General features: G+C 39.1%; 1 protein-coding gene across 1 annotated transcript; it reads right to left on the reverse strand.

The window, feature by feature from the left end:
• Positions 1–11445: 11445 nt before the first annotated feature.
• On the reverse strand, positions 11446–49286 carry ANKRD10 (ankyrin repeat domain 10). The gene is made up of 6 exons (XM_071430622.1): positions 48939–49286; positions 42946–43098; positions 34482–34573; positions 19460–19695; positions 15984–16079; positions 11446–13100 (listed from the first exon to the last, which is right to left on the reverse strand). The coding sequence occupies exons 1-6, from the start codon at positions 49137–49139 to the stop codon at positions 12634–12636; spliced, it is 1245 nt and encodes a 414-aa protein (XP_071286723.1). The 5' UTR covers positions 49140–49286; the 3' UTR covers positions 11446–12633.
• Positions 49287–72089: the final 22803 nt, after the last annotated feature.

Genomic DNA, 72089 nt, shown 5'->3' on the forward strand with positions numbered 1-72089 from the left:
GTAGTAGTCAAAATTATGAGCAGCTTCAAAAGTAATGGGACAAACTGATGGAGGGGAGGCAGTCAAGGGATATGGGAAACTGGTGTGCAGACACACACTGGCCAGGGCAGGAGCTGGTGGCAGCAGCACCTGGGCTGCAACAGCAGGAGCACAGTGAGGAGCTGGGGCAGGAGCCCATGCCCAGCCCTCGCTGTCAGGGCACATCTGGGCAGCCCCAGTTTGGTGCCCCAGGGCAGGCAGACGCCGATAACCGGAGCGAGTCCAGCCCTGCAGGGCTCAGGGCTGGAGCCTGGCCATGAGCAGAGGCTGGGGCTGCTCCAGCCTGGGCAGAGACAGCTTTGGGGGCACCTCACAGGCACCCCAGAGCCCCTGGGGAGGGGAGGGAGAGGAGGCAGCCGAGCCCTGGGCAGCAGGAGCTGAAATGGGAGGGCTCAGGCTGGGCACTGAAACATTTCCATGAGGACGGGCAGGTCCTGCCCCGGGAGGCTGGGCAGGCTCCATCCTTGGGGGATTGTGAAACCTGGCTGGGCAAAGCCCTGAGCAACCTGGTCTGACCTCACTGCTGGCCCTGCTGTGGTGCAGGAGGCACCTCCTGTGGTCCCTTCCAGCCTGAATTTCCCAGTGATCCTATCCTCTTATCCTCTGATTCTGTATCGCAATTCCTTTAAGGACAAATTTTCAGAGGTCAGAAATGGGGAAAATACATGAGGTAAAATATTATATTAACAAGACTGACGTGAATTTGGATTCAATGCATCTGTTTATTTTTAATGTGTTCGTACAAAGAAATAAATGTAGACAGTAAGAAAAAAATTGAATTTTATAAAATTGGAGGACATTTCTGGGGATAACAGAGCATGTGAGGAGAAACCCTGAAGCCTGAGAGTGACCTGAGCCTTATGACAGTGTAAAACTGTAACTGCAGTTGATTCATGTCTATCCTGAGGAGGTATTTCAAGGAAGAGAAAGTAGTTTAAGGCATCCATTCTGTCTTGTACATCTTCAGCTGGTTCCTTTTGCAAGTTCCTATTACTCAGCCAATCAATCACTCCTGCCCTGCGGCTGCAGAGGTGTCAATGAAAGCCTTCAGTACCCTGCACAGTCCTGAATGCACTCAGTAGTGTATCAGGCAGAGAAAAAAACCAGCTCAGACCTGTGTTCCTGGGCAGAGTTTGTAGGTTTTGTGGCTGAGAAGATCTAGCACAGGTATTTTTCAGAGCAACGCAAGCTACTGGATCTGTAGTGTAGAAAACGCAGATGTGTTTTTCACCTAATTTCATACAAGGCCATTTTCCACCTAATTTCAGCCCATGTTTTGGTACTAGTGAATTCCTGAAAGAGTTGCAAGTGGAAACTACAGTTAAAGAGCTGTTGGTCTCTTGGAAGTCCCTGGGTGATGTTTCATAAATGTCCATGGTGTGAGGAGGCTGCAGCTCCCCTACTGATACAGAACAGATGCTGTATGGGAACAGTGTGAGAGACATTTCCAACCATTTCTTGGTTGCAGAGAAATCTCTGTGCTGTTCAGCAGTATTCATCCTTTTTTCTTTTTATCTTTATAGCTTTTTATAAGAAGGACAAACCAGCTCCACCATCAAGTGCTAGACAGATGCTGGTAAACGTTTTTCTCGTGCCATGGGACTCTCTGAGATAGTTGTGTGCTCATGAGTCATTTCATGATGATGCACATTCATTTTACCCTCAGGTAAATGTTAGGCACAAGTGGGCTTTCCCAGCAGAGAAGAAGACCTTGGTGACATTGCATCTGAAATCTAGACCTAGCACTGCCATCACAGAACCACAGAGGCACAGAATGGGTCTGGTTAGGAGGGATCCCAGTGGTTATCTTATCCAAGCACCCTGCTCAAGAGGGGCACAGGGCACAGGATTGCATCCAGGCTGTTCTTGATTATTTCCAGTGAGGGAGACTCCACAGCCTCTCTGAGCCACCAGCTCCAGTGCATGGTCACCCACACAGTAAGGAAGTTCTTCCTCATGTTCAGCTGGAACTTCCTGTGCCTCGGTTTTTGCCCATTGCCTCTTGTCCCATTGCTTGGCACCCGTGAGCAGAGCCTGGCTCCATCCTCTGACACCTCCCTTCAGACACTGACAGACACTGACAGAGTCCCCTCTCAGGTGTCTCTTCCCAAGGCTGAACAGCCCCAGCTCCCTGAGCCTTTCCTCTCAAGAGAGATGCTCCAGTCCCTTAAACACCTTTGCTGTCCTCCACTGGGCCCAGCCCAAGTGCCCTGTGTCTCCCTTGTACTGAGGAGCCCAGAGTGGGACCCCATTGTGTCTTAATCAATGCCTTGTTCCACTTTGTGTAAGAGCTGGGGAGCAGGCTTAGAGCATCATGTTTCCCTGTCCCTAAACAGCAATGCCTGATTTCCTAGGGCAAGACATCACACTTCCACATTAATCCATATAGATGTTTCCAAGGTTTGATACTACAAATCAAGCAAGAAATTCATTTCAGAGTGCAGGAGCCCTGTACTTTCTTTCCCTCTCAAATCAGTTCCAAATGCTTCACTCAACAAGTTTCTCCTCTTTTCAATTACAGTTCTCCAGTGGTAGCAAATAAATTTATTTCAAACATACACTTTTCTCTTCTTTTCAATTATAGTATCCTCTCAAGTAATTTAATTTCTTTCAAGTCTTCAATTCACATCCAACTCTCTCTCTAGCAAATGTATACCTTGTAACAGAAATTCATTCCAGGATCTATTTTTCCATGGAGGTTTTGTAAGGTGTTTTTTTTCTCCATTGCCTCTGAATTGGCTGAAGTGGCTCCACGAGAGATACTTACTCATAACACATGAAAGCTGCACCAAACAAAAGTGGCCTTTTGTTTGGGCCATCTCCTTTGGTTCCAGCAGCTGCCCTAGTCCAGCCACAGGAGGGACTGGAGTGCTGAACATCAGAGCTCAAAACCTTATTTCAATAAACATTTATTCACTATGATTTGCAGCACTAGCTGATGGGATAGTGAAACCCATGAAGGCCCCATCATTAGCTGCTGTGGGCTGATATTTATCCTCATCTTGTCTTCACCAAGTAAGAGCAGATGTGGAGAAGGACAAGGACTGGGCTTACGAGGTATGTGAGGTATGGACAGAGGGGTGAAGGAGCTGGAGGTCAGTGACTTCCTTGGAGCTGAGGTTGGGATGAACAGTACAGTGTCTGACTGCTCTGGGAGCGGTCTCCTGAAAGACTGGAGGACAAAGGAATCCTAGGAGGGGTGTCATGAAAGACTGGAGGACAAGGGAATCCTTGGAGGGGTGTCATGAAAACTGGAGGACAAGGGAATCCTTGGAGGGGTGTCATGAAAGACTGGAGGACAAGGGAATCCTTGGAGGGGTGTCATAAAGACTGGAGGACAAGGGAATCCTTGGAGGGGTGTCATGAAAGACTGGAGGACAAGGGAATCCTTGGAGGGGTGTCATGAAAGACTGGAGGACAAGGGAATCCTTGGAGGGGTGTCATGAAAACTGGAGGACAAGGGAATCCTTGGAGGGGTGTCATGAAAACTGGAGGACAAGGGAATCTGCCAGTACGTGCACTCGATCCCTCCTGAGAATGAACCCAGGACTGAGGTGACCATTTGTGTTCCACATGTGCAACACTGCATGTTCAAAAGGGGAAAGGTGGTGAAAAATGCACATAAATTCATTACAACAAGCCCTAATTGAAACTGCTCATGTGACAGTAAGGGGTTCAGGGAGTGAGGCTGTGCATGGTTCTCACTTGGCATAGCAGAGATATTTGGGATATTTGTTAAATATCCCAGGACTCTGGGATATTTGTTAATTCAGCCACTTGAGTCAGTAGCTCACAGAACAGACATGAGTATTTCTCTGATGCTTTACTACAGCCACCTGTCAGAGGATGGGTAGAGCAGTCAGTAATCCACAGAGATCCCCAAGGAGCTTTCTGCTGCCTTTGTTGGCTTAATCACAGCAGCAAGTAGTGATGATTCAGGCTTTCCTTGGAGCTGTGTGAGGGTCATGAGAGTGAGGGACAGCTCTCCTGAGTCAGCTCTCTGAGCTCCAGTGATCTGATCTCCACAGCTGGCACCTAGGGACGGAGGTGCTGTGGTGTTTTCCCTGTTCCCACCTGCTCCATCCCCTGGCAGGTCACCAAGCAGGCAGGATGGCTCCTCCCATGGCCCTGGGCAGATGGACCTCAGTGCCTGTGGTCAGCAGCCACCAGTAGATCCTGGTGGCCGTGGCCAACAGAGGCTCACTCTTGCTCTCATTCTGGACATTAAAATAGAAAGCACGTTTCTGTCTTCAGACTCCTCAGCTAATAGTGGTTTATTTCTCTCTGGATTTGGCTTTTATTGTGCACCCTAATTGACACCCACTGTTTCTGTTTTGATGAGTCTTTTTTTTTCCTTTTCTTTAATCTTTTGTTGTTGTTTTGGTTTTTGTTTGTTTGCTTGGGTTTTTATTGATAATTCTCTCTCCCCGTTTCACTGTGGTTTCAGTTCATTCAGTAGCTTCCTAGTTCTATAGCCCTGACCCAGGATCTGGCACAGGACTCAGTCTGTCTCTCTGCCTATACAATGCCATTTCTTTCCTTACAAAGGCTTGTTTTCCTAACATCTAAATTGTGCAGAGAGGCCCATATGTTTCCATAGCCCATGTGCTCTAAAGCATAGCAAACCACTATTTAGAAAGAGTGCTCTGCAGTCCCCTGTGCAAGCCCAAACACACTCCTTGGCACAATGCCACTCCCATTTACAGAACAAAGCAGTCTCAGGGAGAAGGTTCTCAAGAGGGCACCAGAGCTGATGTGCACAGCAGAAATACAGATGCAACCAGAGACCAACTCAGCCAGTACACCCAACATGTAATAATCTGCAAGACAGAAACCTCCCACATCTTAAATGCCACACAAGGCACATGCTGAGCTCCTCTTCCTGCAGTGTGCAACAATTAAACTCCTTCAGAGGTTCCTAAGTACACTGAAACCCATCTCTAAGCCATTTGGAGTGGACAAGGGATTGTGTGGGAGTGCACAAAATGTTTGCTGGGGCTTCATTAAATGCCTTCCCCACTTTGCTTTTGTCCTTTCCCATTTTTCCTCTGTGTCAAACATCTGTTCTCACAACAGTCTCCCAATTTACTCCCCTCACTATCTGAGAGGGATTTTTGTTCTCACTGCACCAGCACACCTCCTTGAAAGCCTTGGTAGTGGAAATGATGGGAGTGACTGGAGCTTGCATGTGATCTGCCCCCAAAAGCACCTGCTCTCTCCTGGCAGCTGTGGCTTGTGCTGAACAGGGGAAGTGCCCCTTGCTGCTGCCCCCTGGGCAGGGTGGGGAACAGCTGCTCCCTGCAGGCAACAGGGACAAAGGAGCTGTGTGCATCCTGCTAGGAAGAGCCAGTGGCTCTGCACACCTTTGGGTTCAGGCACTGGCAAGGACAGACAGACGGACAGAGTAGCTGCTGGAAGGGTTCTTCCAACCTCTTGGCTGGTTGTCCTCCTTGTCAGTCCTGTTTGACCCAGTTAATCGATTCCAGGGGGGAAATTGAAAGTGTAATCTCTTCTTGCTCCAGAGTCTTCCTGCATCATTTAGGCTTCCACAAAGCAAGGAAGCCCTCTCCAGGACTGGGACCTCCTTCCCATCCTCCCTCCTCCTGTGAGCGATGCACCTCCATTGCTGCAGTTTGATATCCTAAGTATTGTTTGTCCTTGTTTTGGTTTTTGTTTCTTTTTCCTAGCAGATTTGGAATATTCAGTTCTGGCTTATTTCTCTCTCTCTTTGCTGGTGCCTCTTCACTTTCGGTTTTAGGGTATTGCCCAAGCTCTGCACACCCTCAGGGAGCAGCAGAGAATCCAGGGTGGGGTGAGAGCAGAGCTGTACTCAGGGCTGCAGACAATAAATAGTGTAAGGAGGGATGGGGAATCCTACACATTCGTGTTGCCTGAGAAGTCAGAAGGGGGTCTTAAAATGAAATCTGAGGTAAAGGAAGAATTTTTTTCAGACTGACATGTTACAGGAGCAGGATGTGGAGGAAGACTGTTCTTAAATGTATAATAAATCAAACTTGCACATAATCACTGTGGGACACAATCTGTAACATTCAGAGTACTTGATATTTTCAAATAGGTTCCTATGGGAGAGGAGGAGAAAAGACAACATCTCAGTGTTACTGCCACTCCACGTTGGAGCTGCTGTTTTCTGAACTTCTTTCAGGATGAAAAGAGGCAATCCTGCTCATGTCTACTGTCTTTAGTCCCACAGTACCCAGCTGACCTGGGTCAGTACCCAGCTGTCCAAGAGGTCCCCTGTGCATGACTTGGTTCCTCCACTCTGCAAACCGAGTCCAAGGGATGATCCTGTTCTCCAGTCTCTGGATTCAGCAGGATTATTCCCTCAGCTGTTCTGCCTTTACTATTGGGGTCATGGCAGGCTTAACCTCAGCAGACTACCAAAGACCTAACAAATGGAGCTTGTTACTCTGGGCTTGGTGCCACGCTAACCTGGTTACAGAGCACGCAGCTGGCACACAGCTGGCACACAGCTGGCTGGGGCTGTGCAGGGCTGCTCAGGGCAGCTCACCAACAGCTGAGGAACACAGGGCTGCTGCAGCCACCAAGCCTGTGCTGTTCCCAGCAGGGGAGGCCTGGCGCCAGGGACTGGGAGTGCTGGTCCTGCTGTGCAGAGGGCTCTGCCAGGGGTGAGGGCCATGCTGCCACTGCTGCTTCCCTTCCCTCTGGAACCTTCCATCCTGCAGCCCTTTGCAGGCCACACAGCAGGTCTAGCACAAGCCCACCCTGCTGATGGGCAGGGCTGCCCTGCCAGGAGAAGCTGGCTTTGCAGGCACCTTGGAAATGTGGAGGTGGGTGCTGCCACTGTGGTTCAGATCCTTGCTCCTTTTCACATGAACATGGATAATGGTGATTCTTTAGCTCCAGAAGAGCAGTTGGAACACTCTTGCCTCCTGTAAAACTGCCATCTACCCTATTGATGGAGGCAGCACTGCTCATGTAGAGAATTGCTGTGCATTCAAAAAAGGGGTGATCAACGATGTTTTACTTGATGTCAATGCCAGCCTGTACCTGCAGGATGATGCTATGAGATGAAGAGTGAAGATCTATCCAGGAAATGGTGACAGTTTCAGTGAAACAGTGTCCAGCCCATCAGCTAATGGAAAACATCTCTGTGATTTATCAATACTAGAATTTCAGCTGAAAATGCAGATTTGAAATATTAATTATGAATGTAGTCCAATAAATAAATCCCTGGGCATTTTATTAGATATACTGTATATAAAAAATCCAAAGGATTTTACACTTCCTAGAATTTACAGGATTTTCTGGTAGGACATCTTATAGTAAGAAGAACTGCTTGATCTCAGGAACTACCATTTAAGTAAGTGCTTTTCTACATCATGCATACACTTTTTGCTTGGTTCTTCTTAGATTGTGTACCTGCCTGATTTTCATAATTTGTCTTTTTGGTACTGATTTTTTGAAAGTATTTGTATTATACTGTGTGTCGAATATGAAGCAGAATAAATTCAGTTCTAAGCTAGGTAGCTAAAGTTACTGACACGTGATCCAACTTGCAACACCTTTTAGAAACAATGAGAATAAAGGAAACAAACCTCAACTTCTCCTCCCCCATACAAAACCTGCAGGCACTATGAAGTTTGTGGCTGGAAAGCACAAGTGTCTTTGGTGACACTGAGCTGCCAGCTAGCACTTACAAACAGCACTTGACCCTTCAGTAACATCACAAGGAGAACTCTTCTAATACATGGTATTTCCTGTGCAGTAAGATTACATTGTACCTTTGCAGCAAAAGAAACTCAGACAAACTTATTTTTCTCCTTCAACTTATAGTTTTAGCTGGCAAGAAGAAATATAATTAAGACTATGCAACTTAATTTTGTGTTCAGCTTCAAGTACTTGGTTATTTCCCTTGTGGAGCCCTGCTCAGATTAGTGATAGAGCCAGGGCACTTGTCTTCAGTGACTGCACTTCAGCCAGCTAAGCCTAATTCCTGCTGATCTGGAAATGGTTATCAAGTCCTGGATGTGCAGCTCCATCTCAAGGAAGCAAAGAGAAGTTACTCATCAACAGTTAGGCTTCTTGATGAGAGAGATGATGCCCAGCTTTCATTCTCATACCACAGGTAACATTCACTATGCTTTTTGGGGAATGGGGTATGATTTTGAGAGTGATAAAGCTTTTAAATTGGATATTAATAATTACCATTCCCAGAACTGAAGTAGATGGCTCTTTTATAAATTATTCCACTGTATTAAAAAAATTAAAGCCAGATATGCTTTAAAAATAAACCATCTGCCTTAAACCAGAGTTCTTTTGATCCTTGCCTGTGAACAACCAGGCACCAATATGAGACAGGAAACTCTGGGAAAGGAAGGAGAGGTGTGAAATGTCTGGGAGTCATTAGGCAGTGCAGCAGAAATGTAGTTACCAGTTGCCAGGAATAGTAAATCCTGCTTACACAAGACTCCTTTTTTTTTTTTTTTTTCCCTGATTCAGCTGGGTCTCAAGGATTTTGGCTCTGTGAATCTGTGCTCCCCAGTCCTGCAGCAGCAGCAGCAGAATGGGATGCTCCCAGGGTACCATCTTCCACTCCTGCCTCTGATGCTTCAGCCCAATTGCTGCACAGCACTATCCAGAATAGGAAGGTGCCACTTCTGTTCCTTTTTGTCCCTGTAGGACATCCACCACGCTGCTCCGTCCCCAGGTAACCTGACCCCAAACATGGCATCCAGGACTTCCACCCTGGAGCATCAAGAAATTAATTTTAGCTGCAATTTGACACAAAGATATACTTGGATTTAGGGGCAAATAACAGAAAAAGAACTACAAAACACTCCAAACAAAAAAAATCACTTATTAGAGTGCCAGAGAAGGTGTGGGGTTTTTGTCACAAAGGCCCCTAAAGGCACAATTAACAAGAATTTCACCGGGTTAGTCACCAGCCTGGAGAACATGTATCAGGGTTTGAACATGTCAGTGGGAAGGTGCAGTGTGTGTCACAGGTAATGGCACCAGCAAGGGAGGGAGGAGTGCTCCAGCCCCCTCACCCTCTGCTGCTACTGCCCTGCATTCCCAGATCAGGGCACCCAGAGGATGTACTGCCCTGGCTGTGCCAGCCTGGAAACACAACCTGGGCAGCTCTGGGCTGGGGAAGGTGGTTTGCACCCACTGGGAGAAAGTGCCAGTGCACACCAGAGGTGGAGATGTGTGCAAGGCTGCAGCTGACAAGTGTGTGTGTGTAGCAGTTGTACTGGAGGTGGTCCCTTGTGGGACAGCAAGAAACCCTTTTTTCTAGGTGTGTTTTCTGCTCAGGACTTATTCCCATGGTTGTGAGGCAGCTCTTTTGGATGTATTACATCTGTAACTGGAATGACAGAAGCTCGGTAGTGATTTGTAACTTGGCTATAAACAGGAAGGTGGTATTCAGTTTCAGACTGCAGGAGGACAATAGTTTGTCAAAGCAGTGAAATACACTGGATTACAGAGTGTCCTTTGCTAGCTTACTGAATGAGAGACAGAGCAAGGACAAGGATTTGGTCAGTAAGATGCAAGACCAGCAACGGGGAAAGTTCACAGGGTGTGAAAGTTATTTGTACCTGCTCTTGAGGCCAAGCAGCATCTCATCTTAATCTAATACCTATCTCAAATGAAAGCCTTCCTTCCTCACTGTTGGAAGTTTAGACTAGATTTTATTTGGAATCAGGGTTTGTTAAAAATATTAAGGACTCTAACTACGTAAGAAGTAGTGTAACACTTCCCTCTTCCAGTGCTGCTAATTTTAACTACTCAGTCAGAAATATTCTGTATCAAAATACTGCCTGAATCTGTACTGACTTGTACTTCTGCCAAAATTCTGCAAATGGTTTTGAAAAAAAAAAAAAATAGGAAAGGAGCTACATTTAGGGGGAATTAGGGCAAAAACATCTGTATCAGACAGAAAGAAATAAACTGAAATTTCACACAAAATTGAGAGTCAAAGCGATTATGAGGAAGATGGTAAGAGTAACCAGTTACTGAACTCCACATGACATTTGCAGTGGTGCTATCGAGTTACATCTGGCAGATGGAAAGAAAACTTTGCTTTTGGACAGCTACTTCCAGAACCAATGTAAGACAAAGCAATGCCTAAAAAAAAAAAAAAAAGTTTGCTTGATGCAAGTATTGAGAATTTGAGACTTGGACACAAGGCCCAAATATGAACAGTGCTACAATACTACTGCCCTTGGCAGGCAAAGAGCTGGTGAGATTTTACCTCCAGGTGTTTTAAACCCAGCAGCCTCTTCAGAACTGCAAAGCACAGCTTCATTCAAACAGCTCAGCACTGCTGTCAGCAGAATCTGAGACTCGGTAACTCAGGCCTGAGGAGGGCTTGGGAGCTGACAGCCTTCTCAGACTGCCTCAGCTGGTCTGGCACAGCAGCCCCAGGAAAGTCTTCTGCATTTGAACAGCAAGATACTTAAAAACAAGGCCTCTGCATCATCAATAATTGCATGTAGCTGCCCACTGCAGGAGGTTTGGAAGTAGATGATTTTTAAGGTCATTTCTAACCCAAGCCATTCCATGATTCTGTGGTACAGAAAGACACAGCTGTGCCTGGCAGAACTCATTTTGTGCTTGACAATCCTTTACCGACCAGCTCAGCACAGAAGTGCAGCTGGATCTGCTGAGCTCATTACTTTTATAACTTATTGCTCACATGTGTCTCAAATTACAAGGCAAACTGAAATCCAGAAAATTCCAAGGAAGCATGAGAAATTTTTTTCCTGTGAGTGTGGTATGGGCTCACAACAGCAGCATGCACTTGGCTATGTATTCACCAACCCCAGCCATGCTGGGATCTGTGATTCCCTATTTCATGTTTCATTGAAGATTTATGGGATAATTTAAAAACAAGACTTCAGATGGCCTTTGCAGTAAATAAATATATTGTCTCAAAGAGCAGCTGCAAAAATGCCATCTTTGAATTCCCATCCTTATTTGATGTTTTAGAATTTATACATCTCAGCTCTTGCCTGAGTCATCCTCTGTCACAGAGCTCTACTTTTGCAACATGAATACACTGAGAGCATCTTGTGCCTAGTGACCCATACAGAGTGTAAAGGCTAATTCAAACACTGACTTCTCTGCAATGAGTAGCACTTTGCTTAAAAATGTTTGAATGAGACTATAATTTTTTTTTATTTACAGACAGGCAATATTTTAACCCAGTATTTTTTAAGCTGAAGGCTGATGTGACTTGTCATACACCAGGTTTGTGTTTGCGTAATTCAATCAAGGACAACTTGTTGGGCTGTTCCCATTTGCTTTCATATACTGACAAAAAGAAATTCACCAGCAGCACTGAGCAAGATTATAAACTACATATAAACTACTGAATGCTTTCTCAACTTGCTGCTAAAATAATAACATCTAAACAAAATATTCAGATACAATGTAATGTTTCTTTATTTTTTTAAAATCCAATTTGTAAAGGTCCCTTTTTAAACAAAACAAGAACAAAAAAATCAACACAATTCAGAGGGCTTATCTCATTTACCATATTCTTCCCTACTCTTCACTTATAACACAAGCAGCAACTTATAGTATTAGTGCTCATATAGTGCACTTATATGAATTTTGATTTGTGTATTAAGCATTAAATACAATGTATTTTCTGTGAGCATAGCCCGAAGAGTACACAACGTTACATTTTCAAAGCATATGTTAAAAAAAAAAAGACAATAAATGTATACCCAGGACAGTCAAACTCAAATATTTTGACTTGGCAAATTCTATAACGAGTAACAGCAATTTTAAACTGCGTACAAAGCAGAACAGTGCCAACATGCCTCCAGTCTGTGAGCTATGGTAAAACATCAAGCACACATACAAAGGAGAGAAGCCAAAGAAACCCACCACAGAGCTAACCTGAGGCACACCCAACTGCGACCGAACAAAGGCAGCTCACGTTCCCACTCTGTAATGCAAAGAGCCCAACAACAACAAAAAGCATTTCTACGCTACAGAAAGTGAACAGCAACTTCTTCCAAATTTGTCTCCGCATTTTAAAACAACTCGTTCGAAAAATTTAAAGATGAACATCTAATTATACCAAACAAATGTACAAACTATAAAGTCAGAGAAGCTCCAGAAGATTGCCACTTTCAACCTTGCATAGTGAGAGCTGGCATTGATATTGCTACCATAGCTTCAGCAGAAGATACGGAAAAGAAAAAAAATTACCTCTAAGTGATGCACATATGTAGCATTTTCTTCACAAAATTCAGTTAAACATTGTTTTAATAAAAGGGAAAACAGCTCTAAAAAGGGAAAGATAGTGTTCACAAGCTTAGAAAAAAAATACAAAACCAGAACATTCCATAATAAAAAAATAAAAACAATAAACATTCCATCATGACAGCACCTATTTTATCACTAAATAAGCCCCATACATGCAACAAACTACAACTATTGTATAAGGCCATCAAATTAAAGGTTTACTTTTCATATAAACAAAGTGTAAAAATAGCAACAAGTTGCGATCTTCAAATTTAATGCTATGTGAGGATTCTGTCCCCCCAGTTTCATTTGGTAGCAGTTTCAATATGGTTTGATATAAATGTCATTCATCTAGGAACCGTGGTACAAATACATTGTGCCTAGGACAGTATTGTCATATCTCTGTTCGACCTTGACAGAATTGGAATGCTCAACAACACTACTGAGTTCAGGGATGCTCTCAGCAGTATCCCCAAAACCATGATAGTGTCCATAGTGCAAAGTGTCCCCAGGGTCTTCCACCCAGGAGGGCCGGTTAGAAACACAGCTACTGGGGCTCCCATTGAGGTGCAGGGATCCACACATATCAGTGGAGTTGCTCATGGCTTTCTCGGGCTCCTCGATGCCGTTAGCGGTGTGCAGCCGGTGCCTGCTGGGAGAGGTGACCCCAGGAATGGCACCGTTGGGTGCTAATGCCGAGCACTCCTCACGCCTGGCATCCATCCCACCGAGCTGCTGTGCGGCGCTGAAATCCAAATGTCCATTGATGGCACATCCATTTGTCAGTGCATTCAATATGGAGCTACTGCTATTCATATCTGCATTAAGAAATATACCTGTCACCAACAATTAACGGTAAATCGAAATACATCAAAACATCTCCACTATACTCCACTTACTTAAAAATGTTTCCATACACAGCTTTGAAAATAAATCTATGCTTTATAACAAGGCAGGTAGTTCCAAGTAATGAGATCTGACCAGTAAATTTGTGGCATGGATTCTTATGTTGAAAATGCAACTATCTATCCACATTTGTTTTGAAAATATGCCTATATTAATCTTTGCAAAGACAACGTGAACTTCTCAGATTTCTTTTTTTTTTTTTTCATTTAACTGTAAGAAGTGCAGCTGACAACATTCTGGACAGTGTTTTCAAAGGAGGAATAAAAGTGATCTTTCCACCTTAACTGTAATGCCCTCTTGGGATGGAAGATTATTAAGTACATACAAGAACTGAGTATCTGTGAGACGGTGAAGGGTGGTTTTTTTTCCATTTTTCAGCCGTAATTTAACTGTGGCTTTTTTTAATTTTTATTTGTAACTCTCAGAGTACAGTATGCACTGAAGTAAGTCACATATAGAAATGTTACATTAGAGTGCTAAGATAAAATGTTTCCAAGTTCCTTTATTCAGAAAATACTTCACTGTACCTAGCAGCTTGCTAAATAACATACTGGGCAGGTTTGTATTTAATGTTATGTTTATAACAGCATGTGTACAATCCACATGCAAAATGCCATACAACAGCAACAGCAGAGTGCACAGAAGACTAAAAAATACTAGTAGGAAACAAAATTCTAAAAATGTGCATGCAAAAATCACTGACAACTGTTTTGAAGCAATTTCCCCTTTGAAGTTAGTAATTAGTACAGTAGGTTTTGTTTCCATGAACAGATTTCATCAGTCTGTCTGAACTGCATGTTTTTGCAGTGGTACTCAAAAGTACTAGCACAAAAAATTCATGATACATTCTGCCTTTAAAATATAATTTATGTCTATATTGGTAAAGATGAGCAAGGCAAACATAGCAACTACAGAGCTATGTGGTGACATTTTAGGATTTTACATTCTGTCATTATCCTTGGATACATGCACATATGTTTATGCCTCTATGAACGCATAAACCCATGTGCAAAACAGGATTGCATTTACTGCGTGTATGCAAATTAATTCAGTTAATTTAGTCTGTGGGCAACTTCCCACACTTGTAAAACACTGGGTTCCCATTTAAGTGACACATAATGAGTACCACTGTCTGACAAGGAAGAATCTGGAGTTTTGGTTCTCTCTGTTTTTTGCATGGCTATTATTTGAAGTAGGAATTACAACACTGATATTTCACAGACACCAGTATGTTACAAAAGAAATGTGTCCAATTTGTAACTCCCTGGATGTACTAACTGGAGTTCCCCATTTAGTCCCTACATCAGTTAAAATAACCACATCAGCCAACCTTGCTAACCAAGAATTCTCATTAAAAGTGGAAAAAAAACCCCACAAACCCATCACGACATCACAGTTAATACTTCAGGGATAAAAACGCACAGAAGGAGTTTCATATAGTGTTTATTAACTGAAAAGTGCAAACTTTTAACTGTTTAAAAATAAACCATCATAGGCTGGTTTTGCCATATCAATTTAATAAATCTGGCACTTCTATTAGGTAATATGCAAAAGTAGCTAATGAATAGTTTTAGTGATAATTATAGAATGTTATTATTGGTTAAAAACGAGCACCTGTAGTAATACAGCAATAGTATATATTTATGAAATAAAATAATTTTTCCATAAATAAGAACACTTAGTAATTATCACTGGAAAATACCATAGTCTACTTTTAAAGTATTGATTATATATATGTTTATCTATTTATTCCTAATATATTAAAATATCTATTATTATCATTCCCTTTGTTGACTTGGATCTGTGGTACAAAGCATAAACATATTTCTGGCAGAAAAAATTGATAAATAAGAAATTAATTTCTGAATGTAATAATGCACGACTGTAGTAACTCCATGTCTTAAACTACAAAGTGCAAAAAAAGGCTGACCCAAGACAGTTTTAATCAAACTCTATATACATCCCATCACCAAAAGCATCTTGATTAAGCAGCCCTTAAAAAATCTAGAGCATTAATATAGACCAATCCTAGTAACATTTTTACTGTTTCATTATGATTGGTACAAAACACAAAATCTGTTTTCCCAGGTACACTAGTTCTAAACAGTAGATCAGAACTGTGATGTCTGGTCTTCTATTTACATAAAAAACCCCACAGCAGGATCCTGCACTTATGTCATTGTGTCTGAGCAAGTTCTGAACACAGGGTGTTTGCCTAGATTATTCTCTGTAGTATTTATTGTATTATTTTGAATATAGTTTTGTCATAACATTATTTTCAAAGCTAGAATATGCTTCCCTATCAAGTCTTCTTACTATCTATTCAATCAAAATTAAACAAATAATTTAACTTATTTCTGAATTTCCTTTAACTCAAAATTATAGCAACTAGAAGCAAGGCACAACGTAACACAAGCCTCAGGTTAAAAGAGAAACAGCCATCGTGGACTTGTTTACTTGAAATGTTAAGAAATTACTAATAAACCTTCTCTTTCACCATTACAATACATTGCATGAAACAGCTAATTTTTGATACCTACTAAACTCCCAATATAATGGGTGTTACAGCAATACAATAGCTTTCAAGACTCCAGACAACAATGTGCAAAAATAAAGGACTAAGTTTTATACTTAAAAATAAAATGCATATTGATTCTTGCAACGACAAGGAGTTTGCATTGCAGAAACAGTGTATATTTCAATTTCTTTTGGTCCAACAGAAGTACTCTCCTGTTGTTTGGTGTCTTCAACCATTTGAGTGTTGTTGTAGTTAACAGGAAACTGTCCACTCCCACCTGATACAACAGCAAACTCTCTATCAACGTGCATATTGTCAGCATCGTCCTCAGCTCCTCCATTCAGCACTGGTATTAAGCCATCAAAGCTGTAAGCTGACAAAAAAAGTCATGTTTAGTCGTAAGTGCCCACTTGAAAACTAGCCAAAAAAAAGATGAGTACTTTGATTATTAAAGCAGAACAGAAAATTACTGGGGTACGTATCAGACTTTGCACCTACATAATAAAGTTACTAGCAGGACGCACAAACAGGTTCAATGAGGACAAATTTAGGATACTCAGGCTTTACAGGGGTTGTGGCAAAACCAGCACATTGCCCAATTCACGTTTGTCTACTGTCAGTTTAGACTGCTCCCTTTTTCACTCTCACGGGCCAGGTCCCAAAAGCCACCTTTATCCACACCAGATTGCTCCCAGGGATCTCTTCAAGAGCTGAACAAGCAGAGCTATCTTCTGAAATAAACTGCCAAGGGGTTAGACTGCTGGGGGGAATGCTTTAATAAGATGGGCTTGATTTCTCTACTTCTTGTACCTACCCAGAGCACTGCTCCACTACTACCCCAGCAGGCCCTGCCCTGCTCTCACAGTGACACTGATACACTTTTCTACATACACTGCACACACTCTCAGTGTTATGTTTTAAGTGCCTGCTTTGGCAGACTGCAATTCAGCTCCTATTATCTTGGGCACAACCAAAATTTTCATAAGCTACTCATTTTTAAAGAGCCTTAAGTCCTGCAGTGTTCCAGGGCCAAAGAGATCACTGAGGGCTTAAATGACTTCAGGGACCTTGGACCAGCAGGCTTCAAATTACCCTAAACCAGGAAAGGAAAAACTTTTTGTTTTAGTTAACTAGAGGAATATGTAAGTGCAATTTCATGTTGGCCAATTCCAAGGTTCAGTTCCAGGAATGCCCTCCATCACATCTCACACAGAACACCCAAAGCATCTGTGCTGAGGCTTGGGACACCCAGACAGTGGCTATAAGCAGCACACACATCACAGAGCACAACCTGCTGAGGGCTGGATTAGAGGGGTCAGGATTATGACTGACATGAACACAGCTGTGTGACCAGTTGGCCCAGTGTGCATCATCATCATCATTGAACCTGTGCACCCTCTGCTGATCTTCCCAGGAAGCAGGATGAAATTTCTGGAATTGATTTCAGAAATATGGACATAAAATTCAGTTTATGTTCCTAAGTTAAAATTAAAAACTATTCGGCATATATTCTGAAAGTGGTCACCAATTTACTTGTTAATTACACTTGAGTAATTAGTTTCAGATACAGTGTATCATGTATCAGTGTTGCCTAATTTTGAGCTTTAAGGCTTCTTTTAATACTATGCACATGTGAGCAGATACACCTGTGTGTATATAAACTATTACAAGTAATGCCCATCCACTGCCCAGTTTGGTTATCCCAGGGCAAAGCACACCTTTGTGATTGTTCCAATTTGGGGTATGGCTATCAAAACCTGAGTTTTCCCTGCAAATATAGGTTGGCTTCACTCTCTGAACATCTGGAATCTCCTGTGCAAATTGTCTTTAAAGGACAACAGACCAGTGTGCTTTTAGTAAGGGTTTAAAAATAACACAAAATTGGTCTTGTTCTGTAAAAAGGGCAGCTGAGCACAAAAACGTACTGATAACTCATTACTCAGCTCTATTATTACATCTATTTCTTGTTTACCAAAATGCCTCAGGAACAGTGACTCATTCTCAGTGCAAGAGACTTTTTACATCGATGCAATAGTTATTACTGGTGCTGATGTCTTTGAGGGCAAACACGTCAGATTAGAAACTCCCACAGCTGGGATGCATCTCTTAGTTACTCCAAAAACCTTCAAGCAAAAGCAGCAAAGGTTTTGCATTTGTTTGTGAAGGTCTTAAAGAGTCATATTTTTAACAATTTCAAAAATAACCTACTCCAATTGCTTTTCCGACATTTTTGTAATTGTTCAGGAGCACTTGTTCACTTCAAGCACTGCCTTTATTTGCTCAATCTAATTGAGGTGCTGGACCAAGTCTGAACAGTGAAAGGTAAGGCAGATACAGCACCACTCTCCTGACTGTGGGGAAATGCTGCCCACTGACTAGCTTGGGGCCCATTCTGAAAGAGACAGCTGCTCAGGAACACTCAGATGGGGCAGCTCTTCAAAATGCAAGGTAAGTTAACTTGACTTCAAGCAGCGCCTCCTGGTAGATCAACGACTGAAAACATCTTATTGCAGTTGTTATGGACACTTGTGTACTGGGCAAGTTTTCTTATTCTATGTAGCTACTTAAGAAATACTTATTCCCAAAGTCTTGTATTTAATTGCCCAGAGACTCTTCTCCATAATGAAATTTATCATTTAGACCAGCTACATGAAGCACATATCCTATTTATGATTGGCCATGGAGTTCCCAGTTAAGGTCTCTGATCCTGGTATAGGTGGTGTTTGGATAGCAAGTACTGAACAAACAGTAGTATTGATATTGATGTGATTTATGTTGCCTATGTCATATTTAGAAACATGGTTTAGGTCTCAATTCTGCCCTTGCTATCTGGAATTAAGCACTGTTTAATCCCATTCTATTTGGTTCACTCAAAGTAACTTATGTTAGAACATCAACTTTAACTGAACAAAGTGCCTTCAATGAAGACCTATGAAGTCCCTTTCTTGATGCTGAAGAACAGCATCCTTTAGCATCATCAGGAAAAAGGTTTGAGTGCTGAATTACTCCCTTGTTTTTAGTAAGAGTTTATTGGGATGACCAATAGAAAGGAAGATAATTCTCCTCCATCATGTTACTTAAGGTGTTTCTAAAAAAATCTAAAATCTATAAAGATTTCTACACAGAGCTACCAAAAAGTATCTTTAGGTTATACTATTTCATCACCGCTGGCAAAGCAGCGTCCTCAACATAGAAGGCTGGATAGGAAACCTTAAGGCTCATTCTGTTCTTACAGCCTTGTGTAAGATAGCAGCTTCCCTTGGAAAACAATCCTGGAAACTTAGGGTATGTTAATCTTGATCTGGGAAACCCTTGTGCATTCAATTTCTTCCAACTACCTTATGCAGCAGTTTCTGAACTGTGAATTAATCCCTGAATGGGAAATTATCATCAGAACATCCAAGCATCTCTGTGAATCAATGGAACACTACTTGGCCCTCCTGAAGCTGAAGAAACTGTGGAAGAAGCAGAAGTTAATTTCTGCTCCTACTCCTCTGCATAATTATTCTCAGCATCATGCAGCTTTAGCACTCTCTGGAAATAGAAATTTCTGAACAAGCCAGGATGATGAGAGGGAGAACTGGGATCTTGTGGCATGGAGTAATTGTATTAATCTGCTTCTTGTATTAATATGTAATTTAGATACGTAACTTAGTCAAAAATACTCAACATCCACTCCAAAAGACTTTAAAACGTTTATTTTCCTTTCTCAGCACCAGTATCAACCCATCCCTTTTACCTCTGGGGCCTCACCTTCTGTTCTAGCCTTCTTCACTCCAGCAGACTCCATATCTTCAAAGGATCTCTTTCGACTTGTCCCACCACTGAATGGATTGGGACCTGCATTCTGATGAACCCCATTTATGGTGCCATTGCTATAGAAACGATTCAGGTGACAGTTCTGGAGGTTCAAGAGAAACTGGGCACATTCTTGGAAGCCCTGGGTATGTGCAAGGTCTGCTGCTGTCAGGCCACTGGCATTTCTCAAGCTGCACAATACAAAGAAACTGGATTACACTCATTCATCAGGCTAGCTGGCTGCTGCTGCTGCCCTTACTGACTATCTATCTGCTGGTGATGAGAGAAAACATACACTTAGCAAATTTTCCATTAAGAAATTAGTTATCAATCTTAGTTTTATAACTATCTTAACTTTTTGCACATATATCTCACTTCTAAGCAAAATTTGGGAGACAATACACTTTTAAATAAAATCAATATACTATGTGCCTTAAACCATCTTCCTATTTAAACTTCTCAAAATGCTTTACTCTAAAATAGTCTGAAGTAGCTAATCTTTACATAAACTTCAGACTAATTTAAGTGTTGAATTTTACCATCTTCTGCAGTTTATTCTGCAATCTATTGCTTTAACTTGAGCAAAAGATCAAATACTCAAAACAAACTTAACATGACTTGGCAATTGTCCATGGCATTCTGGTTTCTAAGGTAACAACAACATCACTATTTTTCCTAACAACAAAATACATACATATACAGTAAAAGATAAGTAAAGATGCTATACTTAGCTGTGCTTTGCTTATGCTTTTGTTGCAGGTTTGTTTCTCATTTCAAAGTGTGTGACATCATAAGTACTGGGACTTGCTTTGGTAATTTCAACCAAGACTTTTCTGTGCACGAGAGAATGGCACTGGATTTTCCATATTCTAGTGCATCAAGGAGGTTAGGAATGAAATCAGGGAGGACATGTAGATATGCAGAGGTTTAATTTGAAAAAGTATTGAATCATGTGCATTTACACAAACATACAGGACGCCTTGTGCTCAGCAATTTAGGCTAACTTCATCAGGAAGAGCATAAAAGTGGAGGCAAGAAGGCCAGGAATGACAAAACTAGATGGTGATGCAAAAGATGCCCATTACTCTTTCCTAATATTTTTCCAGAGATGTTAACTAGTCAGAGAAGAGGAATTTTTTTTCTTGGCTTCAATCATTTAGACAAGTCTCTTACTCAGAAATCCAGAAACAGACCAGCTAACAGAACAAGAATTCAGAAGATTAATAGATCTGATTCTCTTGAAACTCCAGCTCATGAGAAGAAATCAAAGAACAAAGCCCAGATTTGCTTCCTAGATCATAGTAGCTTACTTGCTATAAATAAGAAAACCTTTAGAAACTGACTGTTACAGAATCACAAAACCCATAATCTAATCCAGGATTAATTTCATTCCATATTGTACTATTCTAAGTCATTATTTACTTGGACTACAAGTGAAAATCCACAGAACAGCAGTCAAGAGTGCTCTAGAAAGTAAGACTTCAGAATACTGGAAAACCTAGGTAATCAAAGAAATGAAACTTCGATGTGGTATTAGTTTTGAATACCTACAGAAGAACTGCGAAGTGCTGAGCATCCAGTGTAGGCAGTATATGAATGGGATTAATATGAACAAAGGAGAATTAAAGCTAGCATCAGGAGAAAGTTTTAGAGTATAAATGTTGCTGAATCTTGAGAGGAGTCTCTTCTCCTCATTTTAAGAGCTGCCTATGATATCAGAAATTCTACTGTCGATCCTTTCCCCTGCTGAACTAGATGACCTGTTGAAGCTGCTGCTAAGCAACAAATACTTGACACTCCTTTAGCAATTCTGATTTACTTGTGCAGCATAAGGATGTAGAACAATTAATCTACAGCTTAGGAAACAGAAATTTTAACAGATCTGTTCTGTTCAAGAAGAAAAGCTCAGTTCTCTGACTTTTTTAGACTTCTGAGCCCGAAAAGAACAATAAATCTAAGCAAGAGCAAAATAAACAAAGTTATGCAAAGATAAAAATGACAAAACCAAAATGGTATTGAATGGCCATCTAATTTAAGAGAAGTTCAAGTAATTCTATTACTTAGCAAGTACTACTGAACACTAACTCTGCTTTTCCAAATTGACTGTTCAGTCACCATTTTCCAAAGGATCGTCAACGTAAGATGCCAAAGGCATTTGGAGATTTATAAACGAAGATCAAAGTGTGTAAAGCTACACAACCAAACTTGGGGAAAGAAAAACTAAATTTCCCAGAAAAAAATAAGCAGGATTTAGAGGTTGAATAACTTTAAAATGTAATGATCTTTGATATTTAAAGATCTGTCCATTCCTACCTCTTCCTGAACTAATATTACTCTTAATAGGTAGACAAAGATGTGCTTGTTTTACAGAAGTATCCTGGAAGCACTGCATAGATTTCAAGGGACTCAAGCCTACTGGATTTAACATTCTCGCTTCTGAAGTTTAGAAACACCTCTTTTAAATGTGTGAATCTGAATTTAGCCTATCAAGTTAGTAATGAAAAGGAAAAAAAGTTCAATGAAATAAAAGGAGATTGTAAGTTCTAGATGACTCTGAAAACTGTTTGAACAAATGTTATGGAAGACAACACAGATGCTCTCTCTGCTCTCTTACAGTGGGAACACTAATTTGAATATTTTTCCTATATCTAGCTGTCCAAGTCCATGATTTTAATCAAAGCCTGATTATTCTTGGACTTTCATATACTTTCAAATTTCTGTTAGACTGCCTTGAATTAACAGGATGCAGTAGAGGAAAAGCTGACAAATTTTGCAGAAACCTTCCGTCACTTTCTCAAAAACAGGCGAGAAAGATAAAAAAAAAAGACCTACTTCTTTAGCAGATTTCTCTAGGAGGAAAAAAATCTGTCAATGGGAACACAAAAGGCAGCAAGAGGTAGCTGTGCAATAATAGCCTATCATAACCAAATGCAAGTAATAAAAAAAATTGCGAATGTAAATAGGAAAAAAATAGGAAAGAAAATGCTCTTAGCAGATATCACGGAGTTTTACCAGATTGGAATAGTTTATGTATTTTCAAAATCATTTAGAAATACTGTCAACAACTGTAAGGATTCTGAGTCTGTAAGAGAAAAACAGTGTAATATAGTCCTTCCAGAAAGCCTGGAGTACTTGAATGAATTAAAAAACCAGCATACCTACTAGACCATTCTTTATAAGTGTTAATCTGAACTTGGAGTGGAACCACCCTGTAATTACAAGGAACTAGGAACACATTTAATACTAAATCTGCTGCCCATGTCTGGCAGTGAAATGTCTATCTCAGCTTATCCCAGGAGCTAAGAATTTAAGTGTCATTACTGTAGACAGACTAGATTATATGGATGAAAATAGAAATAGTTCACTGTCCCAGCCATACATAAGAGGAGTTCAACCTCTTATGTGCAATCCCTGTCAGCCCTTGGTTATGAACTGCAATTATATGTAAACTGACTATCAAGTGAAAAGGAGGGGGAATAGTATGTGATTCATTTGGCTACAATGTGTAGTAGCTAGGTGACATGGAATGCGTGGCTAAAAAAGGGAAGAAAAATCAACAAGCAGGAAACTCAGTGATAATCACTATATTCAAGTAAATTTACAGCTCTTTCAGTCATTAGGTGTCCCTTGAAAGGTACTTCATTTATTGTAGCTGCTGACATAAAGAATAAGGATTGGTAAAGAATATTATAACTCAAAGTAACTTCAAGACCTGGGCTGCAAAAGAAAAACACTGGAAGAAACAGTGGACAACATGGACAGAACTACCTAAAGGTCATGGGTCTTGAAAAATAAATCTTCTTTTCCACCCATCCTCTGTGACCGTGTTCACAGGGGTTCTTGGATGAGGGAAGAGACGAGAATGTCGACTCCATGTTCAGAAGGCTTGATTTATTATTTTATGATATATACATTACATTATGACTATACTAAAAAGAAGGACAAGGTTTCCTCAGAAGCCAACTAAGCTAAGAATAGAAAAGAAAAGAATGATAACAAAGGCAGCTCTCTCGGACTCTGTCCGAGATAACTTGGTCCTTGATTGGCCATTAATTACAAACATCCAAGATGGGCCAATCACAGGTGGACCTGTTGCATTCCACAGCAGCACATAACCATTGTTTACATTCTGTCTCGGAGGCCTCTTAGCTTCTCAGAAGGAAAAATCCTAAAGAAAGGATTTTTAGTGAAAAGATGTCTGCGACAATCCTCTGCTTTTTTAGTTAGTTGGAGATAAAAATCTCTCTGGTACCAGTTTTGATCTTTAATCCTAAATACCTTGAAATAATGGAAGCTCCAAGAAGTTTGGAACACAGTGATATTAAATCTTCAGGCAAACTGTCCTTTTGTTACTGCTAATCATACAGCAAATATGAGAGGTCTATTTCTGCAACTGCATTACTCAGAATTAAAAAATGGGGACGGAAATTTTAGCATGTTTTATATTTTGTTTTGTAGGGGTTTTTGTTGTCATTGGCTTTTTTAAAAAAACTTCTTTTGTGACAAAGATGCCAAACTTCAGGACAAGCTTATATTTCTTTTCAAGGTTTGTCTCTCAGCTAGGCTTCTAGCTGAAAAAAGACAAACAGCAGGTCACAAACACTGCATTTTTCACATGAATTCATTATGAAGGAAGAAGCCAGCAGCAAGGAAGGTGTGGAAGGATGGAAGGAAGACGTAAGTAAGAAAATCAGAATAAGTCTTGGAAACTGACATGTGTTTTATGCTTACTCAGCAGTATTCACTGACTTGATGCAGAATTTTTTAAAGGTTGGCCTAGTAACTATCAAATCAGAGAGCAGTGCTCCAAAAGCGTACTTCCTTCTATCTCCAGTAAAAAAGTCAAAAACTAAACACAACTTTGAAGGTCAGTCTAGCTACATGAACAGGTGGAAAGAAAAACTGAAGAAAGGACACTGAAAACAAAAGCTCTGAAAATGTCATTCCTTTTTTGGCACCTGCTCCAGACAGGAGTATACATGAAGGCACGAACTGACAAACAGGAGAAAAATTCCTTACTTAACATTGCCCAGGGCTAAAGGCAGCCATCAGAAAGTCAATTCACTCCATGTTTAGAAAACACATATCTTGCATCCCTTCCAAGGCAATTAAAGTATTTGAAAAATGACTGAGTGTTCAGGATTTTTCACTAAGCAGCATTTTTTTGCTATATACTTTATTCACTGTTCCCATGTAATTCTTATTACTAGAAACAAATTAAAATCATGAAGCACACTATTATTTACCCTCAGCCTTCCCGTAGGCTAAAATCCAGGAGCTGGGAATAAGAACATCTTGTTTTCTTCAAAGTACAGAAGTATAAGATGCTAGTTCCAACGCAAAGAAAGAAAGCCAAATGTAAGGAAGGATACATTTTCATATTACAAAGCTATTCTAGATAGAAAAAAATCCATGAGAAAAGACGATGAAAGTCTGAATATGGATGAGTAGGTGATCTTGAAGTTTCTTGACATATGACACTTGCTTATCACATTCTGTAGTGACAGGTGTTTTCATAAATAAACTTCAAACACACACTGATATATTGAGTTAACGCTCTGACTTTTGTATATGCATTTATTCACAGACCTACAGTGCTTAAAACACTCTTATAATATGTTTTTCTTCTCCCATCAAGTGATGTCCACAGGCAGTCTTCAAAACTGAGTGATCTTGGCATGAAGAGGACTTTTTTTTAGGATCCATTCTTCTCCCTCTGGGTTGACATCATCTGAACTCCCATTCTAAATGCCCAGTTCATCTGAGAGTCCTGGTACCCAATTAAAGCAGCTATAAAGAGGACACTGATGAAGCATGACTTTAGGTATTTCCTTCTTCTGAAATGCTTTTTCAAAAATGTTGGCTGCGAGTGTAATTGAATTGTCGCTCTAAACCAAGAGACAAGTGCATTATCTGGCCAAACAGGATTGGTGTACAGAAACACGAATGTAACTTTCAGCTTAGCTTTATTTAGGAGGAAATTTTTATTATATCAACCTAATTTAAGAAGTTTCCTAAAGGAAGAAAAAATTGAGGCAAGCTTTTAAAAAATATTCAAGATGCTTCCACTATGGCTAAGCAATGGAAAGTAAAAAAAAAAAAAAAAAAAAACACAAAACCAAGAAAACACTCAAAATTTATAATTGTTTAAATATGACTTGGTGCAACAAAGATTTAGTTCAGTGTAACGTACAGAATTTACTCTTTGAAAGATCCGTAGAAAGAAAACAAAGACTTGTGCTTCTCATATTGAATTATAAATGCTATTCAATTTACTTCAAAAATTGCTTCTAAGTTGCTTCAACTGTTCATTTTTAATATTCATTGGCAGAAAAAACCAGGTAGATTTCTTTTTAACATAGAAATATCTTAGAAATACACTATCTTCAACTTATAATGTCACATACCTTGAAAAACAAAACAAACATTTGCTACACAAAAAGTCAACAATAAATATTTTTGAAAATCATATATGTAAAAAAAATCTCCTGAATGTTTAATTTGAAATAGTGATTACAGCACCTACAGCTTACTGTGTTTTTGTTAATGCCATGCGACAATCTAAGAAAATAAACCACAGTTTTCGTATATCAATGTAATATCTGTTAAAAATTACTGATCTCAACTTATCTATTGTTAGTTTACAAATAAAAATGTAGATAATTGTAAATTAGGGTAAGCAAAGCATGCAAATCTATAGATTCTATATCTGAATTCCTAGATTAGCATTAAAACCAATCACCGCAACAAATACCTCAACAGTATGCCTTGTGTGCAGAAAGGAAGCGATACTGAACATTCAATGCCACAACTGTAAGGTTTTCGGAGAAGCACCTGTGGCAGTTTCAGCAGTTTCTATATGGAATGCTCCCCCTTTCTAGGATTACTTGAAAAAATCAAGTCAATTCGAATTACGTAGCTGTAAAACATTGACATGTGTAGTTTTTACAGTTTCAGAATCTTCTGTTTGATTTAAACGGGCAATGGTGCATAAACAGGAAACTTATATCATAAGGGATCACATATTTGCAGGCAACATTAAGATTAAAAGTACATTAACATACATAAAGTGCTGTAGCACATTATTCAATATGTAAGCCATTATCATGTGACCACCTTAACAACAAGATACTAAGCCTTTTATGCCTTTAAAAGCATTATAACTTTCATCCTGAAACCAATTTTTCAGTTCTCCACTGAAATTTATATAGAATGGATTAAAGTTACCGGTCAACTCATGGCTTCAATTACTTTAAATTTAGTAGGCTGTATCTCAAAAGAATTAGTAGCTATTCCTATATACAAAAATTAGCAGATACAAGGATTAAAACAAAACAAAAGAAGAAAGAGAAAAAAAGATCAGAACACTAAAACGCCCACAGTGAGAAAAATTGTTTCCTATATAAACAGTAGTATACTAGTGTAAAATTTCTAAAGCAAAATTATTTTAAAATACTAAACTTTAAGTGTTTTAACCCTTTGGTGTCCAAATACAGAAGTTATAAAATTGTTTCAAACTTTTTTTTTTCCAGATACCAAGAGAAAAATAATCTTAACTAAACAGATGTGTGTCACTGCTGGGGCAGTTATACAAATTCATGCTAGAATTACACACTGGGCATCTACAAAAGCACAAGTTGGTGCCAAGTTTTTATTTCACAACAAAGCATCTGGCAGCTGAAATTATTTTACACTTTTAAAACCAGTGCTAGAGTTCCTGTGAACATCATCCAAAATCATAGCAAGAGGAATATACTGAACAGAAGGACTCTGTTTTGTGAAGCCACTTTCTCCACAGGAAAACCAAAGTTCACTATGAATTATGCAGCTATAATTAGCTCCTAGATACTTCAGCTCCTGACTGAGCAAACACTGGCAGAAGAAAGAATTCATTAACCATGTTAGGCAGCGTTGCAGTTACCACAAACATCACCATCAGGATTTTTTATTCTATCTGTATTCCCATTTATATGCTTTACTAAAGACCTCAAGCAGTGCACTTCATTTTCAGTACCTTTTGTACAAAATATTCACATTTCCAAGTAAACCTTCCCCTGATCAATATAGGCTTGACTTGGCCTAGTTCTAGCAACAATATTTTTAAATTCATATTTCATTATTTAAGAAGTGATTCCTAATGACAATTCACAAAGGGAAGGTAGGAAAGACTATGGTAATTCTTGAAACAACAGTCTGATTGCAATATAGCATAACAGAAAAGACCTTTCTACTAAAATCAAAGTATTTCCTAGATCACTAGCGAAATTTTATTCCAAATAATAATAGTACTGCAGCCACTTAAAGAGAATGTAAGAGTTACTTAGCCAACCTCATAGCAATGAGAACTTTCACTGCTGTTGACTTCAGGTTTCTAGGAACAGAGCAAGAATTGCAAATGAAGTTGCTAACAATGAAGAAAGTGTAATGGAAAACTACTGAGAACAGGTTCAGAGCAAACTCTAAATTGAAAAGATAAAACAACTTTACAATACAGATATCGACCAAGATGACTTTAGTAACAAATAAAATGACATTATTTGTCCTCAACATAGCAAATAGCTACCCAAAGGTAGCTTAGAATTAGAGAAATGAAGGAAGCAAGCTTCTCTCAAATGTGCCAAACTTGAAAGAAAGTTCAAGCTGTTCAGTACAAACAGCATGGACAGTGGAAGTTTGGAAATAAAAATAAAGAGGTAAATTAATGTAATGGTACTTTTGTACCAAAAGCAGAGCAAAAATCAAGAATGAAAGGACTACAGGTAGCAGATGGTTTCATTATTTTCCCATAATAGGGACACTATCAAACTACACAGTCTTGTTGGAATTTTTTGGTGTGAAAAATAACTTGGTGTGTTTACTCAAGCAGACATAAAATCTTCCGGATTAACAAACTGCTGAAGTGTACAAAACCAGTTTAAATGAGCTTCATGAAAAAAAGTTTTTTGAACTTAGATTTTTCTCCCTTTATAAGAAAATTTATCCATCGTATATAAGTGCAATCAAGCAAAACAGAATGAAGCTGAAGAGTAATATTTTCCCTAGGTTATGATTACCAAAGCTCTTCCATGGTTTGTTAAGCCTCCACGCCATGAGATACATCTTGTAATCAGTAGTGCATGACACATAAGAAAACTTTGCTGACCAACCTGAACATGTTCTGGGCCACACCACATCTACCTCCTGTTTTTTTTTGTCCAGAGGCTACTAAGTACTAAGGTCTACGAACAACTTTACTGAAAAGACAGAAACCAGATCAGCAAACAAAACCCAAATCAACACGGCAGGCTAGAGCAGATGTAGCAATAAACAATCCTCTCACCATGTATCTAGTCAAAAACTATTGCCAGATCAAGCACAGCACCCCTACAAATCACCACCACTGACATCTGGACTAACCATCAGAACTAGTAAGATTACTATATTTAGGATATAATTGTTTCTTTCACTGTATTTAACTCTGGCAAAGCTCCACTTTGTAACACTTTGGTTTCTCCACTTGACTTAACTGTACCCAGGTTTCTGTAGCCAGAAGAGCAACAGAATAGCTTATCTTGCAGAAAAAAAAGAAAATCTATCTTAAGGGAAACTGCACACACTAATGTGAGCATCAGCACAGTATCTTACACGAAGGCAGATCAATCCCAACAAAAAACCCCAAACATTCCTGTCAGAAATCTGACCCATCTGCATATAAAAGTCTTGGTAACACTTCCATATTCTTTACCCAGCTCTCTTGGACTGAACAAAGTCAAGAAACCAGTGCTATAGGGTTTCTCACTAATGAATAAGCTAAACTATCAAGCTCACATGTATCTAGTGAATTTCATCTCTATGTTTCAGAAAGGTCATAAGTATCATTGCTTTAATGATGGATTTTACTTTATTCATAAAAAGCACAGCCTCTCATATTCTGTGCTATCTTCCAGCTGATGCCAGTCATCACTGTTGTTATTCCACCCCCACTAAGAATAATCTGCATTCAAACTGAACAGGAATTCAGTGGTATGAGTTTGCCTCAGCTTCCTGCAATTATTAGGAATACCAGTAACTCAGAAAACTACATTTTTCCAGACTGGTTTACTCTAAGACTGAGCCTCTCTCATTTTTTAACAGTCACCCATGCATATACATTCTGCTTTGGTATTTCCAAATCTTTTCTTCAGACTGAATCCAAATTACTGCCCTACTTCATAATCACAAGCTCCTACAAACCACCTCAAGTACTGCTACAACCATAGCAACCAAACAGGAAACCAAACATGGAAGAATTTGCCAATCTTTACTTGCAGTTTTTTAAAGGAGAATTAGTGTTTCACCACTGAAATGTACATGCCACTTTGAATTTGCCTTCCCATAACAATTTACATAAAATGGGAAAGGCAGAATAAATTCCAACGTGTGTATCCTCTACACTGAAAAATGGTCACTACAAGAATACTACAGTGATGGCCCTTAAAATGCTTGTTACATACAATTAAAAAGAATTGCCATATATTCCTCATTAATTATACAGCAACGTTTAATAATGCAACAACAGCAATTAATCCAGCAGTTTAACTAGTATCTGGAGGCAATCAGGTTTATAAAAAGAATGTGTATGAAGTGGTCTGAGTTTGGAAAGTACCAAACAGATTATACAAACACTAATATACTAATTAACAGATAAGAACCTCTCAGTTGAAAAAGCACCTAAATCCAAATGATCAGTAAGATCCTGAAGCATTACTCTCAAGATGAGGTTAATTTAATGACTGTAAGAAAGCAGAATGTTGCTTCTTCTACACTGAATCTATGCTGTAATACAGTTTCTGAAGTAAAGAGGTGACATCATTCTGGCCCTTCACAAGTATGTTAACACCAGAAATGGACTGCAGTTCAATATTAAAAGTTTGGTAGTTAAGTTAGCTAGGCAAGAAAAACAAGCTCACAGTAAAAACCTGCAAATAGCTCCTAGGATCTTAAGAAATCAAGAAGATATCCATTAACTAAGACAGGAGATTTTTGAACCCTGAGACCCTTCAAGAAAAGAGGCCATGTAAGCTTCCCCCCCAGACAGAAAGGAACTGAGGGTTTGCATCAGAAAGGAATGGCCTACTTCTGCACTGTCATGAAAACAACACGTCACTGTCTCTTCACTAGAGGTGACTGATTTTCAGAAGTCAAGAAATCTCCAAAGTACAAATGAGAAGAATAAAAGCTGAGATATCACAAGAGTGATCACATGGAACAGAAATACAAGAATTTCACAAAGGACTAATCCAGCAGCACTAAAAAAATCACAGCAGACAGATTTCTGTTATGGAAGATGGATAGCAGTTGTGAAGAAGAAAAATTATATTAATATTGCCTTTTTAAACAACACAATGCAGTTTGTGACACACAAGTTTGACAAGAAGAAATAAAGTTAAGTAAATCTCTGTCTAAGAATGAGAATAAAGGTCTTGCTGAAAAATTTATTATCAGTGATAGGACATTTCTGACATTGAATTTACACACTCAGATGAATGCCAGACAGCTTTAACAAGAAAGTGGCTGAAGTGTCTGCCTAATCCAGATCAACATCACTGTATGAATCTGTCATCTGGTGGAAACAGATGTACTGGTTTATTTATCTCAGCATGTCACTGCTTCTACTCAAACCTTGAGACCAGAATATATTAAAACTAGAAAGGAAATTATCTCTTTAGATAACATGTCTCATAACATGCCATCATAGTATACAACCCAAATTTACCCAAAACCTGAAGATTTCTTGCAGGCAAATAAAAAGGTTTTCTATAATACTATTCAAATATCATGATCAGTAAAACCTTTAAGCAATCAAGAATTTTTGTTTAACTGGATGGGTACATACCAAGCCACAGTCCATTCCACAAGTTACACCTCTCTCTATCCCAGGATAATACAGTGTTTGAAACTTCTCTCTTAGTTCTAAATCAAGACACTAAGGAATACACATCTGCTTAAATGACAGCTGCAGAAGAATTTTTATTCAGAGATAAGTGGACACAATGCACAAGTGCACTATATGCAAACGGACATGAAGCAAGTCAGGATAATCAATAGTTGCATCTGCTTCTTTTTGATTCAACAGTGTCCTGTGTTTACAGCTGAATTTTGTATTTTTAAATATGCTGTGATACAATCTGTATAACTACATTAAAACACAGCATTTACATAAGAGTGCAAAAGAGCAAAACAAAACATGGCACCAAGAAGGCTTTTCCTCTATACAGAGCTGTGGACACTTGTCTGTCACCATGATAAATAATACACAATTAACCATACATAAATTGCATCAATATGCCTTTTAGTGAAAATCCAGCAGTAATTATGGATACTTTAAAAGGTACTATCCACATTAAAAAGTCAGTTACACAGCAAACCTTTTCACTCATATGAGGACATTGTGACCACCTGCTTCCCCCTCTTCAAGGGTCCATGAATACCATAGTTAGTGGAGCAACCATTTTTATGGCTGTAGGACATACTGTGCACAGAATATGCTTCAGCTAAAATGAGAAGGTAAATACCACAAAAAAAATCAAAATATTTTCACTAGGGTACAATTATTATTTTTTAATATTATTAAAAATTTACACAGGAATAGAGACCCAAATTCTCTCTCATCAATTAGGAAAACAATGCAACAAGCTTAATGAGATTTATACTGCAACATCCTGTCTTTCTCTGCAAAAGCAATACACTAGCAAGCCTGAAATATAGTAAACTAGAAAAATTCAACTGAGGCTATTCTATTAAAACTAAAATTCTTCCTTTTATCCTTGACTGTTATCAATAGTCTCTGTATTCCAATATAACCAAAGGAGGATATAAAGTAGAAATGTGGTAAACACTGATAATAAGGTTTCTCTAGTCCAAGTTACTTCATTTTAACAGCAATAATCACTAATTAACAAAAAAATACATTTCTTGCAATATTACATTAGTGGTTACTAGTGTTTGTGTAATAATGAAATCTTAGCATCCCTGTTCTACTTGCTGTAAAAAACTAGGGATGATGGCATTTTGGACCTACATTATAAATATTGTGTAAAGGTACTGGACTATTTGGAGTCCCAAGGGGTATTCCATTCATCTTTATGAAACTAGACTTCCATACTGTTAACTACACTAAGAAATAAAGAAAAAACTGGATTAGAGGATCTAATCCCAGTAAAAATAGAAAGTACTTATTCATCATCAGTACAGATCAGCAGTTTAATTATAGTAAGTGCTAAGTTCTGTATTTCATAAAGTTCTTGCCTTGGTTTTATCAATCAATTATCAGTCAATTTTATCAGTCAATTATCATTTCAGTTAATATATACAAATTAAAACTCAAATATACAGCTAAAATCCCTCTCCTTTTCTTCTAACTGGAGTCATAAAATAAAGGAGTCAGAATTTCCAAAGCATTTATATTTTCATGTTTTTACAAAAATGAGGAAATCTACATAACCATTAATCAGGGCCAGCTTTCAAAACCAGATGACCCAAAATTAATCAGTGTCAAAAGCATATACATGGATTTGGCCTAATTTAACATACTGAACCTGGAAACTAAGGAAAAAAAATCCTCACCCCTATCAGTCAATAGCTAACTCCCTCAGGTGACAGGGCCAAGTCCTTATTCTCTAAATGATTAAACTTGGGTTGCTCCACAAGCCTTTTGCATTTGCATCCCTGATTTTACCATTCCCATGATAGGACCTGATGTTTAATTACCTATTTGAAACATAGATGGAATTCAAAGTTAGGCAACTGAGAATTCATGTTATTTTCCTGTTCATTAAAACTGCTATAAACCTACACTGCTTTTGCTGAAAATAACTTTGGTCAAAGACAGGTATCACGCATTTCACATTGTTTATGTAGTTCCACAACTTTTCTTTTGATTGGCTACTTTGTTAAAACCACAAGATTACATACTAATTGATGATGATAATTAAGGTTTGCTCAATTCCACAGTAAATTTAATTCCAAGTTTATCTTAAAAATATCCAAAAGTGAGTGAAAAATGGGAAATTATACATTCAAGACTGATTTATTGTGCTTGTCAATAACTGAGACAGCTTATTTCGTTTTTCTATAAAGAAATCTCTTCATACAAAGCAATTAGTTCACTACTATTAACCTAAAGGTAATATATTCCCTGAATACTCTATGACACAGCTAAAAGAGTTAAATTTTATGGTAGATTTATCAAGGCAGCATTACAAAAACAGTAAGATGGAAACCAAAGGGTAAAACAAGAAATTAACTACATGATTCTTATTTCACTTACAACTTCAAAGTTTCATAGTGCAGGGTAAAATACAGTAACTAGTTACCATTTAAGATAATAAAGCTAGTTCTAATTAAAACATATTGCTAAAGTATTGATATTATTTATAAGCCATAGAGCTTATACTCAACATTTCTAGGTGAAAACTGCATCCATTTTGTCCATGCTGTAAGTTGCAAAAGTTTGTGAGCTTTTCTGAATGTTTTTGCAGTACATAAACCTTTAAAGAAAAAAGTTAACAGGGCAAATACACAATACACTAACAAACAGTAATAAACTAATGGTGAAGTGTGTGAATTGCTGTTTTGCACATAATGCTGCTTTTGCATTGTTTTCTATATTTATTCATCAGTGCAAGGTGTAGATTTCTTGTAAAAAATAACTACATGCTGAATAAACTGTATAGTTTGGGGTCATCTGACAGAAGCACAATAAATATTTTACTATATCAGATGTATGTGCAACACTAATGTAGCACAATGGTATCATTTAATTAAAATTAACTTTATTACTAGACATGCAAAATATCTTAGGCTTCATTACAGTTGGACATGTCTAGCTGTCATTATTATTTGGATCATGTGTCTGCTGTTTTGACTTTTCTTTCTGAAATTAGTATCTATGTTTACCAATCTAAGTTAGTCAGCTACACACACAACAATCAACAACAAGAAAAAATACCTCACTTACTCTATTTGCGCACCATGAGCCACAAGGGCACTTATGGAATCCATACTACCAGACCGTGCTGCTTTATGAATAGGAGTTTCACCAACATAATCCTGTAAAGACAAACTACATTTTGTCAAGCATAATCTTTCTAAAAATTAAAATACTATTATTACATTACTTTAATTAAGAGAGCAGATATATAAAAGCAGCATTTATTATTAGCTAGCAAATACACCAGGTACTTCATCATTACTTTAAAGTCTGCAGTTGGCTGTCAAGTACATTAGACTTTTAGCAAGAAGTAACATTAAAGGCATTTAACTCACAAGATAAGCCTTATCCAATAGCTCAACAATTAGCAGACTCAGATTCAGAAAACTGGTCAACCCTCCCAACATCCACCACCGCAAGACGTTATTCTAACACCTTCATTTCCTGGCACTCCTTTCCCAATACACTGGGCTGCACAAGCCCTCTTGAGCTCGGGAGCAGCAAGGCTGAGTCTGTGGGACTGTGCTGCTTTCAGATCTTGCTGGCACACTGACTCAGTCCTTGAGGCTGGCACCATCAGTACTCGGCAGGAGAGGAGCCCATACGCAGAGCTTACTGCAATAGAGGTATGCCCAGTGTTCACAGGACAGGCCAGATCTCCCCCAACACATACACATTGATTCACATCCTAGATATTTTTCTTTTCTGATTTTCTGTCAATTTATATTCCATTAGTATTAACCAGCACATCCAGTAATTCAATTCTTTTGCATAATGTGCAGACATACCGGAGTATTGCTTTTCAGGCAACTCCCCCCCATTAACCATCTTTCTTACAGGTAACAGGGAGGATCTACAACAATTTTACAAATCCAAGCAAGCAGCAAGTAAATTCATGCATCATGATCTACAGGCTGCAGAGGAAGTTCAGTACTTGCAATTAACCATCAGTATTAAGAACCACAGAGAAGAATCTGTAATGAAACATTGCCTTGGAATAGCAAGTAAATGTACTGGTCTGTTAATGTGATTCATCCTCAACACTTCCACGGTGTAGCAAGGGTTTTTTGGTTGTTTTTTTTTTTTCTTTTTCTTTGTTTTTTTCCCCCTTTCTCTTTGTCTCCAAACTTTTGACAGGCTTCATTAGTCTGTTCCAGATATTAAACATGTTCTAGCTGTATGTGCCTCAGTTTAGCTTCCCTGTTCCTTTTATTAAAATATCAACATTAGCTATTAAATTAACACAGCGCCTTTACTGATTCACCAGTGTTTACACACAACAGTGTTCATGCCTAACTCCACAGTACTGGCTAGACTTTAGCTCTACTTGAAATGTGAATACATGCAAAATATGATCATACTACCTAGAAGCTATTAAGTGTCTAAAATTGTCTGCCAAGCTTTTGAGAAATTTAATCCTATCTTTTAGGCCATGTAAGTATAACTTGAAAATGAATTTTGGATTATAATGTATGTATTCTCAATTTTCTACTTGACAATTTTATTTCATGGTGAAATATCTTTATAACAAGTTACAAATACATGGAGGGTAAGCCAGTGCTTAAGACATATATTCAGCCAGACAGTGAACTACTTAGCACACCCAGCAGGGAACAACAATGGCACCAAAGTTTACTTTCTTATAAAATAAGGAAAACTGTTGAGGCTGACAAAGTTTGGACATAGGAAAGAGCAGCAATGTCTTAGAGATTAGAAAAAGGCTATAAAGCCCTTCTTCCAAAGTGGATGGCTGCAGCTGATGGATAGAAGACTGCTTTCCAATGAAGTTTATGCAAATTTTTCCTATTTGTAACTTCCCCTGAAGTAACAGGAAGAGAAAGAAATTTAAGAGAGGACACAATTTTTAAACTATCATACATTGAAATTTATTTGAGGCTAATTTATCCAGAAAAAATTTCTTTGGGTAATAAATTTTCCAGTCATAAAAGCTGTCTTCAATTCATCATTCTGTTACAGTGTCCTCCCCTCCTCCCTTTTATTAAAATGGCCAAAGTATAGAAAGTAAGTGATTTGCTTCTTTTGGTCAGCATTAGTATCTGCAAGCCCAAGTCTAAGTTACAATAGATTTACTCAATATGAAGTTCAGGTTAGGGTTAGTTGGCCATGCATATGGCAGAGATAAAATCTTCCTGAGCCCTAAAAACCTGGCACACTGCCCACAGTAAGATCTAGAGAACTGAATTCCATCATTGCTGTGGGGACACACAAAAAGGATGAGAGAAGACCTTTGCAAAAGGACTCCCCAGCATTGCATTAGAAGGATGAGCTAAGCTTATAGCAGCTACCACTTCCATCACCAAACAGAAAAGATTAGTATTTCAGAAGGGAATATATGTCTTGAGAAGGGCTGCTTTTAATCACTGGCCCAGAAAATCATGTGTCTGAACTTAAGGAATTCAAATAATACTTAAAAAACAACAGAATACAGACTTAGGTTTTTATAGCATTCCTTTTAATTACAGTACCCAAATTTCAGTTGTCATTACTATTATGTTGTTTTAAATTCTCATAAGGGGCCAAATATATTTGCACTGAAACACTTTCTTAGCTCTCCTCAGAAATTCTCTCTAGATTTTAAGTTTGACTAAATGGAAAATACACATGGGAAAATATATACATCCCACTGAAAGATGGCAATGCATAGAGAAGAAAACAAAAGTATTCTGTATGAGTCTCAGAACAATTGTTTTGATTCAACAACTGGAATGGATGTGACCTAACAGGAAAACAAAGTAACATTTTTTTTCCAAGAAGTTTCTGAGAGCAGTTCAGGGTATTAGCCTGTCAGCACATTCTCACGTGTAAAATACTTCTTCCCTATCTCTTTTATCTCACAAAAGAAGTTCTTTTATTTTGAGAAGCTCTATTAATTCCTCATTACCCCCGATAACACCTCATAATCCTTTAAACTGGTCACACTCCCCATCTGTGCTTGAGTCTGAAACAATCCCTTTTGTAATAATATTCCAGGAAGAGAAGCATCAATGACTCGTACTGGCCTTTCACAACTAGAGCAGAACTCATCCCTCTGTTGCAACACTGCACAAACAGCCCAAACTTGTCTCACAATCTAGAGGATGCATTCTAAATAAATGAGTAGAAACTCAAACTAAGTTTCATTAATTTAGCATTCATGATAATACATTTGATTGGTTCTGTGGTTACTAAATATTTTGTGCACAGTGCTCTTGAAGAAATGACAAAAAGAATTCATGAACCATCACAGACACATTTAGTTTTTGCAACCCATTGCTGAATGCCTTCCTCCTTTCCCTTGGAAAGAATGGCTACCCTCTCACACAGACAAGGGCAGTTTTCTCTAGCTTGGCGTCATGACTAGATTACCTTTGACTTTTATTTCATTTTACTGCATAAACATCTAGCTTCCTTCCTTATTATCTTTTTATTTATGTGGCTGAAGAGTCTTTTGCTTTTTTTGGCTTTAATCAGTAAATCTATCTCAGCTTGACTAATCAGTTTCCAGTTCCTCACTATGCTCTTAACCTCAAAAGACACTTCCTCTACTGATTACATACTTTTCTCAAACTCTCTTCCCTGGCCTCTTTCATGTATGGGTATTTTTTTCAATTCAGTCTAAAGCCATTTTTTACTCCATTTTTTCCTCCTTCTTCTTTTGGGACCTGAATTCTGTTAGCTTGAGGATGGTCCAGTTGAATTCAGAGCACATTTCCTGTTTTGTTCTCCAAATTCCAAGTCCCTGGACGTGATTCAATTGATTTCACTCACTGGTACCCTTACATTCCTTCCATTTATCAAAAAACAACCAACCAACCAACCAAACAAAAAAAACCCCAAAAAAAACCCCCAAAAAAACCCCAAAAAAACAAAAAAAAACCCCACCCAAACAATCAAACAATCAACACAAAAATAATAAAAAAAACCCCCAAATCAAAACAACCCTCCCAGTGAAAAGCAACTTACTTGCAGGAATTTATTTTTAAAGTAAAAAGCTCTTACTTGCAGAAAAGCAACTTACTTGCAGGAATTTATTTTTAAAGTAAAAAGCTCCCACACATATTTACACTGAAAACTTTCAACAATGAATACTCTTTTGGATGGGACAGAATTGATTTTCTTCATAGTACCTGGTAAGATGTTTTGGGCTTGTGAGCAGCAAAGTGTTTTTAGTACACCAATGTTCTAGCTGGGAGTAGGCTGGGATGTGCCCCAGCTGAGACCACTGACCCAAAGGAGCAGAGGATTATTCCATGCCATGTGACACCATGCTCAGCAAATAGAACTGGGGCTGCCATTGCTCCAGCAGTGGCTGGCATCACTGAGGCAGTGGTGAGCAACAAAGCTTTTTGTGCTGTGAGGTTTTTAAAAATGTTTTATCACTTGATTTTCTTGGATTTCTTTTTCTTTGTTTCCTTTTTTTACCAGTTAACCTGTCTTTATTTCAACCGATGAGTTCTCACACCTCCCTGCTGATCCTCCCCCTCACCTCACCGGGTGGGGGAACAAGGAAGCAGCTGTGTGGTGCTTAGGTATTCAGTGGGGATAAACCTCAACACTGTGCAAGCACGTCTAAAATATTTCTAGTAGTGATACCGGACTAAGACACAGAAGCCCTTACTTGAAAAGAAATACAAACTAACTCCATTCCTTAACTAAACTGACTAAATTTCAATCCTCTATCAGATGATCAAATTTCCAAACACTACTCATTTCTTAGAACCTGTATCCTATCTTTTCTGAAGCTAGGAAGCAGAAACTAGAGAACACCGAGTACCTTTCCTCCTTTGCTAAAAAGGCTTTTGTGCCCAAGTGAGAACTTATGGAATCTTTTTATCTGGATTTAGATCTAATTGTTGTTAAAAATAAAAACTGTAATATACCCAAAGAATGTTTTCTTCCTCCCTACCAAGGATATCAGCCTATTTACAGTTCTTGCTCCTATGGGTAGTCTAACCCTCCCCTAAAACTATCTGACACCACTGCCATGTGATGTTAACTGACTGCATGAATAGTAAGTTGCATCTCCTGTAAGGGTGCAGTATTTCTTTTCCTTTCCCTTTATGACAGGCCACACAACACTTTTTTTGGCCAATCAACAAAGGCAACATACAAAAGAAATGTTTAATAGGCTGAGGCTAGAGGGAAAATATATTTAAATGAAGTTAATGGTTTTTTAAATCAGAAGTACTTATTATCTGATGTATCTAACATATACAACAGCCCAGAACCAATCTGTGTTGTGACAAGGATAAATCAGAAAAAAATCCTCAGGAAAACTAGCAGGATAATTGCTTTGCACTGTTACAGTGAACTAGAGCAGGCAGGCAGCCAAATGCAGGTCCTGAGTCACACTACTAACAACTATTAGCAGGCACAGCCCACTGAGGGGAAAAAAAAAGAAAAATCAGAAACAGTAGGACATTGTCTGGAATACACTGATGGGTAGAAACAAACCATTGCTTGGCACTTCAGCTTTCCTCCTGTGTATTGTTATATGGTGATCCTGGGGGTAAGGAGCTGCCCACTGATGAGAGACAGACGTGATTCTAGCCAGCACAAACAGTTACATAAGACGGCTGGGCATCACAGGATATACTCACAAAATTTATTTGGGGAGCAAAGTGAAGTTGGGACAAGCAGTTTTCAGCATTTGTCCTTCATTGCTGCTGTCTGAGAAATGTCCTGGGCAACTCTCACCAGCAACAAGATAAAACATGTTTAAGTTTTCCTAAACTTCAGGGCAGGCAGCATGAGCTACAATACAATACCTCAGGGCAGATATGAAAGCATGCATGCAAACTCTACTGAGTACCGGAGGTTTACGGTAAAACTGAGAGACTCGAGTGGATTCCTTTTCAGAAGCTATCCTTTTCTTTTTCCAGAAGTGAAGGGTTAGTCTGTAGCCAATGACCAGAAGTCACTTTGGAAGGAAAAGTTTACTAGTTTAAATATCAAGCATTCCCAGATCTTTCTCAGCATGTGTTTTGTATCCAGTGTCCATGGAACACTTGTCCTCACACAAGCATTAGCCAGTGACTATGTCTGTTTGGAGTACAGCATCAGTCAGCGAGCTGGAAGGAATAAACAAAATACACATCAGGAAATAGTGCTCCAAAAGCTCAAAAGTGTGGGTGGAAGCCCTAGATGATCACCTAAAAGTGCTTGCAAATTAAATAAGGAACAGAGATCATTTAAGGAGTTCAAATCAAACAAGAATAGTAGAATTTGACTGCAATTCAATAAACAGCTGAGGAAACTGGGGATAGCAAAGCATGCACTGTGCTTTACATAGTCATGTATGCAACATTCCAACTACCTGTGGGATGAGCTTTCTGCTTTAGTTATCACCAAGGCACACTGCCTAGCTTTCAGTGCTTGTGCATGAGAAAACAGGGTGACTGACCAGTTGTATCCTACAAACTTCAGAGACTTTTTGTTTCTACTACCATTTAATTAACCAGAGGTACCTTATATTGTCACTAAACTGAGTCTGAAATACCTCTGGTCATATGTTCAATTGGAATCTTGTGGGTGCAAAAAAAAGTTACTACACTGAAGTGTAACTTGAGCCTACCATTAATGACATACAAGGCACCCACCATGTCAGCTCTCAGCACCCACCTCTGCTGTGTCCGTGGTCTGTCACTGCCTCAGTCTGACCACGTAAGTCTATAAGATCCTATCACCACTATCTGAGAACCTGACAATGTGGAAGATCATTTGCTCTGGCAACAAGCCAGCAACATACAGACTTCTGAGTCACTGTCTTGCCTTAGTAACTTCTTTAAGCTGGAATGAGTCTCCTGCCCATTTTTAACTGCCTATTATACTGCCTTCTGTTTTCTTTTACAGTCATCTGCATGTTGCCCTCAGCCCATGGAGAGATCTCTCCACACTCTTCTCTTCTTCTGGGAGCTAGCTGCTACTTTTCTTCTTTGCTACAACCTCACTCACTACATGTGATTTTTTTCCCCTCATGTTCCAGGACATCAAGCTTGTTCTTCAACTCCATTTCAACCTCACTGGTCAGTTCTTCTCTTTATCCTCATAGCTGGAAACTTTCATTCTTCTCATTCATTCACTTTCATTCATTCTTCTCTTCTCATTTAGCAGTTATTTGTACATCTTTATTCTGTGCATGCCACGTTTCCTCTCTAATCACCATTTCTTTACATTCTTACCTGGTCTCCAGATGCATTTACAGCTCTTGTATTTTCTCTTCTGAAGATTCTACCACTATGCAGCAATAACTTTTTGCATAAGTTATTTTTGTCAGGTATCAAGGAGAAGATGCCATCTATAGCCTCTGCATCCAGCCACCTTCATTGTTTCTACAATTCTCCTGATGTCTCACAGCTGTTCTCAATGCACCAGACTTCTTTTCTGAAAACTCAACACAAACTTCCCCATTTCTTATTTTTGCACAGCTTAAAAAAAAAAAAGAACCAAACTCTAGAAATGCAAATGTTTTAGTTCTTCAGCAGACTTAGCTTAACTCTACTGCATATAAAACGCAGTCTGGCCCTTAAATATTTTAAGAAAAGTATGATGCAAGATTTAACAGGCCAGACATTTTATGGATGCTGTGCTATACCACAGCTTTTAACAACAGCATATGCTGTAGTATTAATTACTCTGAGAATATTATTAAAAATACTTTTGATTACCATTAAAAAGGATGTTATGGATGACCAGCATACATAACAGATTCATTCAGTACTTCAAACATTTTCTTCAAAAACATGATGATAGTTTTTAGGTATTGATTCTGTTACAGTACCAGAGAGTACAACACTCCTTTGCAGGAATTTTGCTATATTAATGCACTCCCTGCTACCAAATAAATTACATACTCACCTAAACTAATTACAGTTATAGTAAAAAAATGGGCAAAAGAAATTTTTAAAATCACCTATTCATTCTTTGTTAGTCAAATACATGTTTCTGATCTATTTTCAGAAAGCTACTAGAAAAGCTTTAGAAATAATCTAAAAGAAAAATAACATAAAACCAGATGCACCTTAAAATAAATCAAGGCAGCTCTTACTAGTTAGATGTATGATAAATCATGAAGCACCACAAAGGTCTCATGGTTCTGTAGGTAATAGTAAATTTTTCTATTATTAGCATATTTATTAAGTATTATGTTCCTCACTAGTCTTTTTCTTGCCCCTACAGCAGCACTACAATATCAGGGTATTTGCTAATGCTGCCAATACAAGGCAACATTACCACTTAGTTCAAGAAGCAGCAAGATGTCAACTCCTAAAACAAATATCCCCCAAACCCCTAGAGGCTTAAAGGACATTTATTAGTCCTACCTCTACCTCAATGTAAAATGTCTATAACTGATAATTAAGTCACTTGACTTCAGCTGATGTCAAAAATGAAGCATCTGTATGTTAATGTAAGGCTCATACATGTCATAAAAAGGGATCAAGACACTCCTTGCAGAACTATATGCACACATGAAATACACATTAATCCGTACCTGTTTGTTTATGTTGGCCCCCACTTGAATCAACCAATTCAGGCACTGTGGATGTCCTCCAAAAGCAGCAATGTGGGCTGGTGTTTGAGCAAAACGTGTCGTACTGGCATTTACAGAAGCTCCAGCTCTTACTAACTGCATTAGGCACTCCAGCTTTAAAGACATGAGGGAAAATAAAACCAAAAATGTTACACAGATGTGCTATGACAATTAGCATGTGGTAATAAATACATAAAACCCAGAAGAGCTAGATTTACTAGTAAGACTACATGAATGAAAAATAAGACAGAATATGAAATTTAGGACTTCCTCCCTTCTCCTTCACTCCTTCCCCATTTGGTCATAGACCACACCTGAGAAGTACTTAATTCTCACCTCCAAAATGGAGTTTCATCTTTAATTTCAGAAAAGAGAAAAAGAGGACATAAACCCTTCAATCCTAACTACAAGAGATATTCAGTTCCCTTTTGTTAAGAAGGTGGAAAGGGAAGAAAGAAAAGTAGGGGAAAAAAAGGGGGAAGAGTTCTGATCCAGCAAACATAATGCTAACCAGATATTATTAGGTAAGATTTGCCAAAACAGAAGTGTTGTTAGGAGATATATAGATGCTGGACTCGTACTCCCAGCAGAGTTCATATAAAGCTAGATCAGAAAAACAAGAGATTTTTCATTTCTTTACTGTATTCCTGGAATGACAGAAGATTAGTCAAGAAAAATAATACTTAAGAATACATATAATGTGTTAAATCTATGAAAGGAATCAATTCCACCATTTTCTTGTTATTTCAGATAAGAAACTGTTTAAAACAAAACAGGCTGCTTGTTTGTGACACCATACAGATAAAAGCTTTCTTTTCTTTTAAAAAATTGCAGTAATGGTCAAGTTATATTCTGCCTTTTTTCCTAACATACTAACCAGAAGTGTCAGATAACCAGATACTATTTTTAAAGGTTCATAACTTGTCATTTGTAGAAACTAGGCAAACCACAGCTACGATGACCTCAACTTTCAAAAATAGTCAAAACAACACTCCTTTCCTGTCACACAGTAACATTGTATTGTTGATAGGAAAAGAAACTCACCATGCTGAAATAAACAGTTTAGTCTAGGCATCCATTTACTGTGGGTAGAAAACAAATACCCCTGCACATAGATGCAGCAGCAAAACAAAGACCCTTACACCAGCTCAGGCATTGGTTCATATAAAACAAATCTGTGGTTGTCTCAGTGTATCACAATTAAAGAAAACATCAGCCACACCACAGCTGTGGAATAGTCTGTCCATAAAGGAGCAATTAAAAATCATCTGAATGTGGGCTGGCAGCTTGACTCAGATAGAAGCATCAACATCAGGATAACATTCTCTGTTGCTGTGTGTCAGCCTTTCTTTTTCCCTCTCTTAACCTGCAAATTCCTGATCTTGCTGAATTACAATGAGATAAAAGTACCAAACACTGTAATGAAGTATTTTAATTAGTTTTGCAAATACATTGTCAACTTTATTTGTTTCCTTCCCTCATATAATTCAAACAAAACACATGTGAACCCTATCCCTTTGGACACACAGAAGTCATTTTTTTGGACTGTAATGGAGTTAAGGCTGGACACAGTTATACCAGGAACTCACTAACTGCATGAAGGGTGAGGATAACTGAAATATTGCATATTAATGAATCTAGCTCCATAAACATCAACATTGCCAAAGAGAAAGTACCTTTTCAAAAGAAAATGAGCACTTTTATTGGGGGAAAAAACCCAACATATCTTAAAAAATTTAAGTAACGTAACTTAAGAAAATTTATAACTCCAACACTAGACTACTGAACTACATTTTGTACTTGCCAATATTGGACTTTCCATGATCTTCACATGTTAGCACTCATAATATTGTTGTCAATCTTTAGTAGGTAATTATTAAATTGTAACACTTCAATTATTAATAAGTCATGCGATGGAAAACACCCCTTCAGCTACACCAAGAGGTTCATCTGTGGCAACTGAAGGCAAAAATAAATTTCGGCCTGTTTTTAGAACAATAGACTTTATTAATAGAGTTCATTTGAAAACACTTCCAGACAAGCATTACAACTTCAGGAAAGAATAATATTTCCTGCACAGGCACCAGGCTGAAAGAATTCCATAATTAGACAGGCATTACAGTCCATCTACTGAAAAGGAAAAAACACAAACTGATTCACCAGCACTATCTTGCACTGCTTGGATCCAAGAGGGCCACACACCATGATTATCCATGCAACTTCACTTTTAAACATTGTTTTTCCTTTTTTTTTTTTTTTAATACTCTGACTTTAGAGTCATAGAGCTTTAACTATGAATACATTTCATCCCATTAAAAGCTTGAGTATGGATCTTCTGTATCATGGCTGTCAGAAAAACCTGCTTCTTCCAACATTATGGAAGAAGGAGATTAATTCCATCCATGAACAGAAAAAGTCATCATGACAAAAAACAATACCTCACTTGATCATTTATGCTCGAGATCAGGACACACAAGTCCACTTTCATTAAATGACCTAAATTTAATACAGTAGATATTTTCCAACCTAAAGCAGAGGTTAAACTGATTTAGTGAAGAAAGACAGGCTTCTATACAGGCCACAACACTGGAAAAATACCAAGCAGGAGACAGGCATTTTTATCTCTACCACTTTTGTTCCAAAAGAAACAACATATTTACTACTATTTTGCTTCCTATAATGTAAACAGTCAAATGACAAAAAACAAAAGTGGGCAAAGAGCACAAGCAAAGAGATGTGGTCAGGGAAAATAAAAACTCAATTGCAAGTGACTAAAAAGAAAATTAAGTTTAGTCCAAAACAATGAACTAAAATTAATATAAAAATCAATTTTTTATGCAAGCCCTGTATTTTCTACCTCTCTGGTAGCTTTTTTAGACTATTAACATTTTTACATTCTGACCCATCTTCTCAGAAATCTGTGGAATACCAGTGTAATTTAGGGCACCATATAATTAACTCCAATTAAAATACAGAAACTCTAATGGGAATTAATTCACATCTCAGGAGACAAGCACTTTTCTGCAGTCAGGGAATGTCCTGAAATGCAAACTCCACCACAGGTACTCCACACAGCAAGTAAATTTGCACTTGCTGCTATCTCTAAAAGGAGCTCCATACTGTCATTAAATGCCCAGATATTACAACTAGAAACACAAGCTGCAATATCCATCACCTCCAATTGACTTTGCTGGTATTTTAACTATTACCTGCAAACTGTAGAAGTGTGCTTTAGAACAAGTTATTCAAGAACCCTGTTTTCACTTTTAGTTGTAAGAGATCCCATTTTTACTGGTGCTGGTGTTACAGCAGTATTTTCTCCCCCATAAGCCACCTTTTCTCTTTCACATATTCATTTACAACCAACTTGACTATTGCTGCTACTTCCTTCCTGAAGCTTATCTACAACTATATGCAAGAATTTAGCTCTACATAGCTTCACTGTAAAATCCTTCTGTACTGCCCTTTGATGCAGGGAGAGCCATCTTATGTTCAACCTGTGCCACAGGCAGAGGGAAAGAAAAACTCTTTGAAGTTCATCAAATCTGGACTCCTGCTGTGTGTGCAGGCACACATGTGTGTACATGTATGAACTGGGTTAGATTTCATTGCTCACAAGTAGCTCCAGGAAAGAACTAAACCAATTTTGTCTTTTGAGCGTCCTAGAGAGCTGCAGTGAGAAGCAATGGTCTGGTGGACCACGTTACTAACTGGCCCTGTATCACAGACAGACACAAAGTTCTGTCATCATATATAACTTTTTCCAGGAAAAGAAAAAACCAAACAAGTGAAAATCCCACAAAATCTAGAAAAACAAAGAAGTGAAGAGAAAGAGACCTGTTCAGTAACTGTTAACCAATGCTTCAAAAATTAACATTTGAAAACTGTGGTACTTCAAGAAACAGAAGAATTTTTCATTTCCTTTTGTTGAATGTGAATTCGGGAAACAAAAATGCCATAAATGTGAATGTAAGACATGCATCTGAGCAGCTCTTGTCTCACTGCTGGCAACACTCTGTTAACTGGTGAAAGGTACAAGTGTAACTGTGTCACACAAACACAAAGCCACTTGGATTTGGGCTCCAATACACTACTCTAACTTTTTCAAAGTGCTGTGCAGTCTTTGGCTCTGAGAAAATAACACAATTTAACTAGACTATAAAGTATGTAGATAACTTCCACAAATTGCTGCCTGGGTCTGATGGCTTTTAGGACAAAACATATGAACAAAATTCTGTAAAACACATTTACAGCCTATGTCATCTCTGTAAGACTCATTTCATCTGCCACATTTCCCCCCATATGTAACACCACCACCCATCAAATTCTGCCCATACCTAAGAATGAAAATAGCAAATACAAGCACAACGTGTTGAGGCCGACTTGTTCCCTTTGTTTGCTCTTTCTGCAAGTCTCTTCAACAGAAACTGGAATGTACACAAAAGCTCACTCAACCTACGATGGTTAGCAGGCACTTAAGATGCTTAAAGGACAAAAACAAAACAACACATACACTATCCAAAATCTATATCTAATAATTAAGTAAATACTACCTCGCAAAAGCACGACTGTCAGAAGCTCATACTGAAAAGAAATTCTTACAAGACAGAAAAAAGAAACAGAAGACCGTAAGGCCAATCAGTACCTTAATACTTCCTGCGGGTGTACTTCAGAAGGAAAATAAAGGCACTCCACTTTTTTTCGGAGTGCAGATTATTAGCTTCTTTCTCAACCGATAAAAGACTAGTCTACATTTTGGATTTTGTGGCTTTAGGGTTTTTTGTTTGCCTTTGTTTTAGGACTGGAAGACGACTTAGTTAAAGCTGCTTCTAAAAGCTTCTCAAAGAAACAACCGCAGCTAAGATCACATAACGTATAGAAACCATCTCCTAATGTCCTTTTATAAACCATGACAACTGCCTAAGTACATCAATCTTCCTGCTCTGGCACACAACCAATAAGCAAATAGAAGTATATGGGAAATGGGAGGGAGAACAAGAACAAAAGCCCTTCGAATTCTAAACTCAGACAAATCAATGAGGGGAAAAAAACAGATCCCAATCCTCTAGGCTGGAATCCTGCATAGTCTGAGATACTCACTGCATCAGAAACAGGAAACGTCTATATTAAAATCCAGGAATTAGAATACCACTCATTCTAAGATGTGAAGTTAACGGAGCTACTTCGTATGTTTTGGTCTTTCCTGCAATGCAACGGCGCCAATGCAGAAAATTCCATACGGATGAACCGCGATTTATTTTTCCTACCGAAGGCAAAAGGGGAGCGCCTTACAGGCACAAGCAGCACCTTCTGCCCAAACTCCTACGAGCCGGTTGTCATAACACGGGCACCACAACACAGCGGTCTCCAGGCGCGGAGCCCGAGGAGGGCCCGGACCGCGCGCAGACAAAGCGCCCCGGCAGGCAGGGCCGGCATGCAGGGAGATCAGCCGAGGGCGGGGAAGAGGTCGCGCCGCGGCGGTGCCTCCAGCCCGCATGGCCGGCGTCCCCCGAGGGTGTCCGGGGGATATCGGCCGCTCCTCGCCACTCGCTCCTGTGCCGGTGGCCCGGGCGAGGCGGGGGGCCGCCGCTGCCAGCCGGGAAAGCAGCGGGGAGGGAGAGGGGCGGCTGCCGCCGGCAGCGGGGGTGGGGATGAATGATGCCGAGACGGCAGGTGCCGCCAGCCCCGTGACCTGCGCCACCCACGCCTCGCTGACCGCGGGGACCGGAACGGAGCCAAGCACCACGGCTGTCCGCTCCCGTCCCGCCCGATTCCCTGAGGAGCGGCAGGCGGCGGTGAGGGGAGGGGGGGGCGGCGGCGCCTCCCGGCACAGCGCGCGCTAGGGGCAAAGATGGCGCCGCGATGCGCGCGAGCGGGAATCGCTCCCTCCTTCCCCTTCTCCTTCCCGTTCCCACCCCCGCTCCCGCCGCCGGCTGAGCCCGGCCAGGCCCCACCTTGCCGAAGTGCGCGGCCCAGTGGATGGGCGTCCAGCCATAGAAGGAATCCTCGGCCGCCAGGTCAGAGCGGGGCGAGCTCTGGAGCAGCGCGCACAGAGCGGGCAGATCCCCATCGCGGCAGGCGCGGTGCAGAGGAAAGCGCAGGGTCAGCAGCTCCTCGCTGGAGAAGCCCGCCTCGGGGCCGGCTCCCAGCGACATGGCGAGCGGGAGAGCGGTGAGAGGGAATAGGAAGGAATGGGGGAGGGAGAAGGGGAAAGAGGAGCGGGCGGGCGCGCGCTGCCCTGGCGGGAAGCGGCGGCGACTGCGGCTGGCGCGCGCGGCCCCGGCACAAAGGGAGCGGGGCGGGGCCGCGCGCGACGCTCCGCCCCCCGAAGGGCGGGGTCGCGCGGCCCTCAGGGAGCCCGGAGCGGGGCGCGCGGAGCGGGCCGGCGTGAGGCGGGGCGCAGCGAGCGGGGAGCGCGCGGCTGCTCCGCTGCACACCCTCCCGTCCCTTCCCGTTCGTGCTCCTTCCTCCTCACGCCTCCCGCTCCGGCTTCGCCTGTCCCTCCATCCCTCTCCCTGTCTCTCTGCCTTTCCTCCCTCCCGCCTTCCCTTCCCCTAGTCTTCCATCCTCTCCCTCCTTCTCGTTCCCTCTTCCTCTTTCTCCCTCCTCCCCTTCTCCCTCCTTCTCTCCCTCCCGTTTCTCCGTTCCGCTCTTCTCTCTCCCTCTCCTCGCCCGCGCCCGGATTTTCCCTTGTCCTAGGCGGCAGAGCCGCTCTCGCCGCCGCCCCGGGCCGGTGTGGCCGCAGCGGCGGGGGCAGGGCGGGAGCGCCGCGGGTGTCCCCGCCGGGCCGTGTGTCCCCGCCGGGCCGTGTGTCCCCGCCGGGCCGTGTGTCCCCGCCGGGCCGTGTGTGCGCAGGGAAAAGGTGCCGGCAGCACCACAGGGCTGAGCCGCGGGGTAGCGGCTGTCGTGGTTTGCTCCCGTGCACCACGGACGTGCTGTCAAGCCAGCTTCAGCACTCGGAGATCGCTGTGGGTTTGTGCTGCTCAGTGGATTGCAAACCAAAGGATAACCCTGTCAGTGTCTGGTTAAAATGACAGTGCCTGATTTTAAATTGTTTGAACCAGAAATCAGTCCCTGAGTAATGGCTCCGCAGAATTTTTAAGGAGCTTCTGTTTGTTGCTCCTAATTGTTTTCTTTGTTAATGTCTTTTTCTGACACTAGTAAAATTTAATTGATAAATGAAGAGTACAATTGTTTCGATGTAAGTTCACTCACCTGTCGCTGAAAATGGAGGAATCACAGAAGCATGGAATGCTTTCAGTTGGAAGGAATCAATCCAACCCCCCTGCCATAGTCAGGGACACCTTCCACTAGACCAGGTTGCTGAGATCTCCAACTAACCCCCCCTTGAACACTTCCAGGGGCTTCCACAACTTCTCTGGGTGTCAAGGAGTATTGCTTGTTCAGTATACATTATTAAGCAATGCAAACCAGGAGTTATATTCTGAGGCAATGAAGGAACAAATAAATTTCTGTTAAATTGTCAAGAGATCCAGGCTTTTAAAAAGCTTTTATTGAACATCAGTCTAATTTGATCATTAAGATACTGTGAAATATCTTTTTCTTAATATAGGACTTCTGACTTCTCAGAAATTGTGATTCTGTAGGCATTCCTCACATTTATTTGGCTTCTTTGCATTTTGGCATGTATAAAGCTGTGTGTGTACAGTATCCAGTGCTCAGAGATAAGGTTCTAGCACAAAGAAAAACACCTGCAGACAGGAAGAACTGGACCTTGGCTTACAGCCCAGCATGAAACACCCCTCTGGCATATACATCCCATAGCAAGTACTCTTTTTGTACATATGTTAAGTCTTAGGAAAGGAATTGGACAGTCAGCATATGGGGCCATTTTTTAGCATTCAAGAAGGTGATTAAGGAATTCATTCATTGTGGAAAGGCACTGATAAAGAGTGGGTGTTAGGTTGGATTGTACTGCTCTCATGTAGAGAAGATCCTTTCCAGAAAGCTGTTGCAACAGCAAACTGGAGATTTGGCCTAAGATTTTCCTTAAAAACATCACAGGGACGACTGGAGCTTCAAACCATGGATTTAGACTGTAAAAATAACAGCAAAATGAAACACCTTTTTCTTGTTCTCAAAGTTTTGTTTTGATCTGCACATAATAACATACAGCTCTCTGTATTTAGGACTAGAAGAACAAGTCTGGTATCAAGATATTTAACTCCAAATTCACAAAAATAATTAACTTGAAATGTGGCTATATTTTTATAGCTGTATCAAGTCAGAATATGAAGATGGAAATCCTGCTTTCAGAAACTTTTGCTTTAACCTTAGCTGTCTTTTCTATTTAAACTGTAATGCTTATTTCCTTTTTTTTTAATCTGCAAAATAGGACTAATAAAATCCTGTTCTGAGTGGTGGTAAGAAGCTCAATTAATCAAAGTGCTTTAAGGTAAAAAACATAACACTGTTATATGCATATACAGACAAGGCGTTTCAACATGAGGCATTACTGCAGCTGATATTTACATCCCCTATATATTATTATATATTCACCAAAATAAAGTATCACTTCAGCTTCTAGAATGCTGCCAAGTTATAGATCTCAGAATAACGTGCAAAGGAGGATGGATTACACATCAGCTCTTTTATAGATGGTGACACTGAAGCATGGGAAAGCGAAATGCTTTGGCCAGGGGAGGGAGTACTTTCAGCTACAGCAACTTTCAGTTCAGTCCCTTATCCTTAGCCTTACAAAAATAAACATTTTATTGGCCCCTTTTTATGTTGGACCTGGCCTTTGTTTTCAAAAGCTCTGAAAGTTCATCATACTATATGCATTTCTGATCCTGGGTTATGGGGATTTTTTCCCATACGCAACTAGGCAGATGCTAACACTTTTACATCTGCATGCCTGGTTTGGGGATTAAATAATGCAGATCCTATATGATGGAGCAATTGAAAGAAAAAAAGAAAAAAAAAAGCAAACCACACAAAAACCAAAACCAAACCACACAAACCCCAAAAACAAAGAGGGAAAAAGCCAAAACAAAACCAAACCTCCCCAACCTATACCACAGCTTATGTCATAAAAGTGGACCTTACCAAAATGTTTGGTATTAAAGGACATGGTTTCCCAGGTTGAAAAAGCAATGTTTTTTATAGTGTAGCATATAAGCACTGACATAGTTGTTCACATCTTGTTTATAACTATCATAAAAGGCAATAAATGTAAAGACCATGGGTTATAGTGAAGAGGAACAAAAAGATTCCTGGCCTTGAGAAGGTTAATATTCACGATTTGCATGTGTTTTTTGTCTCATACAAGGATATAGAAACTGCCACAGCAGACAAAGGCAGTCTGGCTAGATTCCTTATGGGCAGTGACTTCATTTACCTGCCAGTGATTCCTACAAGGTAGACAACTACCACTGCATTTCTTTTGGAGGGGTGGAAGGAGAATGCAGGGAGGGGAAGAGGCTTTAACAATGCTGTGCAGGAATTCAGCATGTGGAAATGAACTCTGGTATATCTTGTTTTGTGACTAAATTCTTTGTTATGAGGTCAATCTTTTTTATTTCCATGCTAGTGATCTACACCAGAAGTTCCAAAATAGCACAGCACAGTGCTCTCTATATGAGACTGATTCCTTAATCAGTCTGTAGTTGGCATATGACTTGTGAAATCACATTTGTCTCTCTATTTTTTGAAATGTGAATCATTTTCCAGATACATGTAAAAGAATGTATGTTTTGATATTTTGCATTTCATTTGACTTCCTTAAAATATTTTGGTAATGGACTTCATAAGTAAATTAAATTTAATAGAAGTAAAATCTTTAACTACTGTCATACCTTGTGAAACTGAGGACATGGAAATTCTGGGATTTTTAACATTTCCTTTCAATTACATTATAATTTATTCTTTTGTACTTCTTTATCATTATTGTGGCTTAATTCTGTACAGAACAAGACACATCTTAAAAAGCTTTTCAACAGTCTTGCTGTGCAAAAGATCAGATACATAAAATATAAATCTGTTTTGTGATTCTAACTTCTTTCTAGATGACAGATCTGGTTTCCTTGACCTGCTATTATGGTCTGTTTGCACATGGCATAATTCAAGAAATTGAGAGTCATGGATTAAACTGTGATTTACAAACTTTTATGAAAAAGGGGCACGGTAATATGTAACATTTCAGGTTCTTTGCATTTGCTGTTTTATATAAAGACATTTTAGTGTTTGATGTTTTTAATGTTTTTTAAGCTGAAGTCTTTATTGGAATGCAGTAATTAGTATTGTAAATAGTTACAGTATTATTTATTAAAAAGATACATTCTTGGTTTTTTAAATTACTCAGAGAGTTCACCTACTAAACTTAGTAGAACACGTTTTTGTATATTTGAAAAAAAGTAGTTATTTGCAGTCCTATTTGCATTAATTTCATCCTCAGTTCTATTCTTGGTCTTTTAAGGGAAGTGAGAAGCTTTGTTTCTGTTTCTGTCAGATCAAGGAGGTAGACTTCATGTTTTGTTGGGGCGTTTAACAGAATTAAATTTCAAATAGCAGAACACACAGAGGAGCTTATAGGCAAAGTGGAGTGGAAGAGATTGGCTCTATTTTAGCTAAGTTTGCTATTATGTTCTCTTTTGGCTAATGGCACAGAAATAAAATGGTCTATAAATGAAGGCTTCTTGAATATTCATTAGTCTAACAAGTATATTTTAAAAGTAAACATATTACTTTAAACATGTGGTTCGTGGAAAAGGATTTGCTGTGTTACTGACCTGTAGTGTACTTGTCCTCTCTGTGCCACTCTGATACAAATAAATTATATTTGCCCATTTTTCTTTTCAGACAGGCTGAATATGGAGCATGTTATAATAACTTGTACTGGACAAAGTCAGGATTCTGTTGGGGTTTTTTATTGTTGTTTTTTTGGTTTTTTTAGGTTTTTTTTTTTTTTTTTTGTAAAAAAGTACTCTAGAATTTAATCAAATACAGAATTCATTCAAATTCCTCCATTCTTGCTGTAGCAAGTTTGCACTGGTTAACACTTAGGGCTTTATTTAGTTGCCCATACATACATTCTAGTGCCATTTGAGATGCCCAAGAGTATTTGTCCCTGTTGCCAGCTGCTGCTGCAGAACAGGATAAGTTTACACAAGTTCTCTGCACAGAGCTGATAGATATCTTGGGAGTCTGAAGGCTTCTTAGGCTAACACTTCTCCGCAAATGTCATTTAAATTGATGTGCCCAGTTACATAAGGAGTTCCTCAAATTTTGTCTGGTCCTGAGTCCCATTAACCTCTTCTCTTTGAAGGTGGTTGTCACAGAGTTGCTGTTTACATCCTACATTATGCCCGAGTATAGTTCTGGATCTGTGGGTCATTGTAGTTGCTACTTGTGTTTCCTTCTGTTTTCCTATCTTTGAGGGTGATTTTCCCAAAGGACAAACTTATTAAGATGTTATTCATCTTCCTTTTTTCTTTCTTTATTCCTTTTTTCCTTTTTTCCTTTTTTTCCCCTAAAACTCTCAGTGAACTGTAACGAAAATGTGACATTTCTTTAGATGCCATGATTTTTTTTAGCAGTGGTGGGAACTTTACATCATTTTTCTAGTGTAGAGACTGACTCATAATTTTCAGGGAGCAGTTCAAAGATTAGATTTACTTCCTATTTTTGCTTAAATTAAACCACAGCTGAGTGATGCACCACTTGAAGTATGTTGTTCTTATCTTGATTTTTAGCTGTCTTCACCTTTCTTCAGCAAAGACCAAGTGTTCTATTTAAATCACTCCTAAAACAGAATAAGAAATAAACACTTTTTTTTTCAGATGGAAGTTATTGGGTAAAAGAGCTGAAACATTTTGTAAAAGCTAATTTCATAAACTTAGAAACATTGGTGTTCAAGTACTAAAACTGAGTGTGCATAGTATGTGAGGCCTCTGGAGGTACAAAGATCAGAAAAGTAATAGCAGCAGTAGCTGCTAACATGGAAAAAAAAAAGTCATGAGTGGAAAAACAGTAAACTGAAAATCCTTTATCCTCCTTTCCACTCCTCAGTTCTCAGAGTTTTGTCTGGCAAGAAAAGCAGGGAATCTGTCTGACTTTCAAATAATTACTGATGTATTACTCTGTTGGAGGCTAGTAGCAAAGAGCAGCTGTGCCCTGTAGACAGAGCCAATTTCTCCCTTTCCCATCCCCCATTTCTGACTGCCTTCCCTGGAGAAAGCAATCTCACTGTTAAATAAACTAGGGTTGGGTTGCAAGACAAACCAAGAGTTCATTGGGAAAATATTTACTCATGCGTAAAGAAGCCCTTTTTAAAAACTTTGCTGCTTAGGAAACGATGCGATTTCGTGGGTAATAAATAAAAACGGATTTGTTGCACTACAGTTGTAAAGCTGCCATCTTTTATGAGCCTGGGAAGAGTGACCTTTTTCATCCTAAGGCTTTGTCAATTCTGCCTCTGTGCAACTCTGCTCTCCTCTTTTTCATATGTGAATCATCTGGGCTGTGCTCAGCTGAGAGGTCTAGTCCCTAAAAGATAAGGTCTGAAGGTCCCTAAAAGATAAGTTAATTATAGTTCTTGGCTTTTTGACAAACTACCTTTCTTTTTCCCACATTCCTTACCAATTTTAACTGAAAATTAACATTTTTGAGTGGCAAAATACCAGTATTGTGGTTAAAAACAGTACTGTAAGAAATCAACACTAAACCATTTCCATTTATATTGAGCCTGAATCACAGTAACAAGAAGGTTCTTCAATGTCCTCATCTTCAAATGGTGTCCTGACTGTAAAAATAAAAATAAAATAAAATAAAAAGTTAACATTTAGGGTGAATATAAATCTCACTTGCTGATTTTGGATTTAGTAAGTAATTCCTGTCTGGAAAACTGAGTGGGTTAATTGTGTAATAATCTAGAAACCTTCACATGGGAAAGTATTTAATAAAGGTGAAAATGCCGTTTTGACTTACAAAGAGAGGAAACAAAAATCCAGAGGAAGGTGAAGAGTGTGAAACATCTGTCTCTGAGCCTAGCAAGTGTTCTTGAAACCAGTTCTTGAAACCTTGAAACCCTAGGCAGTGAGATCAGATGTATTTGGGGAGTTTAGTTCTTACTTCTCAAAAGGACTATGCTCCTCCCCAAACTGTGGTTTAACAAAGCAATTGTGGCACCACATTTTCATTGGAGATTGGTGCCTGGTGTTTCAGGAGAGGGATTGAAAAAAAGCTAACCAGCCTGTGTTATCAGAAATGGTTTCTATTTCAGCTTGCATTATATGAAAGGAGCCATCTTGTGGTTGTCTCCTTTGAAAATAAAATGTTGCTGTAAGATTGCCTTGGAAAGCGGAAGTGAAACATGTTTCTACACCTCTGTGATGATTTTTCTTCTGTTGTTTAGAAATGTAACCTTCCGAATAACACTCGACCTTTCAAATGTTTTTACTCAGAGAAATTTTCTTCTATCAGGTCCCAGTTCTACCAAATCTTCTGAATTAAAATAGCACATCTGTCTGTTCGTACAGGATTAAACTAGATGTGTTCAGTCTGATTTCACTGCTAATCAGTTCATCCCAGCAATTGCTAGTCCTCTGAGCTCTGTTCAGACAAACACAGTAATCTGCACTCTAAATTTTGCTTTAAACTAACAATCAACAGCATGTCCTCTGAAATACAGCTCTTAGTGGAACTGTTTGTGATGCTAAGTGATATATCTATATCTATATCTCTACCTCTATCTATCTATAGATACGTAATCTTCATTGAAATGTCCTCACTAGGAACTCTGGGCATTCCAGGTACAAGGCATCCCTACCCTTTGCTCCTGGACTTCTAATTTGTCTTGGGGAGCCAACATTTAGAGATACAGCAGTCAGATTTCTTCACCTCTTTGCTGATACACAATAGCACTTACCAGTTTTAGAGTGTGATAAATCCACAAAATCCAGAGTAGATAAGCAAATTTATTTTATGTAGATTGGCTCACTGATGCTTGTATCAATTTATTTAAATATATTTTTAAAAATCCCCACCAAATAACCCTAGTTAAACCATAAAAACACAAGCTTCAGTCTCATGTTCAATTTCCCTAATAACTTTGGGTAAGGTTATGTATGATTCAGCTTGGGTAGCCATCTGCCTACTGCAGTTTTTAGTAACTAAATGTAATATCCAGGCCAAGGATCACCATAACTTGCTGAAAATACAGAAAAATGTTACAGATTTTATTTTATTGCTTTTTGATATTGATTGGAAGGCAAAAATGCATGGAATCTATGTTTCTGGTAAATTTGTGCACGTGACAACTAACAGATAAGTTAAGTCTTACTTTAGAATGTGCCATTTGAGGTTTATTGTGTTCCTCAGAGCTGAAAAAAAGATTATTCTAGAAAAATGCAAATTTGGAATTGGGGTTTGAAGTGAGACTAACATTTGTTCCTGCTGAAGTGGAAGGTAGACTTTGAGATCTAGGAGAGACAGGATTAGTAATAGTTTTTACTACATCTAGATTGAAAAGACATTGTAAAAATATATTTTGGGAAAGTATTTGAGACATTGGATTAAAATTAAACCTGATAGAATTTTCAATCAGAGAATACTGATTGCTTTTTTACTGAAAAATATGCGTGGGCTCCTTCAGAATATGTTTTCTTTGTTAAGTATAACTTTTTTAATGCAAATCTGATTTAAAAATACTAAAATAGTTCAAAACTTCATACTAAAATTGGGATGTTTTTAAGCTGTTAAATGAGATGTTTAAGTTTGTTTTCATTTTTTAAATATCTTACTGATATCTTTACTTTTTCTTCTCAGTTAAAGAGAAGACTTAAAAAATTGTATTTTTCTTGAGATAGAAAAATCGTTTTCAATGTCACTCTAAATAAGATCAAACAGTCAAATGACATCTCACTGTTTGAGAAAATTCCTTAATTGAATGAAGCACCACAGTTGTAGAGAGCATAAGTAGGGAAATGACAGGTATCATGCCATGTAGAATTTGGACATAATCTATCAGTAAGACTGTGTTTGCTCTGCTGTAAGCAACAATAATTTTCATGCATAATCATAGATATTTACTTTCTATTTTAATTACTGCTCTCTATCTTGCACTAGTAAAGGAGATACGATCTCTGGAATGAAACATGTAGGAGAGGATTGTAACCTATTTCTTGGAAATAGATTAAAAGCAAATAAGTTAAAATATCTTCCCTCCAAAAGTTTTGCTGGTATGACAGTGATGATTATTCTGAGTGCTGGAGTAAGAAAAACAATATATATATGGGATTATTTTTCACACAAATATGCGGCTATATGGGAAAGTAAGTCTTTCAGTGTCTAGGATTATGGAAGATGATGGATTAGAATAACTATTTAAAATAATATTGATTAATCTGCCTAATTTCTGTAGCTGTTAGGATACAGAAAGTCTCCTTTCAAAAACTGAGTCTGTGCATCTCTCAACATCCACCAGTTACCTGGAACCACAGCTTGACCTCCGTCTCTACATATTTGAATGGTACTGGAAGCAAAAACTTATTTTTCATATGTTTCCACAAAAACATGTGTTTACTTTGGTGAAACTGAAATCACAGATTCATAGATCCCAGACAGATGTAGTTGTGGAATTTTTTTTGAAAAGGCATATAAAAGTCCAGAAATTTGGCAACTATAGCATATTCAGAGGAGGATAAACACACATTCTAAGAAACATGGAATGTAAAGAAGTTAAAACAGGATCAAATGCAAGAATAGACTGCTTGGAAGTGAGTACCTTTTTAAAGTATTGCATTCAGAGGGATGAATGCAGTACTTTAACTGAATGAAGCTCCAAACTCAGCTTTCATAGAGTTTAGAGTGCTAAACTCTATGAAAGCTGGTGAAAAGTACCAGCATGTACTCATTTAACAGAACTGATCAGAGTTGATTAGAATTACCTGGATTCAGCATCCAGAAGTTTCTTGTTGCTAAGTGAATTTGTAGTCATAGATACATTTCTTACCTAGGTCAGCGCTTCCATATTAATAAACAAGAAGTTGAGTAGGATTTTCCCTAGGAATAAATCAGTGCCATGCACTGTTGATGGAAGCTTTCAGCAGATCAGCCTTATAGTTCCCTTTGTCCAGATTTTTTTTGTTTCTGTTAACTATGATTACACTGAGTTAGCAATCAGAAATTGTGTTATTCAAAACAGTAAGGAAAGCATTTTTAAACTGTTTTGTGAAATAATTAAATGGCAGAATCTGGAAGAGAATGTTGCAATGCCACAATCTGGAAATTAATCCAAAAATGAAACTATTTGTCTCCCTGCTTCTCTTTGCACCTTGACATATTAAATGAATGTGTAATTTACTTGATTGAAATCTTTTGCTTCGATAGTAAACTCCTGATTTGCTAAAAATAAAATACTTTTGACACAGAGAGACATTTTGAACATCTTTGGAGGAAAATGAGCTTTATCTGTGCTCTGAAAAGTTTACAGATATCATGTATATGGTACTGAATATCCAGTGAGAGAGTCCAGTGGAAGTTAATCAGTGATATTTCCTGTGAATTCACCTTCAGATGGGTGTTGTCTCTTTTTGTCATTTACCTTGGTATTATATTATAACAATTGAAGATTTGGTGCTTTTTATAAAACTTTAATCTTGATTAGTATACTGTATTTTTACCACATCCAGTAGATGCCAGACCTCATTTAAATCAGCTAAATTCTGCTACAACCCTATTGCACGCCCTTGGTTCTTGCAGACACCAGCCTGTCTTTCAGCAGTGCCATCTCTTCTGCAATATCCAAGTCCAGGTTTTGATCTGATTGGAATCATGTTAGTTTGCACTGAACTCACCAAATTACAGAACAGCTTTGAAGTGTTAGCTTTGTTAATTAGATTGGTGATTTTACTGTATAAATGTGTGCCAGTGATAACTATTTGGCTGGACTGGAGAAATGGTTATGGACCAATTGCAGCTGTGTAGAAAGTGACTGCAAAGACCTTGCCTTATGTGCAACTTCAGTACATTTTCCTCAGACTGCTGGGTGTATCAGAATACTTTCTGAAATAACACAGTTCTCAGCAGGAAGTACCAAGAGTAAATGCTGGCCTGAAAGCAAACCAAGCTGATTTGCTTGGTTAGGCAGAACAAACCAACATGGCAGCGTGGAAGCCTCTCCATGGAGTAGTTTTTATTCTATCAGATGCAGTCTAGCTGGCTGTAGTAGCAACATTCTTGTATCAAAATATCCTAACATGCAGATATTCTTTTTATTGACCAATCTTTCTGACAGGTACAGAGATTTCAGGGAGAAAAGATATATCTTGTTTAGTCATGGTGTTCCCATTCTGAAGATATTTCTGAAATTAGACCTAGGAAGTTGTATGGAGCATCTTACAAGGAAGCTTAAACCACAGCCATTATTTATATCACCATAAAGTAGTGGTGTAACCCCAAAGGAATGGCAATGTGTTATTTTAAGCAACCTGACAGGACATGAGAGGCTGTCTGATATCACACATTGGCATAAAAGTTGATGCTGAAGATCTTTAGCTGTACCAGGTTTTGAAATGAGAGATAGTACCATGTCTAAAATGTGTTATCTTTTTTGAAACACATGTCATTTTCTCCATGCTTGGGGAATAATTGTCTGCTAATCACAGTAATTAAATGAATGGCCAAACTTGCAAATCTGCCTTGACTTTCAAGCATTTGAGAAGCTGAGCAATATCCAAGCAGTTTGGATACCAGCCTGCATTTTGGTAGAATGGGTTTGGTTCATTCACTGCTTGAGGTTTCTTATGTTGTCCCAGAGAAGACATACTGGTCCAGACCTACAAAGACTCTTGCTTCCATTTGTAGCAGCTGAAACCCTCTTTAAATAGCAATTACCTTCTTAAAACCTTCTGTGGATCTACACCTAGGTCCGTTTTCATTGGGAAAATATCTGGGAGAACTGCTGGGACTCCATTGTTCCACAAGATTTGCAAGGCAAAGTATAATTTATGTAAAGTCCTGAGCCAAGGACACAGAAATAGAAATACATAAACAAAAGCTTACAAGTTTCTATAATACGTCACCCATGAAAACATCTTTGATACTAAAGCTGTACTATATTCATACCAAAAGGCGTATTATCACTGGAATAAAAAAACAAACCAGACAAAACCCCCAAAGTACAAGCTATAAAACTTTTGAGAAATGCTTTGGGTTTTTTTCCTCAATGAAATTGTAGGAAAATAAAGCCCTTTGTGTGGATAAGAGCCATTTGGCTTAAATAACCCCAACATTTGGTGCTATAAGCAAATTAGTATTGAAAGAATTCCAGGCTGTTGTGATATATAGTTATGCAGAACAATAGTTCTTTGCTTTCTGTGTGTGTATCATTACATGATTTTTTTTACACATTTCACACATTTAATAATGTATTTTCTTAGCTTAATACAGTGTATGATTTGCATTCAAGTTACAGAAATCATAACCTAAACAATTATTTGTTCACCTGTACCTCAGAATCAAGAAGGATTATTTCTCACTTTTAAAAATAGCTCTCTCACCAGGTGATATCTATTTTCCAAAGGACAGGAAGCACTGGTGTGTTTTTGCCTCTTCTAAAAGTATTTCTGCTGCCTTTGGAAGGGAGCAATGTAGGTTACTAATTACTAGCACTCACTCGCTATCACTGGAGCCTAGGTTAATGCCCATCGATTTGAGAGGCACGTACATCATGAGATATGTGGTGCCCTTTGTCCCAGCATCACCCCTGGCTCATTGAGGCAAATTCAGCATACTGGATCCATACCCATTCTCAGGGGAAGGCAAGGAACAAATCTGCTGTTTTAAGCTGCTCATTCTGACTTGGGTTAGCCCTCCATTCAAAGTTGCACTATATAGGAGCCAAGGCACCTGTTTGGGTATGAAAACACCCAAGGTTAGATGTTGTAGTGCTCCATCTAAATCAGTTTGTAGAACAAGTGTATAAGGTTTTTGATGGTACTGAACTGAGGAATAAAGTTCACCCCTTGTAGAACAAGACATGGTAAAGGCAGCAGCAGGACCACGGTGTTAAAAATCACTGCTCTGCCAGTCTGTTTCAGCCTTGACCAAAGACCAAGATCTTTATGATTCGTTGTCAATGTCTGCTCTACCTTCAGTTTTGACTAGAAGAAAAAAAAAAATGTTTGCCACTGTTTATGGTTTTAAATATTCTAAGATGTGCTGAGATGTGTGACCTTCAAAATTAAAGTTATGCATGTACCATGTACCATGTGTATTTGGAACCTTGTCTCAGAGCCTGCATACTTTTCAAAATGTATAGTGCTTGGGATGAAAAGAAAGTATATTTAAAATTTTCATTTTTGGGAAAAAGCCTAACTAAAATAGGAATATGAGTCTGTAAATTCACTGGGGAATTGTAAGGATGGTTGCTGATCAGGCCTATAGTGAATTTAAGAGCAGAGCTTTTAAAGGGAGATGTAGCTAGCTGAGGGTTTGGGAATGGGCACAATGCTGGAGTCTCAAACAGATAGGATGTCTCCTGAAAATGAGAATCAGGAAGAAAAAGGCTAATGATTTTTTTTCAGCCTGACTTTATATTTTTCACCTCTAGCCACCCCTTTGGACTATTCTGACCAAATACTAAAAAGGTCTTTCAGGGTAGGTCTTATGTAATAAGTTCCATTAGTTGAGTTTAATCCAGCAGTTTAGATTTGGGACATACTTAGCTATTTCTTAGAAGCATTACCTCAATTTTATTCAGATTTTCCATGGTTTTACTGCCAGGCAGTTTAACTGAAAGTAACTCAGTTTTCCCCTGTGTCTTATATTGTGGGAAAGAACCTGTAACTGCCAAGAGTTCCTATGATGCTTTATAATGTTTTTTCTAATACTGATGTAATTCTTGCACAATATAGGTGTTCTGGTGTCACCCAGACTCTACAGTTACTATTATACAGATGAAATACTGCTGGGAATGTAAATGGGAAAGCCTGTTGTTCAGAACTACATATTTGTAAGAGCAGTGTGTTAAGAATAGGAACAGTGAGGGTGCTGAATCACAAATGGTGAGGCTCATCTAGTGATGGCTGTGGCACTTCCTGCTCCCAGCTGTCCTTTCCATCCCATGACACGGGGTTTTCCACCCTCAGTGCAAAGATAGTTCAGCTGTTCAATGCAGCAGCTGCTGAATTTCTTTAATTTGCAGCCAAGTATATTAAGGTAAACCCAAATAATTTTTGGGCTACCTTAAACTAAATTAAATTGTTCTGCCAACAGTAGTACTTCAGTTTTCCAACTGACACAGATGCAACTAAACAAAAATCTTGGGGGAATGGGAGAGATGACTTTTATCAATTACCTCAATGGACTCAGATTATTGGATGGAAAAGAGGTTATATCATTATTCTGTGTTGAGAAGCTCAGGAGCATTTTCAGGCTCTTTGGTGTGGGTACATGCCTTAGCCTTAACCCAGCTACATATTCTGATGAAGTGCACATCCAGGACAAGTCATCACTGATCTTGAATGAGAACAGGAGTTCCTGCTCCTAGAGCCCAAATCAGCTCCAGACTCAGTTTAGATGTCTATGGTGTAGATTTCTACATATGATGTATCTGTTTAATGCACAGAAGATTCAGTGAATGCAGTCAATAGGTCTCTGAGATGAGTTTTGTATCTTGTTGGATTATATCCTCTCCTTTCATTCACCATTTCAGAAACAGTCACTGTATTATACTCATCTCTCTCTTTCTATAAGTGTTAATGACTCCTGGATGATCCCCCTCTTTTCTTCATCAATTTTCCTCTGCTCCATTTATTGGTAATACTTCTCAAGTCTAGTTGGGATGTAACTGCCAGAGACTTTGTGTTCTCTTGCAGAAATCTCATGAATGTTAGTAGATTGAACAGTGTTTGCTCTGCATTATGGACTCAACTTCTAGATGTGCCAATAAGTCTACAAACAGAAGACAGACAACCTGCATCATTTGGTGTCCCTCCTCTCACACACAAACTGCCATGTGTCTCACTGAATCAATAAGATTCGATTAATGGTACATAATGGCTTGTTCTTTTTTCTCTCTTTCATACATGTGAAAAGGCATTATCTTATTAAACTTCAGTTGTGCCTTTTCCTCCAGTGTTCTCTTTAAGAGCACAGCTGTTGTATTGGGGCAAATTACTGTGAGCCTTTTGTAGTTACTCTTATCCCTTGGTGACTTCATCTGCCATGAGGTTGTCCATATAGCCAGAGCACCTACAATTTTCTTCCAATATTCCCATCATCTTAATACTGAAAGAATTCTCCATGGATTTGTGAAATGTACCCTTATGCTGACCATCATTATGTTTCCCTTCCCTTTCAATACTTTCCAAGGTTTTTCATTAGTTTGTCTTTTTAATGCTGTTCTTAACAAGTGTGCCTGAGATTAAAGTGAAACATTGTTCAGGGAGAAAAGGGCTTCTGGCTAAACAGATGTCACTTGAAGGACTATATATCCCTTTCTTTTGGCAACTGGCACAGATTCTGGCTAACATCAGTGGGCATCCTGCCCTCCAGCAGATGGTGAGAAGTGTGGAGAGCCAAAAGCCCATCTACAAACGTGGAATACGTTGAAGAGTTTATGTCTCAACAAATGTTGAACGAGCTTTTTTAGTCTGAACTTCTGTGCCTGCAGCCAGTCTGGAGAAAAGGAGAGCTTTTTAACAAAAGAATATTCTGCATCAACATATGGCTGCTCTAGTGTTTAGAGCAGATGATTGTTATGGGAGGGTTTGGGAGAGGGAGATCATGAAGTAATCAGCATATTAGAAGAGTAACTCCATTTATGGCTTCTTTCAATTGGGAGTACCTAGTAAGAGACCAAAATGCAATGTTTCTGGTTCAGCTAAGTTTCAAAGAATTAGTTCTGAAGTTGGAAAAACATGTAGTATAGTTGTTCAAATTAAGTTAGGTAGCCTTAGAACAGAATTTCATGTGTGTTTTAATAGAAAGTCTGACTTGTTTTCTTATGGCTTAGTCATGTTTGCCAACAATTTTGAGAAATAGGGATGGTTTTGATGTCAAAAACCATCTTGCAAAATACAGAAGTTATCACATGGATCAATGAGAAGTTTGTGTGGCTTCTTATAGTCATGCTTAGGAACCTTACTGGTTCTTAGTTTTTAGGGGAAAGGCAGTGACCTACGGTAATGTAGCTGGGCCAGGAAATGTGTATTGCAACAAATACAGATATACATAATTAGGTCAAGGCTTTTGCCTTACATTTTCCTGTGGCTAGAAACACTAATATACAGACTGTACTGTACATGTGATTTGTCTTTACTTGTAAGTGTTGAATCCCTACCCATATGAACTTAAATACTGAGAAGGTTTAAATCAGTTGCCTGGCATGCTAGATGAAGGAATAGCAAACTGGGATAAACACAAGAAATTTACTGGATAATATGGAGAAGGAGATTTACCTGAGTCCAAGCAACTCAGCTGCAGAATTTGTATGTTTTGTGCATGATTGTAGGGGCAGAACTGACTTTAGCTTTGAAGGAAAGCAGAGGCAGGTATTAAAGAATTGTGAGGAACACAGATGAGAAGCTGAAGGAGCTGGCTTCTTGTTTGCTGTGCCCCGAGAAGAATATTACGGGTGCTTGCATGCCTTGGAGCATGAACCAGAACAAGGAGAGGCAACAGGCAGTCTGCACTCCTCACCATCAGTGCATCCAGGCTTCTGAAGATTGCCTTTGTTATAGCAAAAGTTTGTCTCTAGGGAGTTCATGCAGAAATGAGATCAAATGCAATAAAAAATTGGTAGTGTGTGCACGTTCCTATGGAGGCTTGTCTAGAGACTGTTGGAATTGTTCACTTAAAAGTTATAATACACAACTATCAGGTAATAATGATTTTCACTCACTGTCAAGGCTGTTTTGGTGACTGAGGGATAACAAGTCTCATTGTCATTTACCCATACTTTTTGGGTTCAATTGCATCCTGCTTTCACATTGATTCCCCCTTACACTTTTTTGTTATAATTCATGGTGTTTTAAATTCCTTCATTTTCAGAGTGGCCAAAATCATATGCTTTGGGTTTTTTAAAGAACTTGATTCTCTATAGATGTGTTATTTCATTGCATACACGTTTCTATAGCTGATGATTATAAGGTCAATCCCCGAGCGAGCTCACTAGCAGTGTGCATTCAGTAGCACTCCTCATTAGTTGGTTCATAAAAGCATAGGGTTTTTTTCAGTTCTTTGTATATTGTACTGGAGTGAAGTGTCCCATGAACTCAGTACCAGTTTTCTTGTATTTACCAGCCTGTTTTCTATTCTTTTAGCTCAGCTAAAAATCACTGTGATTACTAGCTGGTGCACAATCTCATGAGCAACATGAGATTTGCTTAGTAATAGCATTTTATTTAAATAATGAAATTTGCAATGGAGTTGAATTACAGTGCTTGCTACAGAAGTATTTTCAAGCTTTTTGTCTTTCTAATATTTAAAGCACATGTGGCAGGTGTAAGAGAGGGGAGGACAAAGCCTAACTCGCTGGGTAGAAAAGTGTGCCTTTGTGTTAGTACTGTGAAAAAGGCCCAATCAGGGACCTAATCAAGAGACTGCAGAAGCTAAAGGCTCTCTGTGATCCACAGGCCTGGCATGGGGCTATTGTGTACTGGTTTATAGTTGAGGCATTGTGTTTAGTATTCTTATGGAGCCCTGCACAGGGTATGAATAGGAAAATGGAGGCCAATGCCAGTTCCTGTTAATTTTTTGTTCTGTACAAAAATCTATTAGCGATTTGCCACACACCCTGAAGTCCTACTGTCATGTGGTTTTGTTTCCTGGCCGTGTCTCTGCCAAGATATTTTCACCATCCTTTGTTCATTATCCTCTCCTGGCCCACGTGCTGCACCTGTGTGCTTTTGAAGTGGTTCATGCATCTGGAACTGTTTGTCAGACTCTGGACAGTAGGTTTTCTCCCTTAGGAAATCTGTCTCTCCCTACTGTATGAGGAAATCTGGCTGTGTTCCAGCCTGCTTGGAAGCGTGGCTTTGCAGAATGAAGTGTGTACATGTGAATACCGAAGTGAGTACTTAAGTAAATCTCCAGAATAAATCTATGTGTGTGTTACCTGAGTGAGGGCTGAGTGACAAGTCAGATGATTGTGGAGCCATATTTCACAATTCAATAATTACCTGCTACTAGATCCGAATCCACACAGCTTTTAAGGTGTGTTAAATTTTTTTCTTTTTTTGTTATGCCAGAAAAGAAGAGCTTTTTATCCTCATTTACCAATCTAACATAAATACTACCATCATTACTAGCAAAATTAATAGCTTTAAGTTACAAGAAGATTAATCTGATAGCTATTCATGCTCTTGCCAGGTCAATAGAAGGACTCTATTGATTTTTAGTACTTCCAACACACACATCACAAGCTGCAGAGCAGTCCAGTGTCCATCTATTGCCTGTAGGAGTGCTTTAGCCACTGGGCTATAGGTCGAATTGAGGGCAAAAGAATTCATTGCTCTAGTTGAAGCTTGGCCAATGTATAGCATGGGAAAGTTAAGGAGACTCTCAAGTGCTATATGTTCAACTTGGGGACAGTAGATCTAATATTCCATTAGATTCAAATTTACATGACTTCTGCATAGAAAATAAACTGGCCATCTGAGTCTAAATATATAGGAGCAGAGCCCTGCCTTTTTTCCCCACTTAAAAGCTTGTAGCTTATCAAATTATCATGCAGGCATTCAGTGAGCAAATGTGTCATGTCAGTGAACAAAAATTAATTGAATGTATTTATGCCTGTTACCATGGTTAATTCTACATCCTTATTGCAGAACTGCTGGGAAAATTAGAAGATTATTGGCATGGTTGATTTGTATTCCACATCTAATGCATAATACATTTTGCTTTCTTATTGGTGAACAGAACAGTTGAGACTTAGCATGGACTTGACAGAGCCACCAGGCACTACTGCCATCTCATGTGGGTTAGGTCTTAAGTAAATGCTTGAGTTAGAGGATGCAGGGTTGCTAGCCTTCATGGTTTTAGTGCAACTTCTGGTGCTTTCCTTAAGATTTCAGCCTTTTGTTGGACTTCAGCAAAGCATTCAACATGGTTTCAGCCTTCTCCTGCACAAAGTGGCAAGTGACTGCATGGGTGGTCTGCAAGATGGGTATGAAGTTGGCTGAGAGGTGGCACTCAGAGGGTAGTGATGAATGGCTCGTACTCAGGCTGAAAGCCTGACACAAGTAGAATTCCCCAGGGATGAAAACAGGACCCCATGCTATTCAACATCTTCATGAATGGTCTGCATGATGGGGCTGAAAGCAGCCTCACCAAGTTTGCTGGTGACACTAACCTGGATGGACATGTCAGAAGAGAAAACTCTTTCACACAGGGGCCTGGCCAAGCTGCCAGAGTGGGCAAGCAAGAGTGGTATGAAGTTTAATGAAGTGTGGCTGGAGAGCAGCCTTGCTGAGAGCCCCCTGGGGCTGCTGGTGGACTCAAGCTGAGCAGGACTTGGCAGTGTGCCACTGCAGCAGCCAAGGCATCCTGGGCTGCATCCGCAGGGCTGAGACAGAGATGTGCTCATCTCTGTGACTGGTAGAGACAGAGATGTGCTCATCCCACTCCTCTTAGCGCCTGTCTGGCTGCACCTGCAGTGCTGTGTTCAGTTCTCATCCCCACAATTCCAGAAAGTGGCAGATGGACTGGAGAGGGTCCAAAGGAGGACCACAAAGATGATCAAAGGGCTGGAGAACCTGCACAGCAAGGAAAGACTGAAGCAGTCAGGCCTCTTCTCCCTGGAGAAAAGAAGGCTTGGGGGGCATCATCACAGTATTCCAGTAACAGCTGCTCCAGGAGAGGTTTCATCTCTGTCTAAAAATTTTTTTTTTTGCAATGGTAACAATCATTTACTGGAACAACTTCCCCAGTGTTGGAACCCCCACCACTGGAGATTTTCAAGATGCCATTGGACAGTGTGCTAGATAATCTCATCAAGGCTCCCTTTCATCATGATGTTGAGCCAGGCAATATTTTGAGGTCACTTCCAAGGTGGGATATTTTGTGATTCTATTGCTGTTTAAAAGCCTGCTTTCTTTTAAATAAAAGCAAACTTTTTAGTCTTAGATATTGGAGTGTCTTGAAATGTTAAAAATAATGTGGCAAGAGCCTTGGAAGGCAAATAAAAGCAGCTGAAAATGAATTGTTGTAAAGCAAATCTGAAACTTTTTGCAAGCCAACTCTCTATATTTGAGGAATCAGTTCAGATTTTGTCAAGGCATAGAGCATTCAATATTGTGAAAAGCCTCTCTTTGGTGCAGTTGGTATTAATACTTATGGAGTGGATAACTGAACTGGTACCCCAAGTGGCTTGCTGAGATACCCCCTAAATTCTAGAGTTTATGTTCCTTGGCACCAGAAGAAATTTTTCTTCCTTTCTTCAGAAATGCTTATACATTTCCAGCCTTCTGCAGTCAGTTTAATTTTCTCCTCCTCTATTATATTTCTAATAATCTACTGTAGTACTAATTATGTAATCTTATTAATTTTCAAAAATATTTTTCAAATGTTCAGATTCTTTAAGAAATCACGTTTCTCTGTTCTGAATTACTACCTTTATGAATGCATCTCAGCTTTCATTGGACATTAAATACCTACACATTTCAGTTTCTGAGGAAATGCTTGAAAATATGGCTGGAGCACACTCTAGAGGCTCAAAATTTCAATGGCAGATAAATTATCCCAAATTTATTTGTATAGCAGATATCATGATTTTGAAGCAACTCTCATGATTTTTTTAAACTTTTTTTCATTTCTAATGAAGATTTGAAGCAAGATTTGTGAATACTATGGATTTCTTTATCTCCCATTCTTCTAGGTAAACATATTTTATTACTCTTAATCTGCTGACAGGGAGCTGGCTTTTCTATATTCTGCTAAGTCTTATATCTAGGTCAAAGATGGATGATATTCTGCCAGTTCATAGAGATTCTGATATTATTTCTGTCATGTTTTGCAAACTAGGAAAATTTATCTTGGTAGATTTTAAAAAAGAATTGTGTCCTGAAAAGGACAAATCCTGCACTTTATAGAATTGTTTGGAGGACCAAGATACTAGTATACATAAGTTAAAAAATTCTAAACAGGTCTGTGGATGTAATAAGGTTGTAAAGAATTTATTATGCCACTTGAAAAGGGTCACTACCCTACATGGTAGACTTTGTGTTCTCTGCTATTTTACATCATGTTACATGACTGGAAAGCTTGCATGAAGGCTAGGCAGAGCAAGCTTCCTAAAAATCCTGATTTATATGTTGTTTCAAATAATCCACGTGCCTATGCATCTTCACTTTGCAGTTATTTTTTTTATCTGTGTAATATTTCCAATCAAATGTGAAGCTCTTGAAGTGCAGGAAAAGGATTAGTGCATTTTTTGGACTGCTAACATTTTAGGAACATATTTAGTAACAGGTTCATGTTACTCTCTTGAAGGATGGTGTTAAATGTCCAGTTGAGTGACCTAGACAGCTGAATGCTGTCACTATATCTGAGCAGCAATTTGTGAAGTCATTCATGATGTTTCTAACCTGTTAAATAGGCAGCTATGAACACTGTCAAATTTTTGTTTTTATTTCCAGCTATTTGTTTAACATACCTGTTGCCTGCTTGGACTGTGTTGATTGTACACTATTTTATGTTGACATCCTAGAGCCCCAGTGGTGAATCAAACTCAGGCATCCCTGTCTGGGTGTGGAGCCCACACGCAGTAATCACAAGACCTTTCTTTTTTTAACCTGCAGTTGTTGTCTCTGTTCCCACTTCTCTGGCTGGTCACTGCTTCATTACACAGAAAATGTGCCCTCCAGTCCTCTGTCCTACATTGGCCTTGCTGCTTATTTGAAGAATTTGGGGCAGGTTCAGGCATAAGCAGTAGCAGCGCTCCTGGGCACAGGTTCCAGGGATGTTCAGCAGAGGAGCTGACCTGGCATGGAGCCTCTTGGCACACTCTTGCTGTGAAGACTCTGCAAGTGCTCAAGCCCTGGGGCTGTGGTCAAGGCAGCTGAGGGATGTGCTGATTCACCATGTCCATGCTGGAGCACGGATTCCCAATCTGTAGCCCATGAGCTAACATTTACCTTCTGAACAGGTGGCTGGGGGTTATTTTCTCTAGTTGGTAGAGAGCCTGTACACTGTGGAAATGGTCTGAATGACTGTTCAGCTCTGTGAACTGCTGTGACTGCAGTTACCAATCCCTGGCAGAAACTACACAGCTGAAAATCAGGGATAAAAGGACAGGGGTAAACTGGAAAATGCATCTGAGCAAATCTTGTCCCTAAAAGGTATGGACCACTACAAAAAATAAAAATTTTGATTCAAAAATTTCCCTGGATTCTGGCTTACAATTTGAGAAAGCCAAAGTATTTTCATTTGAAAACTCAAGGAAAATTTTTAAAACTGCTATTATTTTTTGTTAAAAAGGAGATTTCAAGGCAAATTTGGACATGGCCAATGTCACACTTTTCCATCAGAAAATAGTTCTACTAATCTTTCTGGACAGTTTTCAAAAGCAGACCAAATAACAAGTTTTTCTGCCAACCAAAACATACAATTTCTTTCTAAAAAGAAATTTAAAATATTGTTTAAGTGGCCATGGCATTCATTTGCTTTTGATCCTTTTCAGCATTCTGCATCCCTTAAAATCCCAAGTTTGTCTGAACTCTGGTTACAGAAATAGTGTGGGCAGTACAAACCACCTATTTCTATGTGCATGTGTAGTCAAATTCCTGCAGGCAGAAAAGCTATGTTTCAACATAACTACCAGTAATGACAAAAGAAAAAGGGGAAAAAACCCACAGAGGATAAATAAAGTGTATACAGAGGAGGGAGAGAATGCCAAGAAAGAGAGTATGAAATACACCATGTGACTGGAGTCAGAGTGGGAATGGTTATTCTTGGGGTTTGACCCTCAGGCCTGGGATTTGAGCTTGAGCCTTCTCTTCAGTTCCTGATTTTGGTGCCCAATACTGATGCCAGGCAAGACATCTAAGACAGTTTATATGTACCATATATACCATATATACCATATATACCAAATATACCATGTATACCATGCTACTTTCCAGCTAAATAAAAGTAATTCA

Source organism: Agelaius tricolor, unplaced genomic scaffold (genome assembly GCF_023055355.1).
Source record: "Agelaius tricolor isolate 1412-34295 unplaced genomic scaffold, bAgeTri1.0.p SCAF_7, whole genome shotgun sequence".
In the NCBI taxonomy this organism is placed as follows: domain Eukaryota; kingdom Metazoa; phylum Chordata; class Aves; order Passeriformes; family Icteridae; genus Agelaius; species Agelaius tricolor.

Bases quoted from the DNA above. Each gene is read 5' to 3' on its own strand.
- ANKRD10 (XM_071430622.1), bottom strand. From the start codon at position 49,139: ATGTCGCTGGGAGCCGGCCCCGAGGCGGGCTTCTCCAGCGAGGAGCTG. The intron at 43,099-48,938 runs GTGGGGCCTGGC...ATGTCTTTAAAG, and splicing joins GGGCCGCGCACTTCGGCAAG to CTGGAGTGCCTAATGCAGTT. The intron at 34,574-42,945 runs GTACGGATTAAT...TTGTCTTTACAG, and splicing joins GGGCCAACATAAACAAACAG to GATTATGTTGGTGAAACTCC.